This window comes from Mytilus californianus, unplaced genomic scaffold, assembly GCF_021869535.1.
Source record: "Mytilus californianus isolate M0D057914Y unplaced genomic scaffold, xbMytCali1.0.p SCAF_7, whole genome shotgun sequence".
Classification (NCBI taxonomy): Eukaryota; Metazoa; Mollusca; class Bivalvia; order Mytilida; family Mytilidae; genus Mytilus; species Mytilus californianus.
The window spans coordinates 107,113,531-107,178,731 of NW_026262723.1; the positions used below are offsets into that span (position 1 = coordinate 107,113,531).

The 65,201-nt window shown below is 32.8% G+C and overlaps 1 protein-coding gene across 2 annotated transcripts; it reads right to left on the reverse strand.

The window, feature by feature from the left end:
* Window positions 1-7,886: 7,886 nt before the first annotated feature.
* Window positions 7,887-51,831, reverse strand: LOC127710204 (tolloid-like protein 2). Of its 2 annotated transcripts, none has more exons than XM_052215962.1 (17): window positions 51,374-51,831; window positions 40,878-41,139; window positions 34,830-35,210; window positions 33,404-33,582; window positions 32,243-32,476; window positions 30,293-30,502; window positions 28,840-28,953; window positions 26,665-26,810; window positions 26,080-26,275; window positions 19,914-20,036; window positions 18,593-18,771; window positions 15,341-15,524; window positions 14,650-14,775; window positions 13,955-14,296; window positions 12,884-13,061; window positions 9,948-10,020; window positions 7,887-8,588 (listed from the first exon to the last, which is right to left on the reverse strand). In XM_052215962.1, the coding sequence occupies exons 1-17, from the start codon at window positions 51,504-51,506 to the stop codon at window positions 8,433-8,435; spliced, it is 3,216 nt and encodes a 1,071-aa protein (XP_052071922.1). In that variant the 5' UTR covers window positions 51,507-51,831; the 3' UTR covers window positions 7,887-8,432. The 2 variants fall into 2 exon arrangements, with proteins under 2 accessions (XP_052071922.1, XP_052071923.1); XM_052215963.1 differs by having other exon boundaries at window positions 18,611-18,771; window positions 51,374-51,830.
* Between the last annotated feature and the right edge of the window lie 13,370 nt (window positions 51,832-65,201).

Genomic DNA, 65,201 nt, shown 5'->3' on the forward strand with positions numbered 1-65,201 from the left:
AGGGCTTCAAAGTTATTGTGAAACTACCTATTCTAGAGGCGGCGTGAATCAGATGTGGATACTAAAAAATTCCAAAGATCTTTGAGAGTACACACAATCTAAGACTCTTTCATTTTGCAATAGTATTTAAACATTTGACTGTTCTACACTTTACACAAGTATTCCCCATTCCACACTAAAAGACAAATTGAAAGAGTTGGTCCTGCTTTGTTTAATAAAAAAGAATGGCCAACGTAGATACAAGTATCTTGTCTTAAGGAGGGATAAATCGTACTTTGTAAAAAACCACTCTGATTCAAACAAAATTCTCTGAAACTGACATTATCAAGATGCTTGATTTCTTGATTTACAACATATTTATTACGTTTAGAGGACGGCATTCCCATGGGAACCAACTATGCTCCTCTTCTTGCCGACTTATTTCTTTATTCGTATGAGACTGACTTCACACAGGCACTTCTTCAGAAGAAAGAAAAGAATTTAGCAGTTTCCAATAACTTCACTTTCCGCTATGTAGATGATGTTCTCTCACTAAATAGATCAAAATTTCCTGACAATGTTGAACGCATCTATCCCATCGAACTTGAGATAAGGATACAACAGATACAGTTAAGTCTGCCTCATATCTTGACTTACATCTAGAAATTGACAATGATGGTCGGTTGAAAACAAAACTTTACGAGAAAAGAGATGATTTCAGCTTCCCAATTGTTAACTTCCCATTTCTATGTAGCAACATTCCAGCATCACCTGCATACGGAATATATATCTCCCGATATTACAGATCTTGTATTTCCTACCATGATTTCCTTGCTCACAAGGAAGCTATCAAACCAAGAGTTCCAAGTGGTGAAATTGAAATCGTCCCTTCGTAAATTTTTACAGATGCCATCACGATTTGGTTGGCCGTTATGAAACGGATACCAATTGTCGAAACTTCAATCCCGTCCTCTTTTCCCTGAATGTGATCTACCGAATTAGAAATCTCTGGGTTTGTATTAACATGAGCAACACGACGAGTGCCACATGTGGAGCAGGATCTGCTTACTCTTCCTGAAGCACCTGAAATCACCTCCAATTTTGATGGGGTTCGTATTGCCCAGTCTTTAGTTTTCTATGTTGTGTTTTGTGTACTGTTATTTGTCTGTTTATCTTTTTCTTTTTTGGACATGGAGTTGTAAGTTTATTTTCGACCTATGAGTTTGAATGTCCATTTGGTATCTATCAACTCTCTTAAAATAAGCGACTTATTTACAATTACTGACCTACTATTTGGTATTTGATACAAATTTTGGTACAAAATACCATGCAGAGGCAAGGAATGCATTTACAATCAATGACATTCTATTAGTTTCTCGATATTTAGATAATACCATTATGAGGCAAGGAATGTATTTAAAATCACTAACATACTATTTGATGATTAATTGTAGAGAACAAAAAAACACTTTATAAATTTCGTGCATCCGAAGCGCTTTTCAGTTTTTACCTTGCTGTGGTGAGTGACTTGTTAAAAAAAAGCTCATGAAGGTTTCTGATCGGCAGATTATGATTTGAGTTTGATATAGTCTAATCATATTTCATTTGTTCAAAGAAAAATGGATTAGACACAAGTAAACAGACTTAGGTAGTCTTTTCCACAGAACAAAAATATAACAATACAATACTCGAGTGAGCGCACATTTTAATAGCATATTCTAAAGTTAATAGAACGAAGCTGGTTTGAAACACAGGAATAAAACAAAAGAAAAAAATACATCAAGATGATTTTTACATTCCTTTACACCAAGAGTTCTACATTTTTATTGCAACCGTGGGGAAACGAGCTAACATGACTTTTTATTTGAGGTTGATAATGGCGCGACAATCACTGATAAATTACTATACAGTCTTTTATTGCATAATATATTGATGGTATATTGACAATCCAGAATGCTTTCAAAGGGGTTTGAAATAAAATAACTAGTAGAGCAAAGTGGTCTCTAAGTTTGACGAATAGCTCTAGAATTTTGTTTTACGACACATTGTTTATTATTATGTATGTATATTCATTTATACATTGTAAACAGCTTAACCATGTGAGGACATAATGGACTTGAGCCACGACTTCGTTTTTGACAGCTCAATAGCCTTGATCTTTTATATTAACAGAAGATGCATTGATATCAGACATTGTTTAGATCAATTACAACTATCTTAAGTTTTTGCGAAGTGCGTTAAGAACAATGTTTGTTTTATCCATACATTCACACATTTCAGCCTTCTTACTATGTCCAGAGCTTCCTTTCTTCCTGTAGTCAGCACGTTTGCGTTGACATGAAATATCATTGATATTTTCGTTTTTTTGTAACTTTACTGTTTATAAAATTTTAATTATTCGAAACAATAAGGTTTTTCTACTCCAAGGTAACTTAGTCGTATTTTGCACAACTTTTAATGCTCTTTAACTTTAGCTTTCCAATTGTTTTAGTTCGGGCTCTACGGTGAGTCTTAGGTCGACGAAAAAAGCCTGGTGTATTTGATGATTATTTTTCTCAGTAAGTAATCAAAGAATCAATCAGAATTAAACATTGAACTGTATTTAACAATGAAACACATTAATGCAAGTTACACTTTATGAATTTGAGTTATCTTCCTTTGTTCATAATAGTATATTTGTAGTTTAACCTATCCAAAAATACCAAATTCATACGCCATGTACAACTTATGTAATTTTTAATTAAATGGTTTTCAACAGGTGTATGGTTATACAAATACGTATAATTTTGTGACTTCAATATCTGAATTAATATATCATTGATAAATAGCATGACATTGGCTGGATATGATCTAAGGAATGTTTTTCTGACTGCCCTCTATTGTTTTAACTATCAAAAGTAGTGATGAAACCTGGAATGCATAGAGAATAAGCAATTGATATTAGGTTTGTGATTGCATTTCACGCATTCTTTACTGACCAAAAGATCCAGGAATTTTGAAACTATTTGTGTACAACAGCAATGCAGCGAACATGATTTTTTCCAAAGTTTTTTTTAATTCCATCACGAAAAAACATATGCACATACTCTTGCAAAACAAAACCTAATACTGAAAAGTTACGAACGAAATGCGTTTTATCATATCAATACAATAATAAAACTGTGAACAAAGAACTAATTTAGGAGATCAATTTGCCATATCAGTTATTCTATTTCATGCACATTTGAAAATGATGCCGGCCAAAATAGTTTTGATGTAACTATTTAATCGATTGACGAGATTTGAACATCGGTAAACTACTAATACTTGTAAAAAATTGAAAACAACACGTTTAATAATTTCATGCGTCCGAAGCGCTTTTCTGGATTTACCTTCATCAGGAACGCTCAAAGCCAAACATTTGAAATCTGAGGGATGTATAAGTACCGAAACAGTTGAAGAGCTATATGACAAAAATACCTAAAACAAATAGCCAAATTCATCCAAGGTCAACTTTGCCTGAGGGAGTTGAAACCTTAGTTTCTTTATAATTTCAAAATTTATAAACGGACAATTGTAGAAAAGTTTGTTATAAATCATGTCAGTACCGAAGTACTGACTACTGAGCTGATGATACCCTCGGGGACTGATAGTCCACCAGCAGAGGTATCGACACAGTGATGTAAAAAATTGAAAACAACACGTTTAATAATTTCATGCGTCCGAAGCGCTTTTCTGGATTTACCTTCATCAGGAACGCTCAAAGCCAAACATTTGAAATCTGAGGGATGTATAAGTACCGAAACAGTTGAAGAGCTATATGACAAAAATACCTAAAACAAATAGCCAAATTCATCCAAGGTCAACTTTGCCTGAGGGAGTTGAAACCTTAGTTTCTTTATAATTTCAAAATTTATAAACGGACAATTGTAGAAAAGTTTGTTATAAATCATGTCAGTACCGAAGTACTGACTACTGAGCTGATGATACCCTCGGGGACTGATAGTCCACCAGCAGAGGTATCGACACAGTGATGTAAAAAATTGAAAACAACACGTTTAATAATTTCATGCGTCCGAAGCGCTTTTCTGGATTTACCTTCATCAGGAACGCTCAATGCCAAACATTTGAAATCTGAGGGATGTATAAGTACCGAAACAGTTGAAGAGCTATATGACAAAAATACCTAAAACAAATAGCCAATTCATCACTGTTGCCAACTTTATCGTCATTTGGTCTCTCTGATGGAAAGTTGTCTCATTTGCAAACACACCCCACCTTCTAATTTGTATACTGTCGCCTGAGAATAATTAACTAGTTGTAGGTTAATCTTGTATTCACTTAAGCTACTGATTGGCACATTTACTCATGTTGAAGTTGGTGATATATTGATATTGATTGACAGCTACGACGTAATACGCTTAACAATAAATGAACAATCATAATGTTGAGGTTGGCTGTATGTTATACATAAACGCACGATACATATATCAGTGCGCGCAGTATGTGTTTCAAAAATAATCTTCATAATGGAAAACAAATAATTCAAATACTTAAAAAGATGACAGGCGAAAGGACCGAAACAGAAGAGCCGAAATCATCTTCGCTTAAGGGAGTTACAACCTTAATTTGAGTACAATTATTTAATTGATAACGTTTTTTCGGGAACTGTTTGACAATATACCAACGTTGGCAACAACTAGGCACAAACATATAATTAGTTGACAGAATGTTAGTTGCTTAAAGTCCCACATGAATAGGAATATTAAGTGTATATTACCTGCTTGGTATTTAACAAAGATTTGTTACACAATTACATAGTATCTTAATCTTATTTTCAGATGTCAAATTATTGTGAAAGTCGTTCTTACATGCGCTCCAGGTTATAGTTTTTTTTTTACAAAAAATAAAAATCACACATTATAAATTTCATGCGTCCGCAGCGCTTTTCTGTATCTACCTTCATGCTCAAAGCCGAATATTTGAAACCAAGGATGTATAAGAACCGAAATAGTTAAAGAGCTATATAAACAAAACAGTCTGATTTCCAGTTGTAATTAAAGAAAAAATAGAACTCTTTATTAGATAAGGTAAACATGGCCAAATTGGTAAATTTGAATTATTTACATCTGCTTCTATTAGGTTTAAAAAGCAGGTGCATAATTTAGGATTTTATGCGTCTTATAAATATACATGTTTATACTTAAATTATATTATGGAGCTTCCGAGATATTTTAAAACTTTTATATTTAAGACAAATTTTCACAAAACAGTCGATTACGGTAAGTACAAATACATGTGGATCTTTTTTGTGCATAAGCATAAATTCCACCGACAAAAATTCTACTGAACGATAAGATCGATCTTTTTAAAGTATCAATTTGCATCTCTGCACCCGGCAACAGATTTTTGGAAAAAACATTGTAAAATGGGCATTAATCTCATCGAAAAGAGAAAGTAGAGTACACCTTTTTATATTCAAGCGTGTTTTGGTTGACTGTTTTGTCTTAAAAAACGTGTAAAGCAAAAATAAGTGGTACAATATCTCGCTTCAGATTCTATTATTTTTATATATTTAGGCTACAGGTTGATATAATAACATTAAAAATTCTTATTACTAAAAAAATTAATATATGGTTCAAGGGAAATACCTTTATAATGAGTCATAACAACAGAGTAGGTGTGTTTGTATGACAAATTTATACCAAAAGCACTTGACGACAGACATTATCAGTGGATCTTTATTGGGCCTAACTTTGTTATCTAGGGTAATTAGTCTCAACCTTTGAAAATTTTTATTCTGTCCTTCCACAAAATATTTAATTAATTTTTTGTTTGTTTATGGAACTTTCGTAAAATTCACCCTGACAACCGCTCAGACAATAGTTTTAAGTTGACAAAAAGCATAAAGTACACTAAATGATGCTTAATAGCTACTGGGTACATAAACTCATCATAGATACCAGGATTGAAATTTTGTATTTGCGCCAGACGCGCGTTTCGTCTACAAAAGACTCATCAGTGACGCTCGAATAAAAAAGTTAAAAAGCCAAAATAAAGTACTAAGTTGAAGAGCATTGTGGACCAAAAATTCCTAAAAGTTTTGCCAAATACAGCTAAGGTAATCTATTCCTGAGGTAGAAAAGCCTTAGTATTTCAAAAATTCAAAGTTTTATAAACAGTTAATTTATAATTATGACCATATCAATGATAATTCATGTAAACACAGAAGTGCTGACTACTGGGTACATTTGTCTTTTAAAATACAACTGTCACATAATGATCGTTATGATGCTTTAATGATTCATTTATCGGCGATCAAGAGCTAAACTTACAGCGCGTCACCCTTTCAATGGATTCCATTTTCATTATTGAAAATATTCGGTGGCGTAATGAGAAGATAACTTTGACGAAGTAGAATCCCAACTGCAAAAAGGACATAAGAAAATATTTGTATTCCAAACTTTACTCTGTTGGATAGTTGTCTCATTGGCAATCAACCACATTTCCTCCTTTTTATATTGAATACAATTGTGAAGCACCCAATTTTGTATGTGATTCGAAATATCAACGAACGATTAAAAATATTATGGATTTGAATATATAAAGGAGAGGCGCAAGATACTAATAAGTCGATTAAAAACTAACAACGCCATGGCAAAAAAACGAAAAATGACCAGAAAACTAAAGCCTACACAAAACCAACACACCATAAAACGGGGATCATCTCAGGTGCTCCGAAGGACAAGCCGATCCTGCTCTACATGTGGCACCCGTCGTGTTGCTCATGTACGTACAAAATCGGTGATATCACATTTATGGAAAAGAGGACGGGATTTTGATAACTACAATTGGAACATAACCGTCGTCTTGTGTGAAACAGATATTCCATAACGATCAACCAATTCGTGATTGTGTCCTAAAACGTTTTGAAGGGATATGTGTAGCGTTGTTTTAAGAAAGAAACCATAGTATCATTTTCTCTCTTATACTTCGTATATCATTCTAGCAATAACAAGTTTTGTTTCAATGATGATTGCATTTTAAATGGATGCCACAGACAATGCAAGATTTGCGTCGCTCCGTAGTGATAAACCCATTGGTGGCCTTCGGCTGTTGTCTGCTCTTTGGTCGGGTTGTTGTCTCTTTGACATATTCCCCATTTCCATTCTCAATTTTATAGATAGTATAGTGTGAACAACTTTATGACAATACAAATGACTTCAAATTTCCCAGTGTTAACTTTTTATTTACATTCTAGATGAACCTTCATATAAGGAGTTCTCTTACTGTTCATCATGATCTATGCATTAACAATCAAAAGTGATACGACAGATGCATGTTTTTGAGTTCGTCCGAAGCGCTTTTCTGGATTTATCTGAATTTGCCATTATGAGAAGAAAGTCATGTCTACGGCATCAACTTTCAAGGTAAACGTCATAGCCTTGGGCTGAAGTATGTTTCTACGCAATCTACGCGGATTCTAAAAGGTCAAATTGTAGTCATCTCTTTTAAAGTTTCATGGACGTGATATCACCGACTACGACTTAACACCGGATCATCACAAATATATTTAAAATTGATAACTTATCATTGTGCTAATGAATTATTTAGTATTAGTACAATAGGTTTCTTTCCTTTCCTATGTTTTCAATCTACATAAGCTTTGGATACTTAAGTTAATAACCGTAAACAAAGGAATCACAAGAATTTACTTCTTTTTCTTCGATTTGTTCCGTAAGTACGGACAAAGGGATGGATGGACAAAGCGATGACGATTTGATCCTCGCAAAGTTTTTTTGGGGGGATATAAAAAGAGGCAACACTTTATCTAATAAAGTATTTGTTGTCATTGTTGCTGATAAAGTTTCTTGGTCCGGTGTATGCCTTTCCACCAAATACCATCTGTTATAATACAACATAAAAGACACTAAAACCATTATATTACAAAGAAGTTATTTAGTTTATTGCTGACATCGAATTCTTGATTGTTACATATGTGTATATACAACAGTAAATTATAACAAATAATCAACAACATATCCATAACAAATATGAGACAAGTTATATTCATCCTCGTTAATTCATGCAAACAAAGACAACAAAAAACTCCTCAAATAGAGGAAATATAAATCCTTTACGGACTGTGCAAGTACTAAGCACAGTTGCATAAAAAGTAAATTGTAAATTCTCTTTCAAAAAACTATACATGGTGCAATACAATACAGTTTACATACATCAACAATTGTCAATATCTTGAACAAAGATTTTTGTGTCCTTTTCCCTGAAGACTAAATTAAAGAATGTCTAAACTATCATCCGAAAAAAAATATTCCAACAACGAAAACGTTTACCTTTTAACTGTTGCCTGTTCGTTAACCACTAAGACAACAAAGGAATTACAAGAATTTACTTCTTTTTCTTCGAAATAGAATTTCGTAATTTATTTATCATTTTTCATTAGCTAAAAGTAATCACTCCAGTAGCGGTAGTTCTTTTGTCTCCCCAAACTCATCAAACTCTGACTCAGTTTCAATATATATTGCAGAAAATCCTTTCCAATTTATAGTATCATCAGATCGAAACCTCACCAATAAATCTTCACCCGAAGAGATAACCTCCTTTGGTATCTAAAAATAACACTTCAACTTGTTAAAAATGTAAAGCAGCAGAAACAAAAAACTATTCCAGTGCCTATTCCAAGTCAAAAACCTTGTGAAGGGCTGTCTTATGTCATATCTTAGTGTTTATGTCTTTTTTGTTAGTTTTTTTGTCTTTTGTTAGTTTTTTTGTCTTTTATCAAAATTTGAGTGTTTTTGTCTTTTGTAAAATCTAAGTGTTTTTGTCTTTTGAGGAATTTGGAGTTGATGACAATTCTTTTTTAGTCTTTTTAAAATTCATTCACATTCTCTGGGATATTAAGGGACTGATATATTGTATATACACCTGTCTGTATGTTGACATATAGATGTCGTTTAATCTATTCTTTTTCTTTGTGATTGCTGTCTCATTGAATGCATACCACTCGTCTCCTTTTATTCATATAATTTTGAATGTATTCTATTAAAACCTTTGTTAAAGCGAAAAAAACACCCTGTATTTGTTAAAGACTATACACTGTTTTAAGTAAGATTTTTATAGCTCAGTGCAGAACTTAATGATTTGCACGAATAACGTTCTGTATTATATATTTTGTTCGTTTTTTCATACCTGGTATAAAAATATCAGACATATCTTGCACTCACCGAGACATATTGAAGAAATATGAAAACATGATTTTTCTAACCGCTATACTTCATCATAAAACTGACATAAAATATGTATGTTTAAAACAGTAGGATCTTTTTTTACTCGTCCTTACGTTATTATGATATAATTATAAATGTAACACTTTGATAGGCTCACCTAGAACACATTATGTAGAAATGATCATGAAAATGAAAGTAAATTGGATAATTAAAACCATGTGCAGCCCACTAATCCAATTAGAAGAAACTGGGGAATATGTGTAATGCTTGACATCCTTTCGATATTCGTTTTACTTAATACTATTTTATATTATACATATTAAAACTCATGCATTGAATAAATTTACAATTTAGAGCATGATGAAGGAATGTTTAAGCTCGGAACAATTGGCCGAGGTTATAAGCAACATGCATTTTTTTTAATTGTTTCTAGGAAATGATGTATACATACATCATTTGGATTAACTTTAAACGAACTGGTATCTTTCTCAACTGAACATAAAACTGAACTGTATATCAGATTTTAGTTTAAGTGTAGTAACACAATTTATATAATATATCTATTGTGAAGTATATTTGAATAGAATAATATTTGATTTGTTTTTACTGTTGATCGTACATGAACAAAAATATAATGTTTTTATCTCCTATCTAAGGTATATTTTTAACAGAGGAATATTTCAGTTAAAACGTTATTGAATATAAAAACAACCGATAATTTCAACGGAAAAATATACAAACCTTGCTTCCACAATAACTTGCAATAGGCCGGTCTCTATCGTAGGCGCCGTCAAATATTTCAACATTGTCATAACTGTTAATAAAGATATCAAAATATCATTTCATTGCCATTTGGTAAAATGTTTTTGTACATAGTGACGAATCAAAGTTTAATATACTGTATATACACAATGGGGTTTACCCACTTATATAAACAGTAAAATACAAAAACAAAAACATATTGGAATCGCATTAACTTACACTATAAATGCCATGTTTTGAATACTTTTACCTACTACAAATAGAACAATGTTGATTTGTGAATCCAGGAAGAAAATGTTGTTATCTTTGAAGGTTGCCAATAAATAGAAAAATAAATTGTCTGCCATGTGAGAAGCATATTTTTCGTAATTAACTATACAGTTATTTTCCTGATCTTTTAACATAGCAACGTGTCTGTGAAATCGACATGCTTATTTCATTTTAGTATATAACCAAGAAGGAGTAGACGATAAATAAAGAGTTAACATATAACGTGTATTTCATAGTATAGAGTAGAGAGTGAAGATTGTTCCAAACGTTGACTCTATGAACCTTTAGTCATTATGTTAATATAAACGTGAACTTTATAGGACAAATTACATGAAGGCTGCGGACGTCATCAACATGAATTAAGACATATTTCCACTATTGGTTCAGCATGTGTTCGCTTATGCACGGTCTCAAATTGTCTTCCGGATTTCCGGATTCACTATTTACAATGCCAACATAAGACATAAGTATGATTGACAACTAGACAATCGAAAATAATACATCTATGTTCCCTAGTATTTTCTACTTCTGACATAGTTTTCAAGTATGCTCTATCTACTGTAATATCTCACATTGTTTATGTTATATCGTTCTCGTAATGTCTCCTATGTATTCCAAAGTTCTGATATTGTTTATTAATTTTGTTCTGTTATTTCTCTCTAGATTATCAAGTTCTGCTATTATTTACATTATCTGCTGCCAATATTTACCATAAGATTTCCAATCTATTATTACTTTTTAAGATAATTTTTTCTTGTATTTGCCTCTCGATTTCCCAAGTCTAATATTTCTAAAATTGTTTCATTCTCATTTAATCGTATCGATTTTTTCATTTCTGGTTAACATTGCTTCAATCTAGTACAGTCCTATGAAGACACAATTCTGATGTTATGTTGTGAAATTCTATAATTGTCCCCTGTATTTCCCAGTTGTGGTATTGTTAACGTACGTAGTTCATTCTTGTAGTCCCCCTGCATTTCTAGACGTTGATACAATTTTCGATGCACTTTAGATCTGTCCCTTGATTTTCCAGCTGTGAAATGTTTTACAATATTACATTGTATGATTATCCCCAGGATTCAGTCTAATATTGTCTCGTAAAGAGAGGCAGTTCTGAAGTTGCTGAAGGTCTTACTTCAGTATTGTTTCCCGGATTTTCCAGTTCTCACATTGTTGACATAACCTCACCTTGGAATTATTTCTTTAAATTCATAGTTCTGATATTGTTTACATTGTTCCACCCTAGTATTGTCTTATGACCCCTAGTTATGACGCGTTATGACGCGTTATGACGTTTTACTCTCGAATTGTCAGATGGATTAATCAGCTCTGATATTGTTTAGATTGTCCCACCCTAGTATTGTCTTATCACCCCTAGTTATAAATTATGACGCGTTATGACGTTTTACTCTCAAATTGTCCGATGAATTCATTAGTTCTAATACTGTTTAGACTGCATCACCTTAGAAATGTTTATAAATTACAAATATGTGATGGTAATGGTTATGGCAGTTTGAACACATTAATAACTGAAAATGCCAACATACAAAAATTAAATACAGATTTTAATTAATCTAATCCATTTTGAGCATGACAGTTAACGCGAATGGCCGGTATAATTTTTCTTAGAAAACTATATTTAATTTTTATCAAACATTAAAAATGGATCCGATTTGACGGCTTCACAAAAATTCAGATAAATTAATCGTAAGCAAAGATAAATTGAAGTAAGTTGTTACGGTGTCTTCGCCGAGTGAGAATACATATAAGTACACATCATATTATAAAGCAACTGATACTATATGGGTAAGTCACGATATTAACGGTAAACCTGTCTAAGCAGTCAGAAACGACGACGTCTAGAAAATAATTGTTACAAAATGTATAATAAAAGAAAACGTCTTGGGGGTACAAATATTATCATGAGTTGAAAAAAGAAAGTCAATAGCATGACGAAAAGGACAAAGACGAGAACACGAACAAAAGACAAAAACATGGCAGATTATTACGCCACTTATAAGTATTGATAAATATTCAATAAATCAACGGGAAATAGTATGGTAATTGCGAATCACGAAGTCAGCTGAATGCATTCTGTGAAAGCTTAGAAAAACAAAAATATTTGAAGCTTGTTGACATTTTTTTTTTAGAAAAGTCGTGCTGGTAATCTAAACAAGGTTATGAGAATGTTTTTGCAGCTTCTTTGTTAATAGTTTGATAACCTTAAATATACTACAATGTGTATGGGAAAAAGTTGACAATATTATTATTGATAACTTACATATATTTGTCTTGTGAACATCTAATCAATTAAAAACATTCATTCTATTTTCAGTTCAAATTCTTAAAAACAAGAAGTCTTATTTATACTTTTCTGTTTCTAACAAAGCAATAGAATGCAACATGTCTAAGAAGAATATAATAAGACAGCCATAAGGGGCAAACGGAACTTAGTTCAAAACCAGCAGTATAATTTATATTAATAAATTTTATGTGAAGGCATTTTGGGTTTTTAATGATGTTTAATATTTTTTTTATTTTTCAAAATGTTGGTCTCTAGCGCACCTGTTGAAGGTTATTCCAGAAATGCATGTCATGCAAACATAAAGCGGTATCATATCTTTTCATGACTTGGAAATACTTACTCGCATTCGCTTTCATCCTCGATTTCAAACGATACAAAGTAGAATTTAACGTGTTTTCCTTTGGATGCTCTGATTCTCCATTCACATTCCATTTTATTGTCATAGTTCTGGTCTCCAAATTTGGCATGCGAGTACAAATACTGCTGAGTGTCTTTTGCTATTAATCTACACCCACAGACTGAAAAAGATTCAGATTACGAAAAATGTTAATCAGACGGATACAGAGAATAAAAATTAACTAACACAAATGAAATATGCAAGTTATGTCACCACTTGTCCTATCATCGATGCCGGATGTTGATATATAGATTTTTATTTCTGTTAGCTTGCAATGTTGAATAACTGTCACGTTGAGATTAACCAACATCTCCATGTTTATGAATGCATTATTTTAACATATAGAATTCTAAGAGTATACTTATTCTATCGAAGGTATCCAGAAAAGCGCTTCGGACGCATGAAATTATTAAACGTGTTATTTTCAATTTTTTACATCACTGGGTCGATACCTCTGCTGGTGGACTATCAGTCCCCGAGGGTATCATCAGCTCAGTAGTCAGTACTTCGGTACTGACATGATTTATAACAAACTTTTCTAAAATTGTCCGTTTATAAATTTTGAAATTATAAAGAAACTAAGGTTTCAACTCCCTCAGGCAAAGTTGACCTTAGATGAATTTGGCTATTTGTTTTAGGTATTTTTGTCATATAGCTCTTCAACTGTTTCGATACTTATACATCCCTCGGATTTCAAATGATTGGCATCGAGCGTTCCTGATGAAGGTAAATCCAGAAAAGCGCTTCGGACGCATGAAATTATTAAACGTGTTGTTTTCAATTTTTTTATCATCATGTAAAGCCACATAGTTGTTTTCATCCATGTCCTTGGTCTTTGGTGGATAGTTTCTTATTGAAAATCATACCACCTCTCTTTATCTATTTCAATTTAAAGCATCTGAGAAATCGAACAATTTTAAATCTTCAGTGTACAAAAGAAAGAAAGCATAAATTCATGGTTGAATTAGAAAAAGGGTAGTGACATTACATATAAAATAAATAAAAAACAGTAACCTGAAGAATATTGAGCAAGGAATCCTTTCCGTTGGACTGAAGCGTCTGAATAGAATAACATAAACATAGTATTGCCACTAGACAGGATCGGTCTGGGTGTTTTACTTCCGCAATATTTGCCAAGACTCCTAGCATTACTACTGTCTCCATCAAATATCTCTATATGATCATAGTTACACTCTGGATGGGGTTCAATCTCAAACTGATTAAACTCTAATTTAATTCGATGTCCCTGTGTTGTTCTGAAGTACCAAACACAGTCCTTCCTACTCTGGTAGAAGTCCGGCCAGTTTGGACTACTTATTTCACCGTCTGGATCATTGATTCTATGCTGGCATCCACCTGTTAACATAAGAAGCAAAGTGTATGTTATATTTGAAGCCATATGATATCGGCAGAATCGCAACTCAAATTTATTGTTGACTCTAACTGTGATAGCTGTTAGCTAAGAGGTTTCATTAATTCCGAACAATAGTACTTTTAACTTTTAAAATTCAAACTAGTCTTGTACGTTTTTTTAATTTTAGTTCATTTATATGTTTGAGAGTTTAGTGTGACGTCCATTTTCATTGAACTAGTACACATTTTTGTTAAGGGGCCGGCTGAAGCCCGCTAAATTTACTAAACACAAACTGGAACTAAAGACATCTGATGTAATGTCTTTAGGTTGAAAATAAAAGGATAATGATATTTACCTTCTTTACAGTCATGCTGGTTCTCGTGAAGTGTGTAGCCATTATGACATGCGCATTCATAACTTCCAACAGTATTCTTACAAATATGCTGGCACCCTCCTCTATTGATAGCACATTCATCCTTGTCTGAAAAGGAATTCCAAAATAGCTTGATAGAATACAGAAAAATAGAAATTGCAAAAACTTCTACTTAAATGAACTTGGATGTTCCAGCATTCATGCATCATTCATATGAGGCTTCGAACTCATATAGGGTAGCAAGCGTCAAAATCAGGAAAATGACAAACCGATATGAAAATATGTGTAAAAAGTAGTTTTATTTGTACTCGATCCTTCTATTATGATGTTACCAATAATTCATAGGAAAAATTAACATACAAAATCAAAAGGATCTTCGATAATGTTGATAACAGAGAGATAAAAGAACAACTTGAAAATATGACTGAAATGAACCTTTTTTTTTATAACATCTAAAAGGTTTTTTAAGAAGTATTTTTTTTATATTCCACAGGATTATTTACCCTAGTTTCAAAATGTATGGATATCATTAGAAATTTCGTGCCACAACCTATTAATATCTTCCTTCACACATCAATTTATAAGGACAATAAAGATTGACACATTGACACACTAAACGTAACTACGTTTCATCTCTACGAATATATTTTAAGTAAACATTGAATGAACGAACCTGTTGAGAAAAGGGCTTTGAATCCAGTTTTCTGTACTGAGTTATCTGAGTTGAACTCTATCCTGAGTGTGTTACCATCAGATGTTATTGGAACAGGAAGAAGCGATCCACAAAAGATACCATGAACTGTGGCTTCTGCTCCTACCCCACTACTTACTCGAACTGAATCATACTCACATTCTTGCTGGAAAATGAATGATTTCAATGTTATATAATTTATATTTTGCCACTTATCAATAATAAACAGTATTTGTTGCCCTTCATTTAACTACATTTTTAACCTTTTAACATTATTGTCATACATCTTTGACTTAGAAATTGTTCACTTTAAGTGTTCTGGATGATGTTTATACACACACAAAAATGGTTTCATTACAGCAATTCCGAACGAGGATTTTGACTTTCGTCATCTGATATTGCTATTAAATTTTATATAGAATTTTTTGCATGATAACTACCCATTTTTCGTGTATTCACAACGGAATATTCGTCAAACAGTACAATGTTTTCATACCGTAAAATATTTAGTATCAAGTGAAGAGCACATTATACAGTATTAACTACTATGACTACATAAAATGTATTATATATGGAACTTGATTAAATACAATTTCTTAAATCAGCCAACTGATGATTTCTGTAAACGTCTTTTTTCAGGGGATATTGTCCGTCATTTACACAGAACGTGCCATTTTCTGTTAGATTTATCAGGCATTATCAAGTTTATTAACGAATAATGTAACAAGATGTTTTTTTTTTACTTTTTGCCATATTTGAAATAAAGAAGTGATGAGGAATGAAGAATTCTGTATTCAACAAGTTGTAGATACTGAATTACTGTGATGGAATGGGAAATAAACCACTGGATGACGACGGATATGTTCCACCTGTTGTAACCACAATCCCGTCCTCTTTTCCTCGAATGTGACCTACCGATTAAGGCTTATTACCGGTTTTGTACATACATCAGCAACATATTGAACAGGATATGCTTATCCTTCCAGAGCACATGAGATCAGCACCGGTTTTGGTCGGGTTCGTGTTGCTCAGTCTTTTTTATATTGTGTTTTGTAGACTGTAGTTTGTTTTTTCGTCATGTTTTGTTTTTAACCAAAGTATTGCCGGTTTGTGGTCGACATATGAGTTTGAATGTCCCTTTTGTATCTTTCGCCTCCCTTTTACAATAAATAAAGCAGCCAGACAAATGTATGGATAGACATGAAAAACAGTCAATAAACGCTAAACACTTAAGACTAAAGCTGTTGAAAATATGTTTCTGTATCGGCAGTGATATTTATGCGGTCCGTAAAGGTAGGCATGTTGTACACATCGTATAACAAAGATCTAAATTTCAATAAGGGGAAATTCCATTTTAAATAAAAATAAAAACAACAGTTTGCCGATGTAGAAACCAAGAGAAAAACCCTGAGGGATTCATTTGATCTGCAAAGGAGCGAGAATGGGTTTGTCGACAAGGTAACCAATATATACATCAACTGCTATGCGAATGCAGACTAAAACGAGGTATAAAAGGGAATTACACAATCGGTAGATTTACAAATCAGACAACTTTTCTGCTGTTCTATCCTTCAAGACCAAGAAAAAATCGGTTTTATACTAGAGGCATTTAAGGAAATGTATCTACAGTCAACCTTAGAACACTCATCACTAACAAATAGCGACTTCAAACTTTTGTATAATGAGCACTATAGTGCATGATAAACACTTAAAGAGCGAATTATGTGCATAAAGTAAAAAAAACAAAAAATACACATCAAACGAATGGAAAATAACTGTCATATTCCTGAATTGGTACAGGCATTTCCTTATGTAGAAAATAGTGGATTAAACCTGGTTTTATAGCCTGCTAAACCTCTCACTTGTATGACAGTCGTATGGGGTAGTGCTCTCTGATGGATATAATTATAATGGAACAGATCTTGAGAAGCAAAGGAACTGTGATATATATCATAAGTATGTGATTTAAGCATGTTGCTTTCTCGGTAAAGGAGAATTCACAATATGGAAACAAAATAATCACAGTTCTCAATAGAGTTGTTTTAAATATAGAATACATCAAGATCGATAAAAAGCAAATAACCTTTTGTTCGAACTTTGTTGGTATATTTTTTGAATACTTAAACTTACACATAGAAATTGACAATGAGGGTCGGTTGAGAACAAAACTTTACGACAAAAGAGATGATTTCAGCTTTTCAATTGTGAACTTTCCCTTTCTATGTAGCAACATTTCAGCAGCGCCTGAATATGGGGTACATTGTATGTATCTCCTAGTTGAATCGATATTCAAGAGCTTGCGTTTCCTATCATGATTTCCTTGATAGAGGGTTGCTGCTCACAAGGAAGCTATCAAACCAAGAGTTCGAAGAGGTGATGTTAAAATCATCCATTCGAATATTTTACGGACACTATTACGAATTGGTTGACCGTTACGGAATATCTGTTTCACAGATGACGACGAATATGTTCCTATCGTCGTAACCACAACCCCGTCCTCCTTTTCGCCGAATGTGACCTATTGAATTGGACTTATCCCCGGGTTTGTACTTACATGAGCAACACGACGGGTGTCACATGTGAAGAAGGATAAGCTTACCCTTCCGGAGCACCTGAGATCACCCCCGGTTTTTATGGGATTCGTGTCGTCAGTCTTTAGTTTTCTATGTTGTGTTTTATATATTCTGTTGTTTGTCGTTTGGTCTTTTTCTTTTTTTACCATGGCGTTGTCAGTTTATTTTCGACTTATGAGTTTGAAATCTTTCGCCTCTCTATTACATATTCTTATTTCCGGACACTTTATAACATCTATGTTTCACCCGTTCTATAATGTAAACAACCGTTATTTGTGTAATATGAATTAAAATCAGAAAATGTCTAAATAATGTTTACATTTAAACAAGAAATGAGAATTTTCATGTAAATACACCGATTTAAATGATACTCTAATGTTAACATGCATCTTCTTTAAAGACAACATCACTTTGAACAAGAATTAACCTAACTATTTATATGCCTAACTCGTTACCTTACGAAGCAAGTATTTGCATTCATTAAGCATATGTTTGTAAGTGAAACTATTTCACATCTTATTTTTACTCTACTGACGGAGGATTTTATAATTTGTAAGTACCAAACAAGCAGGACAACTAACGTTGAGTTTTTTTTACCTTTCCAAGCAGCAAACGAAGCAGGTTTAGCAGCAAATCAAGCATATAGTATTAAAAACATTACCGGGCTATTTGTACTAACATTGTTTCCTTCCATATCGAAATGAGTTAAGTTAAGCGTTATACGATATTGGTCCGGTGCTACAATTTGCCAAACACAATTCTTATTGGGCGGGTATAAATCTGGGAATGATGGACTCTGTATTGTTCCATTGGATAAATCGATATAACCACCACATGCATCTGCAAAAAAAGAAAACTTAATTTGAAATGGGAATGTAATATTAGATTGTAAACATGTATATGGAAAGTAGGAAAAAATGGTTGATTCATATAATCACATGTGTTTATTAAAAGTAAAATAAATAGAGATGTATCTCACCTGCTTAACAGCAAAAATGCAATAACCCCAAAAACAATAGTTTTAAGAACAATAATATAAAAAGTTTCCCGTGTATTGGAATGTGAATAATATAAGAGAACTTTAGAATCAGACCTAACCAGAGACCTTGTACATTTAACAATATAATTACTTCAATAAATCATAGCATGTCATAAATTGAAGCCTGAAAATATCTTTCCAATTGAGGGACATGTAGTTTTATATATATCTAAGCACAATAAATTATAAATATCAACAGTGTACTGTAGGTTCGTATATGATCTATAATGAAAATATCTAATTATTTAAACAACAGAGATCTTCAGCAGTCATTGAAACAGACGTAACAGGGAACTGACATTCTCCTTAAAACTGGTATGTTAATGCAATATCATAATAAATACCAATGGTTGTCTATGCAATACGTAAAGCTATTAATCGTCCCAATTCTACAAAAGTTGTGAATCGATTATAAAGAACCATAAAAGATCTGCCATCCACACGAAATTCTCCAAATAAACTAAACAAAGACCCTCAAAGATCTGCTTCCTCCACCAAATTCTCCAACTAAAAATCAAAGATCTCTAAAATAACTGTAAAATGGATTAAAAAAGCTTGAAAACCCCTAATTAGAGAATGCTCGAAGTTACTGAAAACAAGTATTCGTTCCGTTGGTTAATATAGTCGAGCGTTTAGAATTTTGAACTTACATTGGAGTTTGGTAATTAACCTATTGATATGAAATGTACACATGCTTGGGTTGGACCAACTTTACCCTATAGGAAAACTTTATATTAACTATTGATGACAAATGACTACACACGTTGTGTAGTTTCGAAAAGATTACATGAACCTGCATACTTCTAATAGTTATTAATTTTATATCTTACGAATGAAATTAAATGTGGTATTGGTAACATTACCCTGACACGGTAAATCAATATCGAATGGCATGTTTTGTCTACCGACTACACTGGTGTATTCGCTAGTCTATATGACCTACCTTCACATTTCTTTCCATCACTATGTAATTCATAGCCTATTTTACATTCGCATTTGTAGCTTCCCAGTGTGTTTACACAAATATGTCCACAGCCATGGTCATCAGTGGCACATTCATCATATTCTATAAAACATTATGCAATGAATCAAAATGAGAAAAAATATGACATCAGTTGTCATCACTTATTCTTTAATCATACAGCAGTCAGTACAGAAAAATAAAGATGAATTAAAGAAACTTGTGTATTCGCCAATGATACAGAAATCCAACGCCAAAGAAAAACCAAAAGACAGTACAGCGGAATTGCAAATGAAAATAAAACAACTTAAAACAATACTTAGTACAGGAAAATCACTTAACTATTTGAAAACGCTATTATAGATAAAAAAAAAAAAAAAAAAGAATACAAGCGTAAGAAATTACAATATAATAAGCAATATCATATTAACGAATGCTTGCAGTTCCTGAAAGCAAACTTAGAATAATTAATCTGCTGATAGGAAAAGGGTCTTTCATTATTGTGGTTGAATATACCGAAAATATACATGAGTAAAGTGGACTTGTTAACCATATTCTTAAATACAAGCGTAGCGGTTTTCGTAATACATGAAAGAATAAAAAAAATCCGATGGGTAAAGTGTAATTGGTATATTTGATCAAGTAAAATCATTTTGAATGTTCCCTGGGTATCTTCTGTCTCTTTTTTAATTCATCATTTGTTTTGTCTGTAATTTTCTAATGCGCAAGCAATGGAAAATGTTGCCTATCTTTCAACTTACTCTATTTTCATGTCACCAGATCCGTACGTGTACTAATGTTGAATTATCGTAAAGGTGAAGTACGTTTTCAATGCCGAATGCATTAACTACATTTTTAATAATTCGTCCTTCGTAATAATGATAAACTCAAATCAACTTTAAATATGAAAGATAAAAAGGTGATAATAATATCAAAATATCGGGCTATTACATAATTATGTTAAATTATCTATTTAGTATAATCAGTCACGACTTTTGATGAAGTACTTTTCTCCATCATCAAATCTATATTTTTTTACATATGAACTACATTAGATTTGAATTCTTCATATGTTTAATACCGTTAATTCAGGAATAAGTCAGACAGCAATCTTCACTCATTCCGTTTTGTACTAACATATAGAATTCCTTACATATCATGTTGATATTAGAAAAATATTTTTCAGCATCTGATATATTTGTAAAGCACGATGAACAGCGTCAATAATTTATAACATTCCAATCTTTCTAAAGACCAAACGTCCGAATACATATTATATACCTTTTTTGCGTTAACAGACGTTGTGAAAGTGTATATATTTAAAGTCCAGTACATTTGTGGTGTTTGTATGTGTACGTGGCTAAACATCACCTCATCAAAATAAAAGAATATTACCATAATATAACGAAAGGAACACTGCTGATATTTTGTTCTGGTGATTTTTTGTTCTTTAATCAAAGATTAATTACATGTCGATGATGATGGGTAACCATAAACACAATGAACATGATACTTACTGAGTATATGTTATTCACTGGAGGAATCAAAATTTATATTGATCGCCAAGTCTCATGTCAAATACAAATTGATTTTACAGGTCAGGTTCTTCACCGTAGCGTAGCTGTATTTGGCAAAACCTTTTTTTTTTTTGAATTTTGGGTCTTCAATGCTCTTCAACTTCGTACTTTATTTGGCCTTTTAGATTTTTTTTATTCGAGTGTCACTGATGAGTCTTTGGTAGACGAAACGCGCGTTTGGCGTACAAAATTTGAATCCTGGTATCTATGATTAGTTTATTTATTTGTCATTACATACGTAAAAATTTATCAATACGATCCTTTATTGATTTTTAAAGCGAGGTTATAACTTATCCATATTTTTTTTATTCAATCATCATTATACTTGGCATATACACTACCTATTATCGTGATCAGACTTTAAGACGGAATTATATGCGTCCGAGCGAAAAAACATCGAAAAACCTTCCCAAGAGCAAAATGACCCACTACTATTAACCTTAAATATCAGAGATCAAAGTCTTGACAACAATAACAGTCATGCGAATTATATGCAGTTGTAAACCGATGTTCTCCTTTGTGCAGCAAAGGACTAAATTCGAAATTTTTCAACCGTTATCAACACAATATACACAAAACGATTTAGCAAATTCGACCAAGTTAATAACTATTTTTACTATCTGAGGATAGTGGCACAGAAGTAACGATGACCCTACCTATTTACAAAAGAGCAAATGTCATATGTCCAAAATTACTTGAGATAATTAAAGCAATTTCAAAACGATCAAGACCAAATGGCCTCAGACAAAGTTTACTTTAGATGGATTTAGCTATATTCTTTTAAGGTCTATGTTGGTCATATAGCTCCTTAAGTATTCCAGGACTTATACAACCTTGGTTTTCTTGGGATTGAGCGTTCCTGATAAAGGTAAATTCAAGAAAGCACTTCGAACGCACGAAATTCCCAAAATATTATTTTCATTCAGTTAGTCTACGTCATCAAACTATTTTAACATACCAATCACCAAGAGGACATATAGTCCTTAAGAAAAAATACGTATTATATTGATCAACGTTCGCACAACAATATTTTTAGAGCATTTTAGCCTGAAGGATATACACAGAACCTAAAGGATATAAACAGAACCTAAAGGATATAAACAGACCTAAAGGATATAAACAGACATAAAGGATATAAACAGAACCTAAAGGATATAAACAGACCTAAAGGATATAAACAGACCTAAAGGATATAAACAGACTTAAAGGATATAAACAGACCTAAAGGATATAAACAGACCTAAAGGATATAAACAGAACTAGAGGATATAAACAGAACCTAAAGGATATAAACAGACCTAAATGATATAAACAGAACCTAAAGGATATAAACAGAACCTAAATGATATAAACAGAACCTAAAGGATATAAACAGACCTAAAGGATATAAACAGAACCTAAAGGATATAAACAGACTTAAAGGATATAAACAGACCTAAAGGATATAAACAGACATAAAGGATATAAACAGACCTAAAGGATATAAACAGAACCTAAAGGATATAAACAGACCTAAAGGATATAAACAGAACCTAAAGGATATAAACAGACCTAAAGGATATAAACAGACCTAAATGATATAAACAGAACATAAAGGATATAAACAGACCTAAAGGATATAAACAGACCTAAAGGATATAAACAGAACATAAATAATGATATTTGAAGTACATGTATAAACAGCGAGGAAAAAGTTGTTAAAAACGTAAAAACAGAAACAGTCAATTCAAAATGAATTAAAGCTTGTGCAAAGTATGCCTCGTAATTTGAAAATTTCAGCAGACCATGAATCAAAAGTACTTGGTAACACGTCAGACCATTGAAACTAAATGGACTTGCGAATCATCATCAAGCTTCGTATGATTATCGCCTGTATTGTATAAACCATAATGTTATTCAGACAGATATTAACTAGGAGTCTGTATACTGAATACTGTATTCAAATGTCAATTTTTTCAGCACCCTGTATTTCTTACACGGGCAGCTCTATCATGAAACAATCGTTGCATATTCTTTTATTCGTTTTATTCGTGGCAACGTTTTGTCAAGGTACATCTACATAAAAGTAACTAGTCCCGTTCCAAATTTTATTGAAGTAAATCTTAATGACTGCATACTAATATTCAGTTATTTATAAACATGCAAAAAGAGAAGTATTGTATATGTCAATTCCATGCAAATCTAAAACAGAAAGTTATTAGCAAAGAGTCTTATTGAAGAAAATGCCTTCAATACACTTATTTTTTATTAATTATCCAGATTTAGAATGTTTATCTTGAATGTAAATGTCTCTAATGTTTAAAAAATAAAATAAAAAAATAAACAAACAAACAAACAAACAAGAAGAAGAAACCCTCGTCCTTTTGTCAATCAAAAATTGACATGCTGGATTATAAAATAAGGTTATCACAAACTTTAAGAGTTTGGGTTCGTGACTATTTTGCGACTTGTTAAACGTAGACTTTTAACATTTTAGACTTATACCCTAAACAGATTTAGTATTTAACCCTTTGCATTTTTCTTTCTTTTTACGATGAAAACAGTATTTCTCTGAAGTAAAAAAGGTTAAATTTTGCAAAAAGATATTTTCAAAGTACGTAAATATACATAACAGTATATTTTCTTTTGTAACCATTCTGTGTTGAAGACCCATTGGTGGCCTTGGGCTGTTTTCTGCTCTTTAGTCGGGTTGTTGTCTCTTTGACACATTCCCCGTTTCCATTCTCAATTTTATTAACCAATACCTTAAACCAGACTTTCAAGCTAATTAGAAATTTAAATTTCATAAACAATAATAGGAATATGTCAGATGCCAGTATATACTTATAGCATTATATCATGCATGCTATGCTTATTTAAAAATAAAATTCAAATATTAAAAGCTGCTCCATCTCCGATAATTATAAACTGTTACTTACAAGTTAACAAGCAGTGTACAAAATTCAAATGAAACACAAGAAACTGAATAAACATCTGAAGGTTAATTGATAAACTATGATGAGCAAATGAAAATAAAATCCTCAAAAAAATACTGATTCGACTCACTATTTCATCTTTATTTAACTAAAGACTCAACACGTATTAATAAAGAAGTGTCACCCTCTACTTTTTTAAATACGCAAATGAAATAGTTTGACGGATTTATCAATCAAAATGGTCGGTAGAAAACATGAATTTAAATCGAAGACCGACATATTTTGGTTTCCAAAGCTTTTGGTTTCCAAAGTTTTTTGTCTTAAGCTGAGACCTGGTGAACGTTGTTCCCGCAAAATGTGTCACGACCATTGGTATAATTATTAAATGTTTAAAATAGACGAAACGCGCGATTGACGTTCTAAATCATTAGCCTGGTATCTGATGGCTGTTTGATCACTTTTGAGCGCTGACCAGGACTGAATTACTGCGCATGAGGATGTTATATAAACGATGTAAATCAGTAAGGTTTTAAATAATAGTAGTATTGCAATATTTTTACTGAAAATTACATTGTGTATGAACTTTAAAACAATGTTCAAAATAGTCGTGGCTGTATAAATATGTCCCGCCATGTGTCAAGAATTGATGCAAATCTTAATACAAGCAAAATCCAAGGCTACGATGACATTTGATGTACTAAATTAAAACAAGCCTGCTATCTAATGACTGTTTATAATAGACAACACGTTTGGCGTACTAAATTACGAACCTGGTGTCTGTTGACGTTTAACAGGAGAAATATATAGAAACTTATATGCAATCTACTTTTAAAGGAGTAGGTCCGGTAAGACCCCTTTTTGGCCCCAAAATATAGCATTTTTACAAATTTGTTGAAATGTTAACTTTTGAATATTTATTGGAAAGTAGAATACTTTTTTCCCATAAATATTGTCTGTTTTTGACAATACAATGCACATGCATCTGGTACTAGCATCATAAATTCATGCAAAATTACTGAAATCTTCACAATTTTAGCATTTGTGCTAATTTTCAGACGGTTTTTTGTCTAAAATGGAAGTGGCCGCATTTGTGTTCATTCTTAACATTTAAATATATATGTTGTATTTGATGAAAATACATAAAATATATAAAGGTTGAGACTGAACACGAATGCGGCCACTTACATTTTAGATAAAAACCATCTCAAAAGTGATGTTTTATGCCATATTTGATAGATTTTTTCATATTTAAGCTTGAAATTGAGCGTCTTTAAAGGACAAATCAGTTCAAATCTTTTACACAGACTAATTGAATCGACTGAAGTAGACACTTAAGTGTTTAAAAAAATGTCATAAATCTTTCATCAGATGTACTTCGAATTTTAGGCCAAAACTAGCCCTTACCGGACCTTCTCTTTTCGAACTTATTTAGAAACTTAGGTTCCAACTTCATTAGACAAAGTTGACCTTAAATGGATTTGGCTATTATTTTTAGTCCCTTTTATTCATAAAGCTCTTCGCGTGCTTCGTTACTTGTTCATTTTTGGCTTTCAAATATTTGGTTTTGAGCGTTTCTGATGAAGGTAAATCCAGTAAAGCGCTACGAACATATAAAAATATGAAATGTTTTATCTACTAAAAGCTCTAGCTTCTCACCTTTAACGAACGTCGCTGCAAAGCCAGCCTTTTGAACAGAACCATCAGAAACAAATTTAACGTAAAGTTTATTTCCTGAAGACTTGATATCTTCCGGTATTTTGTAACCACAGTAACGTCCGATTTCTGGAGAGGTTTCGTCATGTCCATCGCGGATCTCAAGGTAATCATATACACATTTGTCATGTGTTTCTATCTGAAAAAATACAATAAAAGATCGTCAAAATTCGTACGGTTGACAGATTCACGTTTGTCAAGAGATTTTATCTAAAAATGTATGTGATTTTAGTAGCATCAAGAAAAAATGGAAAACATGTAAAGTAAACGGGATTGTTTCTCTGTCGCTATCAATAAAACAGATGTTGGCCAAAGTTTCAGGATTTTATTTGTCTCCATTTGTTCGAATTATTCTATGCTTTTATGAAAAATATATGAAAATCGTCCACTACCAGGAAGGATGTTCATACAAAAAACAACTAATATACGTCTTTTGGTTAATTCTGTCGTTGTACTCATTGATGTATCCGTTTAATTATATTTCTTAGAGAAAATCAAGGAGAAAAACAATATATTCTATTGACTTACTTCAAACGATTGGAACTTGAGTGCTACAGAGAAGCCCTCTTCTGTTGTGATTTTCCACACACATTCTTTGTTTGGTTTATAATCATCAGGATAGTTAGGACTAGTTAGTGTTCCCCTGTCCTTTAGTATCTCTCCACCACATATAGCTTAAGACAAAACACATATTTGATACATACAATTACCAATTCAATTGTAATCTGGTACTGACATGATTTATAACATACTTTTTTTTAATTTTCCGTTGATTCATTTAGAAATCAAACTCTCTGTGGCAAAGTTGACCTGAGATGAATTTGGCAAATCTTTTTTAGTTTCTTTTGGTTCTAAAGCTGTTTGCGTAATCAGGTATTTATACATTCTTGATTTTCAAACTTTCAATTTGGTCGTATCTGATGAAGATAAATCCCGAAAAGCGCTTCGGATGCACCAACTCAAAAACGTGTTATTTTTAGATTTCGAGGATGTAAGTAACTATAGGTCATGGTACAGCTGTCAACATTGAGCAAAACCCATACCATACTGTATAATTACCTATAAATACCATGACAAGATGCAAAAACCTCAAGAAAACCAACTGTCTGTTATGGATGCTACAGTGTAATCTCAGTCGGATGAACATCTTTGATGTTTTACTTCTGACCCCTTAATCTTAAGTTTCAGAACTATAACTTGTATTTTATACCAACTGTCCGAGAAACATGAAGTATTGCGTTCAAGAAAGGCCTTTACGGGTGCGAATCCAGGATTTTGAAAAGAGGGACCTAGCAAGCCAACATTTGGAGGGATACTTATAAAAGTCTAAGCATTTATCATATATGAAGGTCCATAAGGGCCCCCTAAATCCACCTCTCCTTTAATAAAACCTATTTAGTTCTGTCGTTCAATTGAAACAGTGCAAGCAAAGTTTGAAGCCTGGTATTTCAGCTTTTATGTCTGTACTGCCCATAGGGTAGTTATAAATTATCCTTTATGTTCAGATGAAAAAGTAAAAAAAAAAATAAGACGATAATAGCTTTGATGAATGATCCAGTATTTAGGTCAGAGGTAACCGCAACTCTCTGATCAACACCTTATCATACCACAACTCTGTATAATCAAACGAGAACTCTGTATCAACCAGTTTATCATACAATGGAAAGTGGGAAAGGTTGTACAATTGATCGAAGGCATAATAAATATTCCATTATTTTGATGAGTTTTAATGTACATAAAATACCTAGAGGCACTCCAAACCAGTACGACGCTTTACTTAATGATAACAGGATAGAAAGTTAATCTTTACATAATGATGTATTTTTCACTAGGTCCTAATTACAGCAACAGATTGAAATCTTTATCTACATTTAATGAGTTAGTTTTTTAAACACTTGTTCCACCAGGAATTCTCTTTTTACTGGTAAAATATTTATGGATACATGTAAAGTTCATTATCTGATGTTCAATACAAGTAAACACCTCAATATAACTCTTTGAATGACAGTTCCTTATAACTAAGTAACACTAATGAAACTATAAAACATCTTCATTTTTTTTCAATGGAAATTTTTTTCACGATAGGAAATAATGCTGGAATTTATTTAATAGTTCAAGAGCCTTTGATATAACTTTTTCAATTTTAAGTAGCGATGGTGTTGATAAGATTTTTTTTTTATTTGTTTCATCATAGAATATACGATAAACGAAAACAGATACAAATATAATAAAGAGACAACGTGAGAAAAAAAAACAGAACTGAAGTAAAATTATAAACACGAACACAACAAAAATTAAAACAGAAGAAAACAGAAAAATATTTACAAAAGATGCAAAAAAGACCTGTAGCATTCTCTTTTGACTCATATATTTTATAAAGTGTTTATCTAGGTTACTAAATATGCTTTATTACATAATGAAAATTTATTCTAAAAACATCTGTGATATTTTTCATTAAATTTAAGTATTCGTTTATTAATATCTCTCAAACATGTTGTTGGTCTTTTTATGTTGTTTTGGATTTCATACGTAAATTCATATTACGACTTTTATTCAAAAGAATAGACCAAAAATAAAGTAATAGTGAACGATATCATCCAATGCAATAGTTCATTTTTTATTTATTTATGCAGCAATAAATCTATGAACTTTAAAAGCAACATATTCGAATGGATATTTGTTTCCACTTTATCAACTTTATACCTTCATATTGTGCATTAAATCCTTTTCCTCCTCCTCTACTTGATCTGAACTCCAACCATAGACGACTGTCCGTTGATATCAGCGTGGATGGTGGCACACTTCCACAGTACCGCCCTGCAACATTAAATGGCATCGAAATCATTATTGGAAAGTAAACCAAACTAACAAACCACTTAACATTTTATTCAAAAATTCCTATTACATCTAAAACCTTACTGAAACGAATACCGAATGGATTGAACTATCTTAGGCGAAATTGATATGGTATATTGAGTAAGGTTGCATAATAGACTGAAATGTTAGGAATGTTTGAGATTCAGACAAAAGACTACTCTAAAGTTGAATGACAAAGAACAAAACACAAAAAGACGCACAGAAGACCAAGCCAAACTATAGATTATACACATTACACACGACGTCGCTAGTGCAAACTCCAACAAAATCACCAAAATAAGTTTTTCAAAATTTCATGTCGGTACGCATATTTCTTGTCGAAATAGATAAGTTCTTCAGTTGTTTTCTATGTAATCTGCCTGGATTGCTGAGCATACGATCTTGTATTAAAGGCAGGGTCACAGTAAGGCTCAGTGTTCCAGAAATGATCAAAAGGAGTAATCACTTTACGGATTACACATATGATCAACGATAGTTTCTCATGCATGACTATTTTGCAGTCTCATATAAACGATGATGATATCATGATAATGGATGGCTACTTAACGTCCTGCGGCAAATTAATATGCGTATTCAGGGCGAGAACATGTTAATGTAATATGAACATTTACCCTGCTTTGTACTAGACCGACACGCTGAATCGGATTTTTAACGTGCTAGTTCACAAGGTAACAGTCCACAGGAAGACATGTCACCTTATCCAGACACATTTTTCCGAGTCGACCAGTCCTTGCTCTTACTCATTAATGCCTCGTGCTTAGCGGAGAAGCAGCAAATACCAATTTTAAAGTCTTTGGTTTGACCCGGCCGGGCTTCGAACCCACGACCTCCCGCACTCGAAGCGAACACGCTACCTCGCGACCACCGAGGCGGTTCTCATATATACGACACTAGATTTGAGCACCAAATGCTTTTATATGTACACGACATTTGCAACGTACTGCAGAAAAATATTAAGCCCATGTGCACTTTTTATCAATATACATGTATGTATCAATTTGTTCAGTTTTTATCTGTACTACGTGATTACCTTAATTTATTTCAGGATTATTCAATAAAATCCCTGTGTTAGTTTTCAGGTTCTCGATTTTTCTTTCGATTTTTTTCTGATTATAAACATATATTCTACGAGAAAATTGTTGAAAAGCCATACAAAGCAATCTTTTGGAAATCGTTGATCAGAATTAGCTTTCGGTTTAGCATTGGTACTTATATTACCCATAAGGCAGTTAAATGATTATTACAATAATTGTTTTTCCTCTTTTACGACTTTATTTACCTAAGATTTCTGATTTAACATAATAACCGTCCCTGACTTCCAAGTAATCTGTTTCACATGATGTTGTTTCTGGTATGTCTAGAGCAGTAATATTCAGGATGATTTTTTCTCCATGTGTCGCTGAGATCCTCCATTGACAAATTTCCTCTTTACCAGCGGATGGTGTATGGGAAAACTTATCTATGGATTCTTGAAGAGTTCGACCACATCCTAAAAATATACAGCAGTTATATCCGTTTTTCCTGAAGCTGACCAATTTTTTTTTTTTTCTGTTCTTCCAAATGATTAATAAAAAATAACCCATGTAATTAACTTGACTACCCACCCAAGTCAATCTCTTCATTAATAACATGCAAGGAGTAACAAAAATCACGTACACCAAGTATGGAAAACAATAAAGAAGGTACAAAGTCGGGGGTTTCGAAATCATAAGTCGAACAAAACTTTTGATAGAACTGGGAAAAGGTAGGTTTATATTTTAATAACTACTGTAAGTAGACTTCAGACATTAACATGTCAATATGAAAAAAATAGACAAAATAAAGGTAACATAAACATTCGAGTGAGCAAATATCGTGTGCCACAGAAGGATTAGGGGTAAGACTAACGCCGGCCAAGCAGACTTTGGACTTGCATGTATTTTACTACAGAATGAAAAGGGAAATACTATTACAGTCGAACACGTTGATACATTCATTTCTAATATTGTATGTTACCCGTTAGTTGTACTAGAGAATCCAATCTGATGGTTTAGGTACGCATACACTACTATCCTACAAGTGTTCCAAAGAAAGAATAATGTATGGCAAGCCGTTTTACTATTTATTCTAACTTCAAAATATTTCATATAATATATAAGATATATCATATAATATATAAGATATATCATATAATATATAAGATATATCATATAATATATAAGATATATCATATAATATATAAGATATATCATATAATATATAAAATATATCATATAACATATAAGATATCTCATATAATTTATAAGATATCTCATATAATTTTCTTTATAAGATATCTTATAAATTATATGATATATCTCATATAGTTTATGGGATATCTCATAAATCATATAAGATATCTGATAAAATATATGAGATATATTATAAAGTATATAAGATATCTTTTTTTTATATAAAAAAGATTTATAAGATATCTAATATACTTTATAAGATATCTAATAAAATTTATAAGATATCTTATATACTTTATAAGATATCTTATATACTTTATAAGATATCATATAATTTATAAGATATCTTATAAAGAAAATTATATGAGATAAAACTATATGAGAAATCTTATTAATCATATGAGATATCTTATAAACTATATAAGATATCTTATAAACTATATGAGATATCTTATAAAGTTTTTTTTAGATATCTTGAAGTTGGAATAAATAGTTAAACGGCTTGCCATAATAATGACTTAAAAATAGTAATAGTAGCGTGAATAATAGAGTTCTAATGAAGACAAATAGCTATAAATTATGAAGGCTACCAGGTGTGTTTTATCATAATATCTATGTAATTACGGAAGTGTATGGTGCAGTCTGGTGATAATGCGTATTGTCTGGAATATAAACAATTGCACTTTTTTGTGTTAATGAATGAATTATATGATAAATAGGATGCGAGTTGTAGAAATCGCAGCCATTGCTGATGAATGATTGATTTGTGCATTTCTATGTTCTGATAACACTACAAGAAAATAGTTTCTATTCTTGTTACAAAGATTATCTGCTTATCAAATGATAGCGCCACTGACATAAACACAAAGTTATTTATAACATTCATACATGTATTACCAACTTTGCTACAATTCTGTATTGAAGCATGGCAGTCTTAGTATTAAATCCTACGAAATCATAACATGTAAGACAAAAAAAAAAACTCAGCAATCGTTCTAGCTTTTTCTATAAAAACATACTTGGACATCTGTAGAGTGCGTTGGCTTGAGCAATATCTCCTGTACTCAGTTTTACTCGTTGTCCTATCGTTGGTCTGATTATCATTTCCGGTTTTTTACGAGGTAGTATGGTATCCACGTATGTAGCACGTGCAAAGGTATTTCGAGCATAGTGCATAATACTCCCGTAGTCATACTCCATTCCAAGGGAGTTAACCTCACTCTCGGGTTGTTTATCAAAATTATACTCTTGTCCTGATAAAATGGGAAAATATACAAATTTCATAATGATATTTACACCAAGATGTCGTGAAATGAAATTGGATACCCTGCATTTATCATGCTTTTCAATAACATATGGTCAAATCGCTGAAAGACCCCCCTCCTAAATTATTGAAAACTGCCATTCTGCATTGACAATAATATCATGGTGTAAATTAGATACACACATTCAGGCTAACGCCCTCAATGTGTATTTATAATCAAAAAGACATATATACTATTCAACAATTGCGAGGCATATTTTATGTGTTAGGTTCACCAAATTATTTCTCAGTTCTTTGCACTGTTCGTCAATCCCTGAATAACACATGCTCATCTAAACAGCAACCTTTGAAACATATACATTTTGTGTTTTTCTTGCAACCATTTGATTCGTGTTGTTAATCAATCTATCGCAGCTGCTTTTATCAAACAGAACGTTTTACTGTAAAGAATGTATTAAGCTGCATACAAAAACGTTGCACTATATCTGTCAGAGTCAAGGAGTACACGTGGAAAATCATAGACATAACAACATACTGGGATACAAATTGTTTTACAAAATGTTTTCTGACGAATAATTACCTAAACATATCATATAGGAACAGTTTTATGATATCCTACATTTTTATATGAAACAAAAAATAATCTTTATCTGATAGGCGTTTATTCAACATTTTCTTTAGAAAACACAACCTTGAAAATCCAAAAATAAAAACAAACACAGATAAGCTTAAAAAAACTATCAAATTACTACCAACAGTTCACAATTTTTTGTTTTAATTGCAACTCGGCATTTTATGAAGGCGTATTTTACCAAACCCTATTTCATCAGCTTAATCGATTGGTTCTCTTACTTGGTAATATTGGGTTTGGCATGTTTGAATGAAACGTACTTCACACGTACAACGGCTTACTTACCTGGCATTATATTTTTGGTAATAATTTCTACATGGTCATCTCTGTCAGGTCTTGTGTGCTCATGCCAGAATCCAATAACATGTCCCAGTTCATGAACTACTATTCCAAATTTATCACAGTTTTTACCGATGGAAATGGCTTGTTCCCCATTGCCTCTCTTACCAACAAAAGAGCAACACCTTACAAAATAACAACAAGTATTTTATAGTTTTAATGCTTCGAGGTAAAATAAATATTCTGTTTGGAACGGATATGGGCTCATTTGACAATGTTTGTCTGAATATATGAACAAGAACTTTGAAGTAAATATGTATGGGATTGCATGCGCACAATATTTCCTAATAACAAATATTTGTGAAAATTTGTAATGTTTTAAAGTTACATTTTATACACACAAAAAAATGCTATCTTTAGAACATACAATGTAATTATCAACGATATGTTAAAGATATTGTACTTTAAACTATGCTCATATAAACTTTGAAGGCCAAAAACGGCCATAAGCGCACCTCCTCCTTTAAAGAAAGTTGATTTTACATATTGATTTAGGACGAGGTTTTTGTACAAAATATGCACAGCTGATCGAATATACTGCACCAAAGTTAGGTTGACCTGTTTATTTGTAAAAAAAAAGATCATAGGTATACAGAGTCCGTTTAGAGTGAGATCGTGCTAGACACCTGCATTCTAATTGGTGAAAGAACATGATAACAGTTTAGAATTGTGATTATATCAAAAAGATTTGTTTACAATAAAAGGAACAACAACATTTACATATACATTAGATGATAAACATGATTAATTTCTGTGTAATTTTGTCTCTTGTGGAGAGTTGTCTCATTGGTATTCATACCACATCCTCTTATTCTTATGTGTAAACATTAAATTGAATTTCAAGTCAAGTCAAGAAAACAAATTATGAAATATTTCGGTAACAATGCAGAACTTTTTTTCACAATAGGGCCTATATGTTTGACCTTTGTAGAGTTTAAATGATTTTCAAGAAGTATCTTCAATGAAAAAAACGTTTAATTTAAAATCTGTATAGACGTGTAAGTATGAGAGTTACAGTATCATTGCTCTTTCTTGTCTTAGTTTAGCAGCATTTATATATATATATAAAATGAATATTTAACTGGTTAAGTAATTATAAAATTACCGGAATCTGTTTGCTGGAAGTAAAAATAATCGTGTAAACACCATTTGCCAAGTGAGTGTTGATCACAAATTAGATTTCTTATAGTTATATTGATACAGCTGATGTAATTTACATCAATCAGTAGTTGTATATATATAGATATAGCCTTTCAGCCTTAAAACAAGTAGTAAATTTCAATATTAATTCCGTATCATGTTGTTACTTGTGTTTGTTGTCTTTTTTTATCTTGCTGAAAACCATATTAGAAAGATAACAACATATACATACCCACAGGGTTTCTCTGTAAACACTATATAATTGGTATGTTCTGGCTGTTTTTCAATGAAAGACAAACATGTGTAATTTTCCCAATGTCTCATGGCTAACTTAAACAAGGCTTTATGTTGACCGCTAAAGTTTGTTTCAATTTCATATGGAATGATTCCGAAGTCCCAAAGTCTCTCAGGCCTCGCTGTGGCCGCTCGGCGTATTCGTGAAGACAGCAAAGACCTGCGCACCCGTGTTGTTGAGTTAGAGTCTGAAGTATCAGTTATATTTACATTATTGTTAAACATGTGTTGCTTTATATGCTTTCTCCGCTGTTTTCGTTGTTTTTGTTTTCGTTTCTTTTGATGATTTTTCTTCATAGTTTTCCTGCATAATTTATTCCTATAAAAATAAAAATCAACATTTAGTTGAGGGAATGTGCATTATTATATAGAGACAAGAGAATCATCGAATGCAGTTTCATTTTATTCATCGAATATGTGCTTCATATACAACCTCATAGGTATTGGTCCTATCTTTATAGACAAACCTTCTACAAAGTATGCATTGTAAGAAAACTTAAAAGACCAGGGAAAAAATCAATAAAAACGCAACCAAACAAAATAGCTATACCGTAGACAGCTACTTTTGGTATAAGATATCCTCGACTGCGGTAAACCTTACTATATGGAAGAATTATTTTCAAAAAGTATCTGGACAGAAAGAAGTAGTTTTGTCAAACATCAATACTAAGCATGATGTGTAAAATCATTTACTAAATATATTTTGTCGCATTTGTGATAAAATCTAAACAGATGACAAATTTAGGAATTCACATTAAGTCTTCTTTACTGAAAAAGCCATTAACGGTATATCTCTGAAATTCCGTCTGTGCTAAAACAGCACCATAATCTGTTTGTATTGTTTTAATCAATCAAATCCGTAAACATCTATATCGGCGACTGCTTTAACAATTTTGTTTATGTGAGTGATAGATGAAAATCATTTCGTGGTTATTGCTTTTGTGCTAGTATGTTAATTGTTCAGTCTGGCTATTTAAACCCGACATTCCAGTAACCGTGAAAAGATATTGCTTTGATTGGAGTTTTCTTTATGACCATCAGTTAGTATAGTATCGGTGATTATCATCCATTATACGTATATTGTTTTTGTTGTGTCAATAATATTATTAACACAAACCAACTTGAACGTTAATCATCAATACAGAGTTATATTATAGGTTAAATAAAGACTTGAAAAAATGTCCTGTCTTCGATTGATTAAACAATTTTATCAATCACAAGAATTGTTTATGTCTTTGTAAGAGAAGACATAGTGAATTAATCTACAATAACCGAAATAGTGGATAGATTATGAAAACCCGTCATAATCATACACCCATTTATCCATACAGACATCTATAATAATAAATAAGATGAAAGATAACGATATACCAGACCCGGATTTCTTCAGGAATAGGACTAGAGCATTTATGCTCCAGTATATACTATTGAATGTAGGTCTAAGTCTGTCCACTATACTAACAAAGGACTAGATGACTGAGCATTTATACTTTAGTATATACTATTGAATGTAGGTCTAGTCTGTCCACGACACTAACAAAGGACTAAATGACTCAGCATTTATTCTCCAGAATATACTATTGAATGTAGGTCTAGTCTGTCCACGACACTAACAAAGGACTAGATGACTGAGCATTTATTCTTTAGTATATACTATTGAATGTAGGTCTAAGTCTGTCCACGACACTAACAAAGGACTAGATGACTGAGCATTTATTCTTTAGTATATACTATTGAATGTAGGTCTAGTCTGTCCATGACACTAACAAAGGACTAGATGACTGAGCATTTATTCTTTAGTATATACTATTGAATGTAGGTCTAGTCTGTCCACGACACTAACAAAGGACTAGATGACTGAGCATTTATTCTTTAGTATATACTATTGAATGTAGGTCTAGTCTGTCCACGACACTAACAAAGGACTAGATGACTGAGCATTTATTCTTTAGTATATACTATTGAATGTAGGTCTAGTCTGTCCATGACACTAACAAAGGACTAGATGACTGAGCATTTATTCTTTAGTATATACTATTGAATGTAGGTCTAGTCTGTCCACGACACTAACAAAGGACTAGATGACTGAGCATTTATTCTTTAGTATATACTATTGAATGTAGGTCTAAGTCTGTCCACGACACTAACAAAGGACTAGATGACTGAGCATTTATTCTTTAGTATATACTATTGAATGTAGGTCTAGTCTGTCCACGACACTAACAAAGGACTAAATGACTCAGCATTTATTCTCCAGTATATACTATTGAATTTAGGTCTAAAATTGAGAATGGAAATGGGGAATGTGTCAAAGAGACAACAACCCGACCAAAGAGTTAGTCTTTCCACGACACGAACAAAGGACTAGATAACTGACCATTTATTCTCCAGAATATACTATTGAATGCAGGTCTAGTCTGTCCACGACACTAACAAAGGACTAGATGACTGAGCATTTATTCTTTAGTATATACTATTGAATGTAGGTCTAGTCTGTCCACGACACTAACAAAGGACTAGATGACTGAGCATTTATTCTTTAGTATATACTATTGAATGTAGGTCTAGTCTGTCCACGACACTAACAAAGGACTAGATGACTGAGCATTTATTCTTTAGTATATACTATTGAATGTAGGTCTAGTCTGTCCACGACACTAACAAAGGACTAGATGACTGAGCATTTATTCTCCAGTATATACTATTATTGAATGTAGGTCTAAGTCTGTCCACTATACTAACAAAGGACTAGATGACTGAGCATTTATTCTTTAGTATATACTATTGAATGTAGGTCTAGTCTGTCCATGACACTAACAAAGGACTAGATGACTGAGCATTTATTCTTTAGTATATACTATTGAATGTAGGTCTAGTCTGTCCACGACACTAACAAAGGACTAGATGACTGAGCATTTATTCTTTAGTATATACTATTGAATGTAGGTCTAGTCTGTCCACGACACTAACAAAGGACTAAATGACTCAGCATTTATTCTCCAGTATATACTATTGAATTTAGGTCTAAAATTGAGAATGGAAATGGGGAATGTGTCAAAGAGACAACAACCCGACCAAAGAGCTAGTCTGTCCACGACACTAACAAAGGACTAGATGACTGAGCATTTATTCTCCAGAATATACTATTGAATGTAGGTCTAGTCTGTCCACGACACTAACAAAGGACTAGATGACTGAGCATTTATTCTTTAGTATATACTATTGAATGTAGGTCTAGTCTGTCCATGACACTAACAAAGGACTAGATGACTGAGCATTTATTCTTTAGTATATACTATTGAATGTAGGTCTAGTCTGTCCACGACACTAACAAAGGACTAGATGACTGAGCATTTATTCTTTAGTATATACTATTGAATGTAGGTCTAGTCTGTCCACGACACTAACAAAGGACTAAATGACTCAGCATTTATTCTCCAGTATATACTATTGAATTTAGGTCTAAAATTGAGAATGGAAATGGGGAATGTGTCAAAGAGACAACAACCCGACCAAAGAGCTAGTCTGTCCACGACACTAACAAAGGACTAGATGACTGAGCATTTATTCTCCAGAATATACTATTGAATGTAGGTCTAAGTCTGTCCACTATACTAACAAAGGACTAGATGACTGAGCATTCATTCTCCAGAATATACTATTGAATGTAGGTCTAGTCTGTCCACGACACTAACAAAGGACTAGATGACTGAACATTTGTTCATAAGTAGCCTATATACTTTTGTATGTCATAACACTGACAAGAGAAGAACGTCGTCAGAAGTCGAAAAAACAACCCAGCTGCACAACAGGCCTACAGAGTGACATCGCCGAATTCAACTTAAACCCGTGGTTTTACTTGCCATTAGCGACACTACGATTACCACTAGTAAAGCAGGATCTGCTTACCCTTACTGGGCACCCTAAAATCATCGACGGTTTTTGGTGGGTTTCCTGTTGCCCAGTTTTCTGTGCAGTGTTTTGTTGACGGCTGTTTGTCTTGTCGTTGTTTTTCTTTTTTGCCATGGTTTTGTCTCTTTTTCTTCGACTTATGATTTTTTCCCGTTTGTTATCTGCTGTCATTGATAAGACAAGTAATAAAAAAGACAATAGACAGAAAATTTGTAGATACTGAGAAAAAGATACGTGTGCAACTGAATGGATTTAAGAATTATCTTGGTATCCCTTAATAGATAAACTGATAGGTAAATTAAACAGAAAATTAACATGGTTATTTCCGTTCTAAATAGCTGGCAATGCATCTGTATAAGATAAACCTTCTTATCTAAAGACAGATTTTAAAATATAAAAGAAATTTAACGGCCTTTTCAGTGGTAAGAGAAAAAAATATTCGACAGCAATTTGTGGGAATTTTATCATGGTGTATACCTGCAGGTATCTGTAAAGTAAATGTGTTTCTGTTAGGAAATCTAAACTATAATTACGCGCTGTGTCTTAATTATCTTCATAATTAAGGGGTACAACATAAAGTTCAATACAGCAAAATCATATCCAAATAGAAACAAGATGCATATTAAACAGATATGTCATGTTCAGGAGAAGTTCGTATTTACGATAAACGTCAGTTACTGATGTCAGATGGTAACTAAGCCGTAGAGATTCCTTCGTAAGCAAGAATAGAAGAGCCCATATGATCAAGAGTCTCTATAAAGGGAAACGAAGAAAAATCGTTTTGCCTAATACGACTACAGGTATTACAGAAACTTATTATTATAAATCACCAATACGTGCAAGATCAGATGAACACCGTTAGACAGAAACGTACACCTTGCAATCATTCTATACTTCTTAGCGTCTTCAATGGACCATAAAAATGAGGTCAAGATCAGATGAACCTTATCAGACGGACATGTACACACTAAAATCATTCTATAAAACAAATATAATGGACCTATTACTTAATGTAGTATCTGAGATACGAAAACTTTACGTCAAATAATGGACCTTGAAATGAGATCCAAGCAAAATGAACCCTGTCTGATAGATATGTATAACTTGCAATGAGTTTATATATCAAATACAAGTGTACTATTTCTTATAACTTTGGAGAAATTCAAGCCATAGGTTAAGGACAACAGACATTTGACAGACAGTATCTCATAACGTAAGGCATCGTTATACCTGTTACGGTTTGTCCACCTCTTCTAGCTTCTGAAATCTGAAATATTAAGCTTAATGCAAAGAGCTAACGCCAATAGCGCCGGTTAAGCATCCGTATGTGTCGCAACATTCGTTGCAGGCGAGTAAGAAATAATTCGACAAAACGGAATTACAAGTACCTTTACTTCTTCTGTGTTACCACACATTCACAATTATATATTCAATAGGTATATGAGTTTTCTTTGAAACAATGTTTGCCATGTAAAATAAAGGGTATTAGATGATATCATAACGAGGCTCTGAGATATCGGTTACATCTCCTACCACTTACACAGAATAAACACGTAACGTCTATCTATATTAATCAGAATGCAATAATCTGTGACAGTAATATATTTGAGAAACACACAGATGCACTGAAGTTCAAATGAGCAATTGCCAAAATAAAGAAATATATTCATGATTTTGATAATATGCTGGTGGCCAATTGACGTCATAACTTCAACGAATGAAATCGTAAGACATTCCATTTGTTAATAGTTTTAACTACCGAACTCCAGATCACCCCGGCACTATAAGTCCCTTTGCACCAACGTAAAGGATGTTGCACTTTAATTTGTTCTTGACGCAGATTAAATGCTTGAAATCGAAAGTTTACGTAATTGTAAAAAATCCATTATCTGATATACCATTAGGAAAAAGAAACCGCTCATAATTTAGTATGACATAGTTAGTCAGCTGATGAATAATCAAACTGTTCATTGCATTAATATTTTTTAATTATTTATTTCAGATTTTTGTCTCTTAAGACAGCATACGTATGTCTGCTTTTGATAGTAGATTGAACACAATAAACGATACTCACCTTATACACTTTCTTCTACGTCTTCGCCTTTTTAATCGTCTATTTAGTCTTTTACGTTTCCTTATATTTTTTTTAGTATTTTGTTTAAATGTACTTTCATTATTTTCATATAAGTCTGTATCAATTGGTTCTAAGTTTTCTGATCGTCGATCTTCTATTTGCAACTCGTGTAAAGGATCTTCCTTATCGCCACCCTTTAAATATTTGTTTTTAGTATATTTAAGGTCAGTTTCTGTCAATGCTATATCACCACTATATGCCACTGAAAATAAAATACAATTGAAATATATCTAAAAATAAAGGAGAAACAAAAGTGTATTGATTTATACCACAAAGTCTATAGGAAAGGAAAAGCGCTTTTATTGTTCTTTAGCCCAAAGTACAAACAACATGAAGCAAATCACCGACTCATATTCGATGCGAGAATGGAAAGCAATAAGTCAAAGGGCCTCCAATTCCCAACACGCAGATATTACGTAAAGTAATAAACTATGACGTCTTGTACATAACAACCATCCGTATTTAATAAAGCGCACACTTTATCAAGCGTCTCCGTGAAGGGTAATAGAGTATTTGCCATAGGATAGAGTCGTATTTAATAAAGTGCACACTTGATCAAGCGTCTCCGTGAAGGGTAAAAGAGTATTTACCATAGAATAGAGTAAATTAACACCCTCGTATAAGCCAATCAAAATCTGGCATTTTGACATGAAGTATAATAACATTAATTATCCATATGAACTATCACGGAACGTCATTAGTTATGACCTACAATTGAACGTCTTTATTAATCAAATGACATACCATTGAACGTCATGAGTTATGACCTTCCATAAAACGTCATTAGTTATAACATATTATTGAACGTCATTGGTTATCGTATGCCCTATCATTGAACGTCAGTAGTTATCATATGACCTATCATTGAACGTCATAATTTGTGACATATCATTGAACGTCATTAGTTATGGCCTATTATTGAACGTCATTAGTTATCATATCACCTATTATTAGATTGGCTAATACGGAATCACGTGTCATAGTTTAATTCCGATGTTTTTTCTAAAAATTGGCAGGAGCGGTTAATAACACCATACAAATCGAAGCCTCCATCGGACAACCCTATTATTCCCCGGTGAATAACCTTTTCAGTCTTTGGTTTTTGTACGAGTTAACTCCCATAAAAAATGACGTCATTGACGTCTGTAAACAAAATGGCAAGGGCCAGGTAAGAAACCAATCAAGTAACAAGGAAACAAGACCAAACAAGGCTTGGAAAATCATTTAGTTTCAAGGATATCCCTCGTAAACGGTCCTTTTCAGGGCCATCAATATTTTACAGAAAGAGTCTTCCTTTGTTGTACATACCAGAAATTCTTAGACACAAAATAATTTTCTAACGTAAGTGTTTTGACAATCTTTTTTTTCTCCCGTAAGGCAATATTTTAAACTTAATTGTTTGTTCGGTATAATAAAACAGTTATATGGCCCATTGAGTCGGTGAATATCCAAAATTGTCCACCCGAGTAAGGGTTGACAATTTTGGATATTCACCTCCTCAGCGGGCCATAATTGTATATTATTGAACGTCATTAGTTATCCTATCATTAGTTATCCTATCACCTATCACTGAATGTCATTAGTTATGACCTATCATTGAACGTCATTAGTTATGACCTATCATTGAACGTCATTAGTTATGACCTATCATTGGACGTCATTAGTTATCATATGACCTGTCATTGAACGTCATTAGTTATCATATGACCTGTCATTGAACGTCATTAGTTATGAACCATCATTGAACGTCAATAATTATTATATCACATATCATTGAACGTCATTAGTTATCATATCACATATCATTAAACGACATTAGTTATATGATCATTGAACGTCATTAGTTATGCCCTATCATTGAACGTCATTAGTTATGCCCTATCATTGAATGTCATTAGTTATGCCTATCATTGAACGTCATTAGTTATGACCAATCATTGAACGTCATTAGTTATGACCTATCATTGAACGTCATTAGTTATCATACGACCTGTCATTGAACGTCATTAGTTATGAACCATCATTGAACGTCAATAATTATTATATCACATATCATTGAACGTCATTAGTTATGCCTATCATTGAACGTCATTAGTTATGACCCATCATTGAACGTCATTAGTTATGCCTATTATTGAACGTCATTAGTTATGCCTATCATTGAACGTCATTAGTTATGCCCTATCATTGAACGTCATAATTTATGACCTATCATTGAACGTCATTATCCATGACCTATCATTGAACGTCATTATCTATGACCTATCATTGAACGTCATAATTTATGACCTATCATTGAACGTCATTATTTATGACCTATCATTGAACGTCATTATCTATGACCTATCATTGAACGTCATAATTTATGACCTATCATTGAACGTCATTATTTATGACCTATCATTGAACGTCATTATTTATGACCTATCATTGAACGTCATTAGTTATGATGTCTTCTTAAGTTCTTAATTTTTTATGTGCGGTGTAAATACGATGGTTTTGTGTAAATTGGATGCCTCTATGTGATTTGTGATAATTGACCAACCTCCCCCCCCCCCCCCCCCCCCCCCCCCCCCCCCCCGAGTATTTTCTTACTTCCACGCGGAATCCATTCACTTACGAAAGACAACAGATCCTGTGCTAATTCTATGTGTATAGCTTACTTTATAAAAAACTCAGTACCAATCTTTTAGCATCTGATATTTTCTGTAGGCAATTAAGTTATTTGAGGAACACAAAAGATAAGGGTACCCGGAAAATCGCTTGACTTTCAGACTAAATAATCATAAGTCTAATAGCACATTCATTCCCAGACGAAATATTAATTTTCTGCCAGGGAGTATTGATACGCAGGGATTACTTATATTGCACCAGAACAAAAATATACCTTATCCTTGCAAATGTTTTTCTATCAAATAGATAATAAGATTATAGAACAACTGTTGTAATAATTGACACTTTTATCGGACTTTCACTGATGCAATATCAAAATAACTGTCTGCAAGACAAGATTTGATTGGATTAGCAGACCGGAACACCCACCTTGACGTTAGCAATATTTTCCAGTTGATAGTTTGTCAGTATTAACTGAATTTAAGTCCAGTTACAGCGGGATGTAAGACTATAGCGCAAACAGGGATCAAAAGCTATTATTAAATAGAGATGTCTTTAATGGCAGGCTTATCTTTTTATAATACTACTACATGGGTTTACAACTTTATTACCGATGGTCGTCTTAAAACCTCAATACCGTAGGATTGTGGGTATTCAGATGTTCATGAAACAAATTCATACAAACCAAAACTCGGCAATCAAAGAGAGACACAATACCATGGCTTAAAGGTGAAAAGACAAACAACAGCAGTCCATATAACACTAAACAGAAAACTTCAAGATTAAACACGAACATCACGAAAACTGGGATAAACTCAGATGTTTCGTATAGTGTATTATCAGGGTCAAAAGTATCTAAATAGTGCATTATGAATATGCAAATACAGTATTTATTGTTGCAATCACAATAGTCATTACTAAAAGTGCTATGTTTATTGTAGAAAATGCACAAATAGTATTATTAAAATGATACAATTAAACCGATTCAACAAACCACACATGTTAAATTTAAGTATCGGTGGGATGTAGGACCAAACGTGTTCATAACTGTATAGCCATGCATATATGATTTTATTTTATGTTATTAAAAACAAAATAATGTAAGTACCGATGAAGATAACATTTAAAGATATTTCTATAGTGAGAAATTAATAACCTTTCAGAACAAGTTTATTCAAATGACAAATAAGTTTACATTGATCGTATCTAAGTGTACGTGCTCTAAAACATCGACGTAAAAAGTAGGATGTGATATCCCGTTTGTTTATAAGATTTCTATATATAGGTACAGCGAACACTACCAAACCAAATCTTTGTATCTATGAAAGAATTTAGTAAGGTATTAATTTATTTGTGGTAGCAAAATCCCTGTCTTAATTATTTATCAATGAAACAGCACCTTGTACTACGTTTGAAATTTCTTATGATACGAAGCTGGACTATTTTTTATAATCTGTCTTTAGAATGAGGAATACTTGTTTGAAGAGCTTAAAAGTCAAGTATTACATACTTTTGCACGAGAAGAGGAACTTGTATTGTAAATACTCTATCAAATCATTAGAATTATTTAATTTCGGACTCATATCACCTCTTTAGTTAAGGTAGTTTCACTGTAATCATGAAGCCCAGTTTTGATTCTGGTAAAAGAAGTAAGTAATTTTATTTTTGTGGAGCATTTTTCAGAACCGGGAATATAACGTTATGTGTAAGGACACTTTTGTAATTTAGGTACCCTTTACAGTGCAGCAGGATCAACATATATGTAGTTTAGGTACCCTGTACATTATAGTAAGATCTAATTCACAAGCTTTGATTGAAATCCCCCAAAAAAGAAACTTTAAACAGACCTATAATTGTTCATAATTATCTCTGCATCGAGTGTCGTTACAGTATATACATGTTGAATTCTCAATACTTACATTCCCTTATCAAGCAGTTCATTTTGTGTAATGTATACATACAAACATGCTTGGGGTTTGTCATTGTGACAATATCACACATGAGTGAAATGTGGCAATATCACACATGAGTGAAATGTGACAATATCACACACGAGTGAAATGTGACAATATCACACACGAGTGATATGTGACAATATCACACATGAGTGAAATGTGACAAAATCACACATGAGTGAAATGTGACAATATCACACATGAGTGAAATGTGATGTTAGGTAAACGAATATAAGACAGCAAATACGACAACATTTGTCAAGGAGTTTAGACAGGTGTTTTGCCATTTGTCAAGGAGTTTAAACAGGTGTTTGCCATTTGTCAAGAGTTTAGGCAGGTGTTTTGCCATTTGTCAAGAGTTTAGACAGATGTTTTGCAATTAACACTTTGGTCTTTGAAAAAATTCGTATATAGTTTATATTAAGGTTTAGCTTCGGTTGCTGCATTGGGTTTTTCTTACTTTTAATTAGTCGACCTGGTATTACGACTGAAAATAAACAAGAGATACCAATGACGTTCATAATAAGAAACTGACGAAAAGACAAACAACAGTCTTTTAAACACTAAAACCTGAGCAACACAAACCTCACCAAAAGATGGAAGCGATCTAAGATGCTCCGGAAGAGGAAGCAAATCCTTTTCATTACATACTGAAAACATACATAAGGAAAGCTCAGAATATTTAAACTGAAATCATCTCTTGTTGCATAATTTAGTTAAAGATAAGAATAGACGACAAGTCACAAAACGAACAGGTGAGTTGGTATATACGAATGAATTATTTAGAATGATTTATATGTATATTTTACGTGAAAACTTCAAGAAAAAAAAAATCATGTTAAGTTATTTACAAGTACCAAGTTTAAGATATTTCAATAGAAATTTACACTATCCGTGGGGCACTGTATCAGAGAGTGTTCTGCTGACGTCATGAACAGATTTTTTCATCAAAGATTTCTCCAATTTCCTGTTTATATGACTTTCCGGGAAATATATATCGAAACAGACGCAGACATATATTTCAATGTCTATCGTAAATGTTATTCAAAGAGACAAACAGAAAATTGACCCAACTCCAAGACGTTTTAATTAAAGAAAGCATAAAAAAGGAATACATTGATAGATATTTGACAGTATCAGAAATTTAATTCATATACGAATTTGTGTATAATGGACAATAATGGTGTACGGGTAATGAAATTTCTGTCCAGATCTGTGGTATTAATCATGGTTTGTTTAAACAATCGTTCAAGCGGCATTATGATGATGAGAATTCTATTACATTGATTCTGCTACATAAATCACCATGTATGTTTGAGTGAAAGATCTGGAAACGGCATACAGGCGAAGAGGAACTACCAAGCACCTGTTTAACATATATAAACAACCTTTGTCTGTTTGATTAGTTTAGTTCAACTTAAATCGGAGCACCTGTACCAATATACCAATCAAATACCCTCAAAATTTCAAAAGAAAATTTACTTAATGATTGTTTGTGGCTTACATGCACCTGAATTGTGTCATCCAATGTAGGTACGAAACAGTTGGTTTACATTTTCTAGTACTCAAAGAAACCTACATTTAATGCCTGTGATGAGTCAATCGTTGTATATATCATTTTATTACCCTTATTACTTGGAAGATTAGAATTAAATGTGAATTTTGCAATGGGTGTTAGACTGAATTGTAACATATCACATTGCACTTGTATCAATTTGTATTTAACGCTGATAGGAGAAGCTACTCAACTAAAAGATCCAGCTGGATAAATCTTAGTTTCTATGTTGTCCTATTTCGAACATTCTTATGATCTCGATTTAAAATAAATCTTTGGCTTTCCATACCTTATAAAAGTAAGAAGATGTGGTATGATTGCAAATGAGTAAAAGTTAACAAATATAGGTGACCGTACGGTCTTCAACAATGAGCAAAACCCTGAGTGGTACCGGTGAATATTAATCCTTTGAGATCCAAAACTTGTGACATGATCAAGTGGCCATGGATTGATTATTAGCTGCTTAACGTATAGCGGCAAATACTACATGCATATGCTGAACGATAACATCTTCTTCCAAATACTGCCCACATTCAACATGATGAATATTCTGGCAAGTTGCGCATGATTAAAAACAGGTTAAAAACAGGATAAAAACAAATTGTTCTGTTGATTTAGTTTGTAGTTTTGGTCACTTGAGACTTGAATATCTCAAGAGACTTTGCTGTGGCGGTATCTGGTGGCAGTTTGTTCCAATCCTTGACGGAGTTTATGAAGAAGGACCATTTCCTACAGTCTTTGGTGGCTGGCTGTAATAGGTAAGTATGTTGTCCTGTCCGGTTTGAGCTTCTTGTTGGTTTTTGTAGATATTTATTCTTGTCTATGACTACAAGGTCGTTTGTTATTTTGTAACACATGATGAGTCGTGCTTCTTTTCGTCTTGTTTGTAAGCTTTTCCATCCTAATTCATTTATCAAGTTGCTGACACTTGATCTATTTCTATGTCTGCTGGTTACATATCGTGCAGCTCGTCTTTGTACCTTTTCATTTTTATCTATGTGGTTTTGCTGGTACGGGTCCCATACTGTCGTGGCGTATTCCATTTGCGGTCTTACTAATATTTTATAGGCGTGCTCTTTGATGGATTTTGAGCTAATGTGGAGGTTTCGATGTAGGAAACCAAGGCTTCGGCTGGCTTTTCCTGTGATGTTGTTTATATGTTCTCCCCAATCTAGATCATTTGCGATGGTGCAGCTTAGGTATTTAGTTGATGTTTCATGCACCAGAGTATGGCCGTGGAGTTTATAGTCCCACTTGATTGGCTTTTTCTTTTTTGTAACTGTGAGGACACCGCATTTTTCAGGATGGAACTCCATTTTCCAGAGTTCTTCCCATTTTGCCAGTTTGTCCAGGTCTTCTTGGAGTGTATGGCAGTCGCTGTCTGATGAAATTGTCAAATAGACCACAGTATCGTCCGCAAACAGTCTCACTGTGGAGTGTAAGCCTTCTGGTAGGTCGTTGATGTAAAACAGAAAAAGACTGGGTCCTAATACTGACCCTTGCGGTACTCCGGATTCTACTTTTACTTTGTCAGATGTTTCGCCTTCAACAACTACTACCTGGGTTCTATTGGTGAGAAATTCCTTTATCCATTTGTTTGTTTTACTTCGGATGCCATAATGGTGTAATTTATGGAGGAGTAAGCTGTGGGACACCTTATCAAAAGCTTTTGAAAAGTCAAGTATTAGCAGATCTGATTGTTTCCCGTTTTCCAGGTTTGTGATGTCATCGATACATTCAAGGAGTTGTGTTTCGCATGATCTTTTACTTCTGAAGCCGTGTTGTAGTGGGTATAGTATGTTATTTACCTCTGCATGTTTCATGATGTTACTCGTGACTATGTGTTCTATTATTTTGCAGCAAATACATGCTAGGGATATTGGCCTATAGTTAGCTGCTATGTATTTCTGGCCTTTCTTATATGCCGGAGTGACATTTGCAGTTCGCCAGTCATCGGTTATCATGATTATATTTGAATATATCATGCCTTGTACTAGACTAACTTGCAAATTCGGATGTTTATCGTGCTAGCTCACAAGGTAAAGGCCACAGGAAAACATGTCATCAATCGCGACTTCGCACCGACCAGTCTTTTTTGTTCTTACTCTTAAATGCTGCATGCTGACAGAGATACAACTATCATATATAGACGAAAGTCGAGCCAACGACCTCATGCACTCCAGGCGATCATGCTTCCACGAGACCATCAAGGTGGTCACGACGCAAATGCTCGTGATTTTCATTATAAACAATAAATAATATTAGAAAAACAATAAGGTCTTTTCAAACGGAGTGGAAAGACCTTAATTAACTGATTCAACGGACGTAATAAAATTATAACACATTCAAGTGATTGTCAAACAGAAATATATATCTCTTCTGTGATCACTATAGGGTCGTGCATTGTTCTCTATTCATCATAAAGAGGCATTAATGTAAAAGAAATTGGTAAGTATTGCAACGGTCATTTTCCTGATAACGCTTCCTATTCATAAGCGTTTGGAACGTGATCATGTCGTGCAAATTAAATATCTTAATGGAAAATGCTAATTTTGTACTTTAGATTAGTGCTCTGATTTGGAATGGAATGTTATCACCAATATGGTCTTTATCTTCATCGCTAATCTGTCGCGTGTCGCGAAGACATTTTTACAGTCTTTGTTTTAAGACACTCGAATATTACACCCATAAATAACCCTTTTCATACAAAATCACATCACAGACGACCAGAAAGATAATTTCATAAATCACAATTGGCCAAACAAAAAAATCAATTTGTCAATGTCACTCAAGTATTCTGTGAATGTAAATCAGCTAAATAAAAGTAGCAACTACCGAAACCTTAAAAAATGAATATCTTAATTTCTGTAATATAACTATCATCTCTGAACAATATGTGCATGTATAAAGAACAATAATTGAATTGTTTCACTAAAGTCTTGGTACATTTAAAGATACCGAACCTATGTTTAATTATGGTTTATCAATTACCAAAATCTTCCCTTTAGGTCAAAGGGTACACTTTTGCTGATTAATTGTGATAAGTCAATTACAGACCTGTGTTTGATAATCAGATTGAATGATATCCGAGTGTTAGATATCCACTGATAGGTAACGAACCTGCACAATGGCATTTCTAATTATGTCAAGATGAAAATAAAGCGAAAAAGAAAACTTTTAATCTCATTTTTCAATCTTTTACCATCTTCCTGCTTTCATAATTTGAGGATTTGTGTAATGAAAATAAATTCGAAGACCATTTAAACGACTTGTTAGACTTGCGAGCTATTAAAGAGAACTGCTTAATCATTGTTTTAAAGTATAATTTAAATCAGGGTTCAAAAGGTTTTCTGAGACAACTTGACACTTGTGTAGCTATAATTATTAAATGCGTTTCAAGGCAAAATCAACTATAAAAGGTCTGATTTGAATTAAAAAGGAAACGTCTTGGTTTAATCAGACCGTAATATATAAGGAGTTTTCTGTGAAAGTTTGATAATAATAAATTAGATATTAACTACATTCAGCAAAAATTAGCTCTAAAACATGAAGGTCAATGCTAGTAAGTTTTGATATGAAATAAACGAGATGAAAGTAGTCTGATGATTTTTTTTACAGAGGATGTTGATTTTTACAGGTTAATGACCGATATGATTACATGTAATAGAATAGAAAGTTTAAAATTTATCTGATGTTTTTGGAAAGTCAAATTTCGAACAATGCCCGACTAAAGTCTTCTCAAATTGTTTACATTTTATGTTTTCTCTTTTGAAAGTTAGGACTATAATCCACCCATTCAAATGTAGCAATTAAATGAGTGTTACGTCTGAAAAAAAACTTAAAATTTTAATTAACACTGTGACATTTCAAACCCCTCGGGTAAACTGTGGAAAATAAGAAGGAGATTTATCTTCATACAATGCCAAACTGAATAGAGTCAAAGCAACAAAGTAGCCCGCTTAAAGGGGGCGTTCCAACACAACTTTTGTACGGGGTATAGCTTTATTGATGTCTTTGTTTAGGATAAAGAAGGTTCAATTGAGACATCAATCTTAAAATGGTATAATTAAAAAAATCGATCAAAATCACACATTCATATTTACCACAATTAAAAATAAAAGGGGGGAAAGAAATACTTATTTCAATAGGGAGGTTATGTTTATTAATTGAACTTTAGATAACAGTAATGAAGTCGAAACATGAAAAAACGAGAAATCAATGACATTAAAGATAAACTGTTATGTCAGATCAATGGTCAATCATTACTGGCAGGTGTTGTAAATTAATTGGTGGTCAATTATTGATTCACTTACCTGCTTTACAAGGGTCAGAGTAAATATCATCTGATGTTTTATGTGGAATCGTACTGGTAGCAGACGTCAGCTTCCGCAGTATTGTAAATATAAATAATTGATGCAAAAATATTGAAATCCTTGGAATCTTCATTTTAAATAATAAAAAAATAAACTAAACGCACCAACTATAAAACAAAATATATAACACTTTCCATTGTCTTATGAATTTTCTCCTTTGATTTTATTCGTCATGTTACTCCCACTACTGATGAGCGACTGACTTATTTATCTCAGAGATGTAGTATCAGTTTCACGCAGCATTTCAAGGGTGCATTCATTCCGCTATAATTCTCAAGTTCTTTGTCAAGTGTGAACGCATTCACCTGTGTCGAAGTGTCAATACCAGACTGATTAACCAATCAACAAGCGTCAGAATATCAGAAATATTGGAATTATGGTACTTTATGGATCGCAATGATTATGGTTAATTATACAAATTCTATTATTATAGTTGTATGAGTAGATATTACATATTATTTTTGGTATATATTACGGGTTCATTTACGATCAATAAAATTTTGAATTACACAATCTTAAAACAACTTTGATTATTAGCTATAATTGATGATATTTATCGAAGAGCTTTATGCGTCGTAGTGCATATCTCCATGCATAAAGACATCATGACGTCTTTCTTATATGTTGAATACATCAAGGCTATAGTTTGAGTTGAATATTGTTATTTCTTCTATGAAAAAAAAGACATTTATATATCAATTTAGATTGTTATCTATAGACAATGTAAACATGTATTAAAAAAAAATCCATTCATCTTTTACAGAATATCAAACCGACCAAGACGTGTAAAATTAAACATAAAGCTTTCATTTAGCTGTAAATTTTTACCGAGTCTTTCTATGGATGCATGCATGGATACAAATGCTGTAGACATTTAAATGCACATTAATAATGGAGGAAAGGAAAGGTTTAATGGGGATAATTTTTGGCACCTTGAAATCAACAGCAATAAAGATTTCTATGCCATACTTCTGTTTTTGATTGAGTTTTTCTTTTATCCCAAACATCTGTTTTTGATGGAAGTTTCTAATCAATACGCCTGTTTTGATAGGCGTTTGTATGTCACACGTCTGTTTTGATGTGAGTTTGTATGCCACACGTCTGTTTTGATGTGAGTTTGTATGTCACACGTCTGTTTTGATAGGATTTTGTATGTCATGCGCCTGTTTTGACGGGAGTTTGTATGTCATGCGCCTGTTTTGACGGGAGTTTGTATGTTACACGTCTGTTTTGATGGGATTTTGTATGTCATGCGCCTGATTCGACGGGAGTTTGTATGTCATACTTTTATAATGATCGGAACTTGTATGTCACACGTCTGTTTTGATGTGAATTTGTATGTCACACGTCTGTAATGACCGGAGCTTGTATGCCATACGTCTGTTTTGATAGGAGTTTTTATGTCATACGCCTGTTTTGATAGGAGTTTGTATGTCACACGTCTGTTTTGATATGATTTTGTTTGTCATGCGCCTGATTTGACGGGAGTTTGTATGTCATACTTTTGTAATGATCGGAACTTGTATACCATACGTCTGTTTCGATGTGAGTTTGAATGTCATAGCTCTGTTTTTGATGATTTTTTTTCCCCCAAACCTCGATTTTGAAAGAGTTTTTTTTTCCAAAACGTCTGTTATTGATGGAGTTTTTTTCCCCAAAACATCTGTTCTTTTATGGAGAATTTTTTCCAAAACGTCTATTTTTGATGGTGTTTTCCTCCAAAAAGTCTGTTTTTGGTGGAGGTTTCTATGCCACACGTCTGTTTGGATGTAGTTTTTTCCTAAGATTGAGTTTTTTTCGCAACGTCTGTTTATGATGGAGGTTTCCATGCCATACGTCTGTTTTTGATGGATTCTTTTTTCAGAACATCTGTTTTTGATGGAGGTTTATATACCATACGTTCATTTTGGATGGGAATATGTATGATATACATCTGTTTTGATTGGAGTTTGTATGTCATACGTCTGTTTTGAGCGGAGTTTGTATGGAATACGTCTGTTTTTATGTGAGTTTGTATGATATACGTCTGTTTTGATATGATAAAATTGAGAATGGAAACGGGGAATGTGTCAAAGAGACAACAACCCGACCAAAGAACAGAAAACAGGCCAAGGCCACCAATGAGTTTGCATGATATTCGTCTGATTTGAGGGGAGTTTTCCATGCCATACGTCTGTTTTGATGTGAGTTTGTATGTCATAAGTCTGTTTTGATTTGAGTTTGTATGATATATGTGACAGTTTGTATAATATACGTGTTTTGATCGGAGTTTGAATGTCACACGTCTGTTTTGAAGGGATTTTGCATGATAAACGTCTGTTTTGATGTGAGTTCGTGTGATATACGTCTGTTTTGATGTGAGTTTGTATGCCATACATCTGTTTTGACATGAGCTTGTTAGTTATACGTTTGTTTAAATGTGAGTATGTATAATATACGTCGGTTTTGATGGGAGTTTGTATGCCATACATCTGTTTTGATATGAGTTTGTATGTCATACGTCTGTTTTGATGTGAGTTTGTATGTCATACGTCTGTTTTGATGTGCGTTTGTATGATATATGACTGTTGAGCTGAATTTGTATGTCATACGTCTATTAAGATGGGAACTTGTATGCCATACGACTCTTTTAATGTGAGTTTGTACGATATAAGTCTGTTGATCGGAGTTTGTATGTCATACGTCTGTTTTGATGGGAGCTTGTATGCCATACGTCTGTTTTAATGTGAGTTTGTATGATATGAGTCTGTTGAGCGGAGTTTGTATGTCAAACGTCTGTGGTGATGGAAGCTTGTATGATATATGTCTGTTGAGCGGAGTTTGTATGTCATACGTTTGTTTTGATGGGAGCTTGTATGCCATACGTCTGTTTTAATGTGAGTTTGTATGATATAATTCTGTTGAGCGGAGTTTGTATGTGATACGTATGTTTTGAGCGGAGTTGTAGGATATATGACTGTTTTAAGCGGAGTTTGTATGATATACGACTGTTTTGATTGGAATGTGTATACCATACGTTTGTTTTGATGTAAGTTTGAATGTCATTTGTCTATTTCGATGTGAGTTTGTATATCATACGTCTGTTTTGATGTGAGTTTGAATGTCATTTGTCTATTTTGGATGTGAGTTTGTATGTCATACGTCTATTTTGATGGGAGTTTGTATGTCATACGTCTATTTTGATGAGAGTTTGTATGTCGTACGTCTATTTTGATGTGAGTTTGTATGGCATACTTCTATTTTGATGTGAGTTTGTATGGCATACGTCTATTTTGATGTGAGTTTGTATGTCATACGTCTGTTTTGATTTGAGTTTGTATGATATACGTCTATTTTGATGGGTGTTTGTATGCCATACATCTGTTTTAATATGAGTTTGTATGTCATACGTCTATTTTGATGTGAGTTTGTATGTCATACGTCTATTTTGATTTGAATTTGTATGATATACGTCTATTTTGATGGGAGTTTGTATGCCATACATCTGTTTTGAAATGAGTTTGTATGTCATACGTCCATTTTGATGGGGGTTTGTATGTCATACGTCTGTTTTGATGAGAGTTTGTATGTCGTACATTTGTATTTGGTCATCGCATCTGTGTTGTTGCTTTAAATTTGGTTCCTTTGTGTATTCCCTTTTTGGTTTCAATTTTCAATTCCTCTATTAGTAAAATTGGTTCGCTATCAATTTCTACATGCTATTACGAAATCAGAATGACAACACAATTTCTGAGTTCAACGAACTTTCAACTTTAGTTTTATAAGTGTATTGAGTAATACATGCAGGATTTGATTATACTTTGAGGAATGCTTTGATATTAATTAGCTGATTACAAAAGTCTTACGGGGGTAAATCTCTCCATAATCTGTAATTACATAGCAGTTCACGTACTAACACGAACTTCTATCTAAGTACATATATTCATTGCGTAAAGTATGCTTTAGTGTGTTCAATAGAAACATAAGTTGCAATTACTTATACAATCAATTTGATAATATAACCGCTTATTGAGAACGAAATAATGTAATGAAACAACCATTTGGAAAGTTATTGTTTTCGTTGTGTTTGATTTATTTAGTTATGCTCCCATAATAGTTTGGTAAATTTATAGTCCATTGCGCCATCTGTTAATACGAGGCCGGGCGAGGGTACGTTGCCGGCTGACCATGTCGTTTCATGGAGGAATGTTTATATTGGTGTTTAACTTCCAGTGGTAATTATTACATGATAACATGCTAATGTGATATGAATAAGAATATGAATCCTACTGTATACTAGACCGACAAACTGAGCCGGATTTTAAACGTTTTAGGGGATATCGTACAAGTTCGTAAGGAGACATGTCGCTCTATGCGGACACATTATTCTGACTCCGAGTTGAAAAATAACAGAGATTCGTCAGTTATAAGCAGGTTATATATTATGTACCGTCTATAACAGGTAATCATTGATGATCATAAATATAATGTAGTCGACTGTTGATATCATATTAATGGATTTGTAACCGAAAACTTATGTACTTACCTATCAACTATACTATTAGTTCTGAGCGTAAAATAAATCTTTAACAATCTGATAAGGTACGTTAATTATAGTGCACTTGTTGTAGATAGAAGGGCATAGTCACCATAAGGGCCATTTTAGGCAAGTTGCTAGGATTTCACAGTAGGGTATTAGTTTTGAATTTTGATACATTGTGCCTTAATTTTATATGATGAATTCTTCAAAGATTGTATTACATTTGAGATATTCAGATATTTTTGTTTCGAGTATCACCGAAGAGACGTTAATTCTTTGTGATTGTTTTCAATAAATATAGGTAGAGTAGGAGAAAAGCCAACAAGACAGTATATGACACTTAAAACCCACAAAAACATCCATGTAGGTCAAAAGACGGTCTTGACTATAGAAATGAAGTATAACTAGTATTCTGAGCGCTCACCCTTTGCATCTCTTTTGAATTATAAAAGGTATATATAATGACGTACATTTGTATCTCTCTTTTTTGAGTCATTACGCATGCCCAAAGACTACCAATCACTTTTCTGTTTTTTTAATGTTCCAGTTGTATTCCGGACCCATTTCACCAATTTTTAACTGACTGTATCTCTTGGAGTATAAAAACTACCTATATCATGTTTTCGATATATGCAAATGCAGTTTAAAAAGTTCTTAATGCATACAAAATTTCATAAAAAATTAAAATATCGCCCTGTGACGTATACTTTGCGTTTAGAGTCAAATCTTTTGAAAGCAAAATAAATTGTATGGTTATGTACTGACTATACTATTGAATAACGGGAATAATTAATTGTAACATAAAAATATATATAAATTAAAGTAACAGACAGGCTGAAGATGTAAAACTAAATATCTTCAATCAAACACACAAAAAGCAACTATATAGATGCGCAGTTAGACCATAAAGCACACACACAATTATATATATAATAACAAACACGTAAAAGTAAATTCTTAGCCGATTTACCCTTTTCCATTACTGTTAAATATTTTTATTTATTCAACGTGTGGTTCGTTTAATTTCAGGTTTTCATTGGTCAAAATTCAATTATGACGTCATATGTTCCTGCTTTCCGTTGAATTTCTTATTACGACGTCACGAAAAAAAGGCGACCATACCTGATGACGTTACACAGAAAGAAGACATTTGTTTGCAGATCGTTGGAGAAGAACCAAGAAGGATTAAGTTTGTTACCAAATCGTCTAAAAATCATTAGAGAAACCGATTTTACCACTAAGTCTCGTGCTATGCGATATTTTCTCCACTTTCAACAGTTAAATTGTATATATGTTTAAAACGATCGGAGAACCTCGCGTTCAAAATTAAACTGTCTCGAATGGAGAAATATCGTATCACACGCGATGCAGTGATATAATCTATATATATATATTGCCCTTAACACAGATAGATGTCAGGCACTCCGGTCAGGAAAGCATATCCTTCTTCGCATTCCACACGACATTATGATGATTGGATCAACGAAGGTAACTGATTAAAATTAAGAAGGGGTCTAAATCACAGTTGTAAGATAATTATTTGATAATTATGAAGCATTCAGTGGTGGCGAAATTAATTTTGTATGTATAGTAATGATGTAAGTTTCGGCTGAATATAACCAAAATGAAATGCATATATATGACACAATTTGTGACCTTTAATGTTTTTATCCTAGCGGAAACAAACGTTTAAGATTCAAACAAAATGATATATTAACAACATATACAGCTACAGAAATAGGTTGCTTCCCAGAAAAGGAAAATTAACAATTTGGAAATTTTAAAACATATACAAAAGTAGTATACCGATGTTCAGGTAAATACCATGTGCACCAAACAATAATGGAAGTGGAAACAATCGGAAAGACAAGAACTATCAATACATCTGAAATTGCCATAATGAAAACAAGCTCTAGGGGATCAACTGTTAACAATAGAAATACTTCAATCATTGCCTTTGTCATGAATCAACATCGATTTCCCACAAAGAAGAAGATATGAAAACCGCGTGTCTGCTGGAATATTTATCCACAAAACACTACACATATGTTGTAGATTGAAAATTGGGCATTTTGATCAAATCATCATGTTTATCATACAGTTTTTGTTTAAAGGTCTCTTTTTGTCTGGACTTCATGCTGAGGGGGAATTTGTTTGACCGTATTTAATGTATAATTACACAGCTAAGTCGTGTTTGAATGTGAATGTTACATGCAAAATTTCGTGTTGTGAGAAAATCAAACTCTCTGCATATCATAGAACTATGACCGGAGGAAAAGCATGTCAATTATTTGAACTCATATCTTTTGCACTTTAACTATTGTATCTTTTAATTGTCATCTATAGCTCAAATTTTCCCATAGAATTATATTTTAGTTGCAAATATATGTTTCTACTATTCCGATAATGGACTTCGTATCTTCGTGTCAAAGACAGATTTTAGCAGATTATCTTAACAATGGACAATAATTGCTTAATCAATAAATACATGTATTTCTTTATTATTTTGTTTTATATACTTCTTAAGGTGGCTGGGGCGTATTAATTTTTACTGATAGAATTTTTTAATAATTTGTCATAATGAAGTTTTTATCATGCTTTTTTCAAAAATATAATAAAAAGTATGGGTCACCGGACTTTTTTTCACGCTACAGGTTGTGCAAAATTGTCAGATTTTGTATAGATTATGCATGGAAAATCAAATTGTGTGTGATAAAAAGAAAACTACATGATAGAATTTTAAGATAAAATGTGAGAAGATAGCTCTTATAACATGCTTTCAGATAAGAAAAAGAAAAAATGGGGTCACCGAACTTGTTTTCTTGCTACAGATTAAAATAGGTAAATTCACAACACTTTCTATTATAAAAATTACTTTATCTGAGTTATCTCCCCTTATTTAGCAAAGTTGAAAAAAAAATTATCAAACACAAATTAGGTGTTTTTTTTAGAAATTACAGCCGTAATTATGATAAAACCCGCAATTTTCTATATGTACATCAAAAGTCTTACACATATATTACATACTACTCTCACATTTGCACATTTCATCAAAGATCTAGACCAACGTTATCTGCTATTTCAAAATCCAAAATGGAGGAAGACTCCCGAGCCACCTAAAAAATCATTTATATTCAGTTTTGGAAAGGTCCTCTAACCGTAAACACCGAACTCAATATTGTAACATCATTTATATTCTTGTTGGATCGTTTATTTAATTGTTAAACGTTATACCGACTTGAATCTTCATTTGATAGCCAACAAGTATTCTGGTTATACATGGTGTTAGAGATCCTTTAGTGTTATCTTTTATAGATTAACACAAGATTCCGTTACCTTAGCAGCCAAGCGAAATTTCTCGAAGGACAAGTTTAATACAGCCAGGTGACTAGTATAGTCATATTTCGGACAAAATATCATATGTGGACAATGATTAAATACAATGGATTATTACGGATATTCTTTCAGACCTCAATGGATGGGGAATTGTTCCCCGTATTGCATTAATCCAGAAAGAGGAGAGTATTTCATAATGTGGGGAAAATGTGGAAAACATCACACTAACAAGAGTTTTTGTGCGGTCAAAAATTCAAAATGCTTCTAATCCTAAAAAATTGCTCGGCAGTGCTGCACTCGTGTAAGCCAAGTTAAAATCTATAGAAATGAATTTAAAACTGTTTCAATCTCGACACAAACAGAAAACGTTTACAATAAGAAATTAATCAAGAAAAAAGAAAGGGATTCAAAAAGACTCCAAGAATAGTTAGATCGGAAACGGACAATTAAGGAACTTCCATTTAGCAAAACCGGGAATACGGCCTTCGTCACAACTATCAATAAAGAAAGTTTTCTTACGGACCAAATTGAAAGTTTAAGAACATAATTGGGAAGACAAAAGTTTCAACCATAGATCTACATTAATGGAATTGCAAGAAGAACAAGAAACTGTTCGGAAACTTCGAGAAACAATTCAAAATCAAGATGCCAAAATCATCGAACAGGAAAACACTATCAAAGAAAATGAGAGAGTATTCGACAAAAGAGTAGACTACCTCACTGATGTAAAAGCAGAAAGAGACAATTGGAAATTACAATGCATTGAAGTATCAGAAATGTACAATGAAATTAGGCAAAATGAACTGAATTGAAAGGACATTTGTAAGAATTACAAATATGTACTAGAACAACCTAGAAACACCAATCACAAAATTTCAGGAAATAACAAACATAACCGTAACTATTCATGCTTGGAAGACAATTCTAGACATTCAAATTTAAATCACGTGGACGTGATTCTGGACGAGAGGGGCAAATATGACCGGACGAAAAGCATGTCAATTATTTTGACTACCATCTTTCGCACTTTGATTATCTTTTAATTGTCATCTATAGCTTCAATTTACCCATATAATTATCTTTTGGTTTAAAATGTATGTTTCTACTTATCCGATAATGGGACTTCGTATCTACGTGTCAAAGACAGTTTTTAGCAGATTATCTTAACAGTGGACAATAATTTCTTAATCCATAGTTACATGTATTTCTTTATTATTTTATTTTATATACTTCTAAAAAAATTATTTATATTCAGTTTTGGAAAAGTCCTCTAACCGTAAATACCGAACTCAATATTGTAACATCGTTTATATTCTTGTTGGATCGTTTATTAAATTGTTAAACTTTATATCGACTGGAATCTTCATTTGACAGCCAGCAAATATTCTGGTTATACAACTATTACAATGCTTCGTTGAAGGGTAGTTGGATTAACGACCTATTCCTTTATACCACCATTCCCCATGTGAAATTGGATAATCGTCTAAAAGAAATAATCCACAATGCTTTTCAATATAAAAATGGTAGCATACGCTATAAATTTATTGCACTGGGACACCATACGTCATATTTTGTTAATAGTGAACTAAAAGGTAAAACATACTACACCGAGGAACAAATGATCAGTATGCTGAAGTTTCTAATTGACAACATATTTGTTGAAATTGGAGGTAGACTCTTTCAACAAATTGTCGGCATTCCTATGAGAACGAACTGTGCGCCTCTCCTTGCCGACCTTTACTTATTTTCATATGAGTTGGGGTTCCTTCAGACACTTGTCAAAAAACAAGAAGATAAACGACGCCAGATCATTTCATTTAACATTCAGATATATTGATGATGTTCTTTCCATTAACAACCCAAAATTTTCTAATTGGGTCACATTAATATATCCTCCAGAACTAGAAATTAAAAAAAACCAACAGACACGGCTTCCTCCGCCTCATTTTTAGACTTATACCTCAAATTTGACATAAGCGGTTATCTCAGTACCAGCATCTATGAGAAACGAAACTATTTTAGTTTTGAAATAATCAATTTATTGTTAATGATATTGATCTATAGTTGTTTTTTGTATTCTTGTCTTCCATTTTTGCTTATGTGCATCGTCTATAAAGTGTTTATATGCCATTTTGTTTTTCTTTGTTAAAATAGTTCTTTGCTTTTATAGTGATTAAGATTATAACACAATGTTGACTGCTGTACTCCAATTTTTGACATTTTTACCTATTATGTCTAAAATTGAGAATGGAAATGGGGAATTTTTTTTGCTCACATATTGTTGTCAATATAATGGAATTCTATGCGACTGTCATACAAGTAAGAGGTTTAACTAGCTTTAAAAATATATTTAAGCCACCATTTTCTACAAAAGGAAACGCCTGTACCAAGTCAGGAATATGAAACTTGTTTTCCATTCGTTTGATGTGTTTGAGGTTTTGATTTTGCCATTTGATAAGAGATTTTCCGTTTTGAATTTTCCTTGGAGTTCATTATTTTTGTTATTTTACTTTTTAATGGTGACGAAAATGAACATGCTGCTAGACATTAGTTGAAATTGGGCTATGAACTAGCTTTCAGTAACTTCGAGTACATTTCGATCAGTCTTTCTATAAGTTTTTGGGGGGAACTAATGATTGGATGAGTCGTTCTCTTTTCAATTGATATTTACAGTAAACGACGCCAGATCATTTCATTTAACATTCAGATATATTGATGATGTTCTTTCCATTAAGAACCCAAAATTTTCTAATTAGGTCACATTGCTATATCCTCCAGAACTAGAAATTAAAAAAAAACCAACAGACACGGCTTCCTCCGCCTCATTTTTAAACTTATACCTCAAATTTGACATAAGCGGTTATCTCAGTACCAGCATCTATGAGAAACGAAACTATTTTAGTTTTGAAATAATCAATTTATTGTTAATGATATTGATCTATAGTTGTTTTTTGTATTCTTGTCTTCCATTTTTGCTTATGTGCATCGTCTATAAAGTGTTTATATGCCATTTTGTTTTTCTTTGTTAAAATAGTTCTTTGCTTTTATAGTGATTAAGATTATAACACAATGTTGACTGCTGTACTCCAATTTTTGACATTTTTACCTATTATGTCTAAAATTGAGAATGGAAATGGGGAATTTGTTTTGCTCACATATTGTTGTCAATATAATGGAATTCTATGCGACTGTCATACAAGTAAGAGGTTTAACTAGCTTTAAAAATATATTTAAGCCACCATTTTCTACAAAAGGAAACGCCTGTACCAAGTCAGGAATATGAAACTTGTTTTCCATTCGTTTGATGTGTTTGAGGTTTTGATTTTGCCATTTGATAAGAGATTTTCCGTTTTGAATTTTCCTTGGAGTTCATTATTTTTGTTATTTTACTTTTTAATGGTGACGAAAATGAACATGCTGCTAGACATTAGTTGAAATTGGGCTATGAACTAGCTTTCAGTAACTTCGAGTACATTTCGATCAGTCTTTCTATAAGTTTTTGGGGGGGAACTAATGATTGGATGAGTCGTTCTCTTTTCAATTGATATTTACAGTAAACGACGCCAGATCATTTCATTTAACATTCAGATATATTGATGATGTTCTTTCCACTAAGAACCCAAAATTTTCTAATTGGGTCACATTAATATATCCTCCAGAACTAGAAATTAAAAAAAACCAACAGACACGGCTTCCTCCGCCTCATTTTTAAACTTATACCTCAAATTTGACATAAGCGGTTATCTCAGTACCAGCATCTATGAGAAACGAAACTATTTTAGTTTTGAAATAATCAATTTATTGTTATTGATATTGTACTATAGTTGTTTTTTGTATTCTTGTCTTCCATTTTTGCTTATGTGCATCGTCTATAAAGTGTTTATATGCCATTTTGTTTTTCTTTGTTAAAATAGTTCTTTGCTTTTATAGTGATTAAGATTATAACACAATGTTGACTGCTGTACTCCAATTTTTGACATTTTTACCTATTATGTCTAAAATTGAGAATGGAAATGGGGAATTTGTTTTGCTCACATATTGTTGTCAATATAATGGAATTCTATGCGACTGTCATACAAGTAAGAGGTTTAACTAGCTTTAAAACTATATTTAAGCCACCATTTTCTACAAAAGGAAACGCCTATACCAACTCAGGAATATGATACTTGTTTTCCATTCGTTTGATGTGTTTGAGGTTTTGATTTTGCCATTTGATAAGAGATTTTCCGTTTTGAATTTTCCTTGGAGTTCATTATTTTTGTTATTTTACTTTTTAATGGTGACGAAAATGAACATGCTGCTAGACATTAGTTGAAATTGGGCTTTGAACTAGCTTTCAGTAACTTCGAGTACATTTCGATCAGTCTTTCTATAAGTTTTTGGGGGGAACTAATGATTGGATGAGTCGTTCTCTTTTCAATTGATATTTACAGTTAGTTAATGTTGAACCGATACACCACTGTCGAATGTATATTAGGTAAAGCATTGAACTCTTTAACGTTCTTTATACGCCTTGCCTAAACCAGTAAATGTAATGCTGTTGACGTTGGCCTCTTGTGTGTCATAATTGTTTTCCAATCATTGTCTTAGTATATCTGGCCGTTTGTTTTCTCTTTTGAATTGTTTCACATTTTGTTATCTTCCAGGGTCTTTTATAGCTCACTATATGGTCTGGGTTTTGCTCATTTTTTTAAAGCCGTCCCTTTGGCGTTTGGTATTTGATGAATAGTTGTTTCATTGGTACTGACATGACCGCTTTTGTCAAATTTTGAAATAGCCTGCCTCCCAATTCAACAAATATGTTGTCAATAAGAAACTCCAGCATACTGATCACTTGTTCCTCGGTGTAGCATGTTATACCTTTTTGTTGACTATTTACAAAATATGCCGTATGGTATCCCAAAGCAATAAATTTATAGCGTATGCTACGATTTTGATACTGAAATGCATTGTGGATTATTTCTTTCAGACGATTTTCCATTTTCACATGGGGAATGGTGGTATACAGGGTTGAAAAATCAAAGGTTTTGATATAATTAATTTCAGAGAAAGATCGAGATTTAGAATTATCCAGAAGGTCTTTTAAGTTTTTTAGAATTCACATATGGCTAAAACCACTACGCGAGTTTCACAGTATTTCTGAAGACCTTCTTTCATTGCGTACAGACTTTTTGTCAATCTAATGGACAATTCCTTTGTAGAACATGCAGATGAGCCGGCAATGTACCGTTGTTAGTACGGAAATTATACGTGAAGCTTAAGTATCCAATACAAACAAGGAAAGTCCTCAGATTTGCCGTTCAATGTAATGTTCATTGAAGCCATGAAGGACTTATGATTCGCCATAATCTCATCCTTGTCAAATGGTATGTTTTTGTATGTGGGATTACCTGAGTGCTCCTTTATTCTTATTCTTTTACAAGACACTCGTAGTAGTACGATTTACATACAAAAGCAATATCATTTAAAGCTTTGTCCACAGGAACAACACCATCTTTATCGTGAAGAGATGATAGACATATCATAGCTTCTTTGTCTGTGAATACGGACTTCGGTTGATCAGTCACACAGTTTTTCAACTTTTGAATTCGGCGTTTTATCAGAGACCTGATTACTTTAACCCATTCTGACAAAGTGTAAAATTCAACATCTTCTCGCTTAGACTATGCTCTGGCGTAGTCCTGAATGGAATCAATAATTATTTTGAAGTTATGGTTCCAATTGATTGTTGGGGGTTCTCTGAACCTAGGACCATGAGATGTAACCTATCGGAGATGTTCCTGATGAATTATGTTGAGATCCCCATAATAACACGGCCAGTCACATATCAGAGTTTTTTTTTTAGGTATACTAAATCAAGGTCCTGCAATGCTTGCTTATTGTTAAATACTTTAGGTGCAATGGTTTTGGTGT

Coding starts and splice junctions, on each gene's coding strand:
- LOC127710204 (XM_052215962.1), bottom strand. CDS start 51,506: ATGAAGATTCCAAGGATTTCAATATTTTTGCATCAATTATTTATATTT. Junction 15,525..18,592: donor ATGTTAGTACAAATAGCCCG/GTAATGTTTTTA, acceptor TTCATTTTCCAG/CAAGAATGTGAGTATGATTC. Junction 10,021..12,883: donor GAGGATGAAAGCGAATGCGA/GTAAGTATTTCC, acceptor CTTTATTAACAG/TTATGACAATGTTGAAATAT.